General features: G+C 45.1%; 1 protein-coding gene across 1 annotated transcript; it reads right to left on the bottom strand.

Annotated features, from left to right (window-relative positions):
• Positions 1 to 22013: 22013 nt before the first annotated feature.
• LOC149286413 (nitric oxide synthase, inducible-like) lies at positions 22014 to 71123 on the bottom strand. Its single transcript, XM_089494198.1, has 27 exons — positions 71097 to 71123; positions 65610 to 65770; positions 60857 to 60938; positions 60244 to 60357; positions 58874 to 59022; positions 54798 to 54957; positions 52362 to 52453; positions 51905 to 52046; positions 51162 to 51301; positions 49243 to 49417; positions 43851 to 43952; positions 42790 to 42984; positions 41791 to 41873; positions 41268 to 41412; positions 38230 to 38334; positions 38091 to 38140; positions 35321 to 35495; positions 34032 to 34164; positions 33832 to 33910; positions 33248 to 33426; positions 30844 to 31007; positions 28191 to 28401; positions 26790 to 26877; positions 26363 to 26484; positions 24692 to 24840; positions 24242 to 24436; positions 22014 to 22884 (listed from the first exon to the last, which is right to left on the bottom strand). Exons 2-27 carry the CDS (start codon positions 65726 to 65728, stop codon positions 22756 to 22758), a joined length of 3477 nt encoding a protein of 1158 aa, XP_089350324.1. The 5' UTR covers positions 65729 to 65770; positions 71097 to 71123; the 3' UTR covers positions 22014 to 22755.
• Positions 71124 to 71890: the final 767 nt, after the last annotated feature.

Here is a 71890-nt window from a genome sequence, read left to right as displayed (position 1 = left end):
TTCCAACTTATGCCGGCCCTAAGGCAAACCTATCATGGGGTTTTCTTGGCAAGATTTGTTCAGAGGAGGGTTTGCCATGGCCTTCCCCTGAGGCTGAGAGAGTGTAACTTGTCAAAGGTCACCCAATGGGCTTCGTTCCTGACGTTTCGCCAGCATCTGTGGCTTTGGCATCTTCAGAGAATGCTGGCACGGAAGAGAGCTGGATATATATATGCTTATATACTATGTGACCCTGGGTAGGCAGGAATGATTTCCACGTTAATCTGTGTATTGTTCTGTTGTTGATGGAAGGAATGATGCATCAAATGCTTCCTCCAACTCTACCTCTCCGTCTCCAAATGCTAAATGCGGCACCACAGCTCTTTTCTGATGAAGAATTGGGTTTGAGGGGAAAAGAAAAGGCATTGTGTGTGTCTCTTGCAGACAGCAAATAGATGCCGTCCTTTGAAGTCAGCCATTGGGTTTGCTTAGGCTGATCCTTCACTTTTTCAGGTGGCATGCTGAGAGGGATTGAGAAGAACGCTTTTGGAGACCCGTCCTCTGTGTTTGTACACACTCTTAACCCCTTTTGTGTCTGAGCTAGGGATTGATATCTGTAGAGATCAGATTGCAAGAGAGCCTGGGAGGACCCACGGTTTATTTTGGCTTCGATGGGATTTGACGTTCTCTTGGCCAGTTGTGGGGCCTTCCAAGATTTGACCAGTGCAAACACTTGGGTCATAGAGAAGCCTTCCATTCCCTTCCAACGGCTCCATGATGATACTCCGTTGTTGCAAATGCTCTGCTGCCTTCTGGGTTTATCTCCAAGAAGAGCATTGAACAAGAATTCAAAGATATAGCTATGTTAGTCTATCAGTGCGTAGAGAGATCTTGTGGCACCTTTGAGACTCACTGAAAGAAAGAAGTTGGCAGCATGAGCTTTCCTAGACTTCAGTCTACTTCCTTGGATGCATATATAGGGTCAAGTATGTGGAGAGATCTTGTAGCACCTTTGAGACTCACTGAAAGAAAGAAGTTGGCAGCAGGAGCTTTCCTAGACTTCAGTCTACTTCCTTAGATGCATATATAGGGTCAAGTATGTGGAGAGATCTTGTAGCACCTTTGAGACTCACTGAAAGGAAGAAGTTGGCAGCAGGAGCTTCCCTAGACTTCAGTCTACTTCCTTAGATGCATATATAGGGTCAAGTATGTGGAGAGATCTTGGAGCACCTTTGAGACTCACTGAAAGAAAGAAGTTGGCAGCAGGAGCTTCCCTAGACTTCAGTCTACTTCCTTAGATGCATATATAGGGTCAAGTATGTGGAGAGATCTTGGAGCACCTTTGAGACTCACTGAAAGAAAGAAGTTGGCAGCAGGAGCTTTCCTAGACTTCAGTCTACTTCCTTGGATGCATATATAGGGTCAAGTATGTGGAGAGATCTTGTAGCACCTTTGAGACTCACTGAAAGAAAGAAGTTGGCAGCAGGAGCTTTCCTAGACTTCAGTCTACTTCCTTAGATGCATATATAGGGTCAAGTATGTGGAGAGATCTTGGAGCACCTTTGAGACTCACTGAAAGAAAGAAGTTGGCAGCAGGAGCTTTCCTAGACTTCAGTCTAAATGCATCTGAAGAAATAGACTTAAGTCTATGAAAAGAAATAGGCTTAAGTCTAGGAAAGCTCCTGCTGCCAACATCTTTCTTTCAGTGAGTCTCAAAGGTGTTATAAGTACTGAACAAGGCAATCGAAATATGGAGTGATCAGAACACTTTCCTTATAGGGTTAAAGGGTTTGGGACATTTCAATGTATAAAACAAGACAACTAAAGGGGGAAAATCAGGACATATAGGCCTTGCTCCAGTTTTTAGGAGCCCTGATCTGGTTGCTTTCTGCGTTTTCCATCCAGTGCCTCCTGCCATTTGTAACCAGTGCAAAAAAGAACCACAACTGACAGGGAATGCCCCAAATAGACTGGTTGTTGTTGTGGTTGTTGTGTGCCTTCAAGTCACTTCTGACTTATGGTGACCCTGTTGTTGTTTCAAGTCACCTCTGACTTATGATGACCCTGTTGTTGTTATGTGCCTTCAAGTCATAGAATCATAGAGTTGGAAGAGACCGCAAGGGCCATCCAGTCCAACCCCATTCTACCATGCGGGAAATCTAATGGTGACCCTGTTGTTGTTGTTGTGTACCTTTAAGTCATTTCCGACTTAAGGCAAAACCTATCCTGGGGTTTACTTGGCAAAACGTCTTCAGATCGGGTTTGCCATTGCCATCCTCTGAGGCTGAGAGAGTGTGACTTGCTCAATGCCACCCAATGGGTTTCCATAGCCAAGCCGGGATTCCAACCAGAGTTATAGTCCAACATTCAAACCACTACACCACGATAGTGAAAATAAAATTAGCCATAGGCATTCATTACTTAGACCTGTGTATAATAACATCGAAATATGAATGCGAAAACAATGTCTGGAATCCTGCATCGCGGTTACGGCTTCGTAATCCATATTCGCTACGTACCCATGAATCATTTCCATCTTCTTCCTTAAAAGCTTTTGTGTTATTCATATATTTTGTGTTATTGTTATATATTATACATATATACTATATATTAGTGTGTGTGTATTATAGTATATATAATATATACATTATATAGCCCATGACGATTGTGCCTTTCGGCACAAACCTTATAAACCTCTCCTCGTCTTTCTGTTTAATTGGGGGAGATAGATGCTGAGCTTCCTTTTTGTGTATCTGGGGTTTTTGTGTGTGTGTGTGTGTGTGTGTGTGTGTGTTCTGGTGTTTTCCTTGCATATCTTTCTGCTGACCAGTCCAGATTTCTACCATAGATTAGCTGAATGAGACTATTCTTCTTGTCTCTATGGGACAACTTTAAAAACAATGGCCACCATTGGAAAGAGTTTGTATGTGCTTCAATTGCTTGACAACTCAGTGCTAATGAACGTCGCAACTGGTTATCTCCCAGTGGAAACTGGGAAGTGGCTATTGGCTGGCATCTGTTGGCAGCTTCGACAGACACACAGGTCTGGATCCTATTGTTAGTCTCATTTAAGTAGATCCACTGGATCAATGGGATTTGCCTAAATCCTGAGTCAATATTCATCAGCCGAGGCCCATTCAGACTACAGAAGCTTAGTGCTTTGATTCCACTTCAACTGCCACGGATATAATAGCGCCGTACCGTCAGCCGTCTGTATCTGTGGATACTTTATCCACGGATCCAACCGACCATGGCTTGAAAATATTATAAAGATATACAAATCCCAAACGACGGATCTTGACTTTGGAGATTATCACATTATCAGTCATAGCAGAAACCGATCCGCATAGTTCTGATTTGGCAACAGTCCTGGATGCGTGGCGCAATGTGCAAACCGCTCTAATCCCGTGTTAAAACTGCCACTTTTCAATAAGATTTAATTACCAGTGCGATCACGGGATGCGCTGTTGTTGCATGACCTCGCAAGACTCCACCGCTCCCACCCTTCCAGTGATGTCCAAGTTGCGCAGTTACCCATGTGCAGCTCCTTAAACAAAATCACGATCTCAAAAATGCGATCCGTTTCTGCCGCTCTTATCACGGATACATCCCGGTTTTCAGAGAAAAGTGAGGTCTAATGTACAACTAAGACAGTGGTTCCATTTATTTTGGGTTGCCAATGGGTTAGTGTCATGGTGTGATAATGTTATATAAGGGACACCATTTTACTATGCTGTTGTATTGAATGGGACTTGAGCATCCATGGATTTTGCTGTCCACAGTGGTGCTACTTCTGGAACCAAACACCATTAGATACCAAGGGCCCACTATAATAGTACAGTGTTAATGGGTCCTTGGATCAATAGGTTTCCTGTTATTGGAACTAACAGTAAGAATCGGCCCATAGTCCGACGTGGCAGATGGCTCTTTACTCTTTTAAACCACTGAATTTTAGCACTATGGTTCCACTTTAACCGCCTTGGCAACAACTTGAAGCCTAGTTTGTAGTCTGTTGTGCCACCAGAGCTCTCCGACAGAGAAGGCTAAATATCTCACATAACTGCAGGTCCCATTATTGCATTGCATTTCAGCCATGACATTTAAAACTGCATTAATTCTGCAGTGTAGATGCAGCCCTAGAGGGATTGGGTGGCCAGGTTATCCCTTGCTGGAAGGTCTCCAAGTAAAGGCTGGGCTCTTGGAGATGCTGAGCTCTCGATTTCTAGCCACGAAGAGCGGTCTCTGTGTTATGTGTGTTGTGTGTTATGTGTGTGTGTCTGGATTGCATCTGATGGTTTCCAAGGTGCCCTCCAGTTGTCATGATGCTCGAATAGCCAACCTCATCAGGCCAATTGTGATCCCTTGCAATGTGGGGCCATTCTTAAATGCAGCGCGGGCATTTCAGATCTTTTCAAGAGGGGAAGGGGAACGGAGGGATAGTTTATCACCGCAATTGTTTCGTGTGGGGCTTTTTCTTTCCAGGGTAGGTTTCTATAACCGGGCACCACTGGAGACAGGATACAGGGGAAGAATGATGGTTTGGCCTTTCTTGTTTTCATTCACGCTTTCCATGAAAAGCCTGCTGGGTTTCCTTCCTGCGGCTGGGAGCAGCACTGGCTCAGCAGATTCCTTGCCAGTGTTCAGGGATGCTTTGCTGCATGCGCAGGACGCTCTCTTTTCCATGACTAAGCAATCCCATTATCCTTATGCCACTGCTCTCCGAACACCGAGTTTGCCCAATGACCGCCTTTTCGTTCACGTCACGCACCTCCATTTCAGTTTCCCTTATTCCCTTATCCACATGCAGCAATGCACTATGCTAGCATTACACAACCCTCACGCAGAATAGCAACATAGTGCAACACACGATGGGTTCCGCTGTGAAATGCAAAATGCGCAACGTACAATTGCAGTGCTCAATGCACAGCCACAATGCACAATCCACAACTGCAGTGTGCAACCCTGCTGTATGCAAACTCCAATTTAAATGCTGTCAACCAAATACCTCCATTGTGCTATGGCAAGTAATTCCACTGGTGTGCATAGCATGACCTACGCATGTGTATGTCATGAACAGGATGCCAGGTAATACAAATGATAAAATATGTATATTAAGCAAAGGAAAAAACATTGAAGAGAAAACACTATTAGGCATCTACAAAGGTATCAAGTGTCACAACACACCTTCCCCTCCAGCAAAGCTGCTCAGAGAACAAAAGTTGTGGACCTGTCTACCTGCAACATTGCTGTGTTGTTAACCTTCCAAGCCTTTGGAAAATGTCATGCCAAGTCAGTGTTGTTTTGTGCCACGAAAGTTGCATTTGAAGACGTGGGGAAATGAATGTTGCATTCAGTAGATGATTTTGTTTGGCCTTCCCCAGCATTTTCACACTGAACCCCAGGGGCTGGTTACATGTAAAGCATAATTGTTAGCATGAATCTTTGGCTCAGGTTGGAGATTTAAGGATTTTGTCTTAGCTACACATTGTGTTTCAAGAGACAGTTGCTGTGGCAGCATGCAATCTAGAAACCCAGGCCTGTTACAGACTGCCAAAATAAAGCTGCTTCGGGTCTCTTTGGAGGTATGCTATTTAAATGATGCATGGGTCCTAAGAGTCCAGAGGTTGCACCAAAGCCACACTCCATTCCTAAGCACTGGAGTGCAGCTTTGGTGCAGCTTCTGGATTCTTCGGATGCATGCATCATTTAAACAGCATACCTCCAAAGAGACCCCAAGCAGCTTTATTTTGGCAGTCTGTAACAGGCCCCAGATAGGGTCAAAATGATGTGGAATCAATGATGCCGGCACATCTGTCCACACCAAGGTTTAGTCTTAACTTGGAGCTATCCAAGGTGATGCATCCATTTTGGAGCTAGTCTCCAGCACTTTGGACAGAGTCACTAAAATCAGATCAAGGACTTTATCACACCAGACTTGTAAATCACCATAATCTTATTAGTCTAGCAGTAATGCAGACACACCAGACTGGGGACAGTCATTATTGCACAGTGTTTCCAAATTATCACAATGCCGCGTCTATCCCGACTTCTAATGCCTAAGATACTGACCTCCATAGCCCTGCTTCTCTTTGGATCTTAGAAAAGACCATTAGGATTGAAAATTCAGGCTGGTGTCCACCAAGCGGGAATAAGAACAGGGCCTGCATCCACACTGCAGAAACGATCCGGTTTGACACTGCTTTTAACTGCCACGGCTCCATGCTATGGGATTTGTAGTTTTGTGAGGCATTCAGCCTTCACTGTTAGAGAGCTCCTGTGCCACAACAAACAAAATAGCTGGCAAAACTACAGTTTCTAGGGTTCCATTGCATTGAGCTGTGGCGGATAAAGTGGTATGACATTGGAGTATCTCCACTATGTGGGTGCAGCCAGAGTTACCCTATGCATGTGTATCATAGAACCATAGAATTGGAAGAGACCCCAAGGGCCATCCAGTCCAACCCCATTTTGTCATGCAGGAACTCAAAGCACCCCTGACAGTAAAGGTGCTGCAAGATGTGTATGTGCGCACATTCCTCCAAGTTGCATGTTGGTTTATGGTGACCCCATGTATTTCATAGGGTTTCCTTAGGCTCCATTTCCCCAAAACCATGCAGTTGGAAGGTATTAGAAGGGCTATACACTCCAACCACCAGCCGATGCAGTAATTCACCGCTCTTTTAACCCTTCCTGCAAGACAGTTACCCAAAGATCTCCAAATAAGAGAGTGCATATAATCTCTTCTCTACCCTCTTTCTATTTTGCAAAGCAGGTGAGGCTTGGAGAGCCAAGGTGTGAGCAGCGAGCATCACAACAGAGTAGCAATCACAACCTACGTTTCTTACTCCCGATCTGATTCCTTCAATCGCTGCATCTCCTTGCCCTCACAGCTGTTTTAGCAACCGGGTCTTTGAGAAGTCGAAGGCTTTCACGGCCGGCATCCATCATTTTTCGTGGGTGTTTTGGGTTATGTGGCTGTGTTCTTGACGGGTTTATTTGTGACGTTTCGCCAGCATCTGTGGCTGGCATCTTCAGAGAATGCTGGCATGGAAGTCACACACACTCACTTCCATGCCAGTATTCGCTGAAGATGCTGGTGAAACATCAGGAATAAATTCTTCCAGAACACAGCCACATGGACCAAAACTGGGCCTTTATTTTCCTGTGCTAATAGTCATTTATGAACCTCTTCTCAAAGACTTGACCTGTTGGGTGTGTTTTAGGAGAACCCCTTTTGCTGCAAAAGGCTCCATTGACCTTTGCGAGAATCCAGCCCCGAATGGGTGCATCTCTCCTCCAGGAGAGCAATAACGCCAAGCCATTTGTCTTCTTCTTCTCCAGCTCCATCTTTCCGTCGGAGGAATGTGCATTTTTGCCTTCAAGCAAGACGGAGAGGGGCTTCAAGAGAGCAAAGATGGGGATAGTGATGCTTTGAAAAGCAGGAGTGATGGAGGAGGCAGGGCAGAATCAAAGCTTGGTTCGAGAGCCTAGCAAAAACTTCAGGGTGGGAAGACAAAGAATAGGAGTTTTTCTTATCCTCCTGGTGGACAGTAGGGATGGCTATGGACCCCGCAAGGAAAGGAGGGGAGCCAGAGGTCAAGATGTTGAGGCCGGGTTCAAAACACAGGAGAACAGCAGGGTGAGACAAAGGGACACCGAGTGGAAATGGGCCGATGAATGGAGGCACATGTTTCTTTGCCGAAAAGAGAATAGCGTGCCAAGGACCGGGGGCCTGTAAATAGATTGGGGGACACAGCGGGGATCAGAGGTTACAAGGGCAATGATGCAGATGAACTAACAGACCGGAAACAATGGAGTGGGAGAAAGGCCAGAGCTTGACCGATGCCTTCACAGAAGCCGCTCCGCATGGCACAGCCCTTGCAAGCTGATCCTAAATGCAATTGGGTTATTCATGGCACAGTCGAACCCAAGGGAAGCAATGCATCTTGCGGAAATAGACTACGAAAGCGCATGCTGCCAACTTCTTTCTTTCAATTAGTCTCAAAGGTGCAACAAGATCTCTCTACGTACTGATTCTACAAACTAACATGGCTATATCTTTGAATTGAAGCACTCTTTGTTGTTGTTCTGTGTCCTCAGGATCCTAAGATGAACCTATCATGGGGTTTTCCTGGCAGGTTGCTTCAGAGGGGCTTTGACATTGCCATCCTCTGAGGCTGAGAGAGTGTGACTTGCCCAAAGTCGCACTCTCTTAGTTTTCGAGGATTTACCTGATGAACCAGGATTACGTACATGATGTGGCATTTGTTCAGAGACAATAGGTGTCCAGAGCTTCTGTGGACTTCATTAAACTGGATCATTTTGAGTTTGTACATACCGATGAAGTGGACAAGCTTCTTGGAAGTGTTAGGAAGACGACATGCTCTCTCGCCCCCTGTCCTTCTTGGCTGACCGCTCAGGGTAGTGATGCGGTAACATCTTTATTGTATCGTATAATTAATGCATCATTCAGGGAGGGGAAATTTCCATCTAGTTTGAAATTAGCAACAGTCAGACCCTTGCTCAAAAAACCCTCCCTGGACCCCCTGTTAAGAAACAACTATAGGCCAGACTCACTATTGCCATTTTTAGGTAAGGTGATTGAGAGAGCAGTTGCCTTCCAACTCCAAGCTGTCTTGGATGAAACCGATTATCTGGACCCATTTCAAACCGGCTTCAGAGCAGGTTACGGAGTTAAGTCTGCCATGGTCGCCTTAGTCGATGATCTCCGTCTGGGCATCGACCTGGGAAGTGTGACCTTGTTGGTGCTCTTGGACATCTCAGCGGCTTTCGATACCATTGACCACGGTATCCTTCTGGAACGCCTGAGGGAGTTGGGCATCGGGGGCATTGCGCTCCAGTGGTTCCGATCCTATCCCTGGGGAAGATTCCAGATGGTGCAGTTGGGGGACATTTGCTCCTCTAAGAGGGAGCTGACATCTGGCGTCCCTCAGGGAGCTATTTTGTCCCCCTCTTTGTTTAACATTTACATGAAACCGCTGGGAGACATCATCCAGAGTCACGGGGCGCGGTGTTATCAGTACGCTGATGAAACCCAAATATGCTTCTCTGTGTCTCCGACTAAGGATGGCGTCTCTCCCCTGAATGCCTGTCTGGAGTCGGTAATGGGCTGGATGAGGGAAAACAAACTCAGTTTGAATCCAGAGAAAACGGAAGTACTGGTGATAGGTTCCCCAGGCCCAGGGAAGGAAATTTGTCCACCAGTCTTGAATGGGGTCACACTTACCCTGAAGGGCGAAGTTCACAGTTTAGGAGTACTTCTGGGCTCATCCTTGCAGTTGACATCTCAAGTAGATGCGACGGTCAGAAGTGCTTGCTATCAACTTCGGTTGATACGCCAACTGCGACCCTACCTGGGCCAAAGGGACCTTGAAACGGTGGTACATGCTCTGGTAACCTCTCGCTTGGATTTCTGTAATGCGCTCTACATGGGGCAACCCTTGTACCAAGACCAAAAGCTTCAGTTAATACACAATATGGCGGCCAGATTGGTCACCGGTGCATCCAGGTTTGACCATATAACATCTAAGCTGAAAGATCTGCACTGGCTGCCTATTCGCCTCTGAGCACAATACAAGGTGTTGGTTATCACCTATAAAGCCCTACATGGCTTGGGCCCGAGTTACTTGAGGGACCGCATCTCCCCATATAATCCGCCCCACACTCTCAGAACAACCGGGAAGAACTTGTTGGAAATTCCACCTTCTAAATATGTTATTACTTCCCAGATGGCCTTCTCAGTAGCGGCCCCACAAATCTGGAATAGTCTTCCCGACGAGCTCCGTCTTATCACCCCCCTGGAAACATTTAAAAAGAGGCTTAAAACCTTCCTCTTCTGTCAAGCCTTCTCCTCTGGAAAATGAAGTCGTGTACTCTGATCCCATTGACTCTCTACCTCACCCTATTGATTGATTGATTGATTGATTGATTGATTGATTGATTTTAGATTGTATATTGTATTTAGTGCTCTTGGTTTTATCTATTTTATGATGTGTTTTGTAATTGGTTTTAAACTCTTTGATCTTTTGGAAAAGCAGTATATAAATATATATATTTTTAATTTTACATATTGAGCCAGGATTCGAACCCTGGCCTCCAGAGTCATTGTCCAATGCTCAAAGCACTACAGCACCATCAATTCCAGGACGGAGAAAGGTACCAACCCTGGGCCTGTCTCCTCAGAAGTAAATACCAGCGAGTTCAATGTAAATTATTTACTACAGACGTAGGTGGGTTTCTATCACCGCCTGAACAGTCTGAGTAACTATCTGCATGCCACTCTGAGAGCCTTTAGGGCTGAAGAGCGGTCAGTACCATAAATAAGCAAACTGTGCGGGATGATAGGAGCTGCAGTCCAATGCCATGTGGAGGGCCGCGTGTCCATACAAACCTATAGCATTGCTATCTTTCTCCGCGTCTGTGAAAACTCTCCGGAAAGTTTACGGATCGACAGGGAGATGCAAAACATCATACAGTGCTACCTCGGGTTACGAAATTAATTCGTTCCGCGGCGCCGTTCGTAACCCGATACATTTCGCAACCCGAAAAGGCTTTCCGTTAGCGCTGGAAAGCCGCTAGCCGCGCTTCGGATTTGAATTTCGCGCCGAAACGCGCCGAAATGATTTTCGTAACCCGAAAAATCTTTCGTTACCCGGAACAGTTTTTTCCAATCTAACTTTTTCGTACCCCGGAAATTTCGTAACGCGATCAATTCGTATCCCGGGGTACCACTGTATATAAAAACACATTAAAACAATTATATTATGTTCCGAATTTAATCCAAACATTAGACCATTCGAATTAATTGCCCGAACCTAAACAACTCCAACAGTCATATATGTCTTCTTGGGACGCCTTCCGATTCCCTTTTTGAATTCCTATCCTCATTAATTGTGTCTAGATAATGTCATTCTCATCAGAGATTTCTATTTATGCCCCAATTTCTATTTATGCCCCAATTTTCTTCCAGGAAAACCATAATGTGTAAGTCTTTCTCTCCATTATTCATCGATTTGTTATCCGCCGCCATCGATGTTCATCTATCCATCTCTTTCATTTCCTAAACTTTTCTAGCTTGGTTTTTTTATTCATCACAAAAATATCTATTTCTCTTCTAGGTATTTGATTGGGGAAGACTAACAAAACTCCAAATTTCAGGGTTCCATAGCATTGCGCCGCGGCAGTTAAAGCTGCATTGTCCAATGCTCAAACCACTACAGCACCAAACTGCATTAATTCTGCATTGTAGATGCAGCATCAGATATGCTTGATGGTAAATACTTTGTCATGGGAAGCGTAGTCCAAAAATTTATCTGGATGAACTCAATTCCCTACTTCTGCATCAAATGCAGGAAGCCACAATTGTAAGGCCTGTTACAGACAGCCAAAATAAAGCTGCTTCGAGTCACAGTGGAGGTATGGTGTTTGAATGATACATGTGTCCTAAGAGTCCAGAAGGTGCACCAAAGCCACGCTCCAGCCCTAAGGACTGGAGCATGGCTTTGGTGTGGCTTCTGGACTCTTAGGACGCATGCATCATTGAAACACCATACTTCCGCTGTGACTTGAAGCAGCTTTATTTTGGCTGTCTGTAAGAGGCCTAATAGACCTTAACAGAACTTAATAGAACTCAATGGAACTTAAGTGCCAGTTGCGGAAATTGTGCGTCTCGGGCACGTGTGTCATCTTGCGTCTGCCGTATACAAAGAGTGTGTCGGCTCAAAAAAATCTAACCCAACAGGTTTAGCGGACAACAACAGTGTGTGTCTTGGGGGTCTCCTTTTTTATCCTCAGCCCCTTTTATGGGTGTAAGTGCTGTCCAAAACTGCTCAGCCGTTCCTAATGGGCCATAAAAGTGCTCAGACTCTTTATAGTCCCAAATCGGCCGTTGCGGCCTTTTGTATAGTCTTGTCTTGTGAGTTCATCCCTCCACTTGGGCTTTCCTCTTCTTTTATTTTTGGAGAGGAATGAAAGAGCCAGACAAGATTTATTCATCCACACCTCCCCACAACAGGTTTTTCTTGCGATATCATTGTGTGCTGTTAACATGACCTTACGCACCATTCTCATAGAGGAACCGTCCTCTTCCCTGACTGTCACATCTCCGCTTGCCAACTCTTTCACAAGCCTCTGTTTACCAACGTTGGGGTCCCAAATGAATAAGAGGGATGGAACAATTTAGATGGAGGGTGACCCAAATGGTGAAGGGTCTGGAAACCATGCCCCATGAGGAGCGACTTAGGGAGCTGGCGATGTTTAGCCTGGAAAAGGTTAAGCGGTGATATGATTGCCCTGTTTAAATACGTGAAGGGATGCCATATTGAGGAGGGAGCAATCTTGTTTTCTGCTGCTGCAGAGAACAGGACCTGGAGCAATGGGTGCAAGCTGCAGGAAAAGAGTATTTGAAAGGATGTCATACTGAGGAGGGAGCAAGCTTGTTTTCTGCTGCTCCAGAGAATAGGACCTGGAGCAATGGGTGCAAGCTGCAGGAAAAGAGTATTTGAAAGGATGCCATATTGAGGAGGGAGCAAGCTTGTTTTCTGATGCTCCAGAGAATAGGACCTGGAGCAATGGGTGCAAGCTGCAGGAAAAGAGTATTTGAAAGGATGTCATATTGAGGAGGGAGCAAGCTTGTTTTCTGCTGCTCCAGAGAATAGGACCTGGAGCAATGGGTGCAAGCTGCAGGAAAAGAGTATTTGAAAGGATGCCATATTGAGGAGGGAGCAAGCTTGTTTTCTGCTGCTCCAGAGAATAGGACCTGGAGCAGTGGGTGCAAGCTGCAGGAAAAGAGTATTTGAAAGGATGTCATATTGAGGAGGGAGCAAGCTTGTTTTCTGCTGCTCCAGAGAATAGGACCTGGAGCAGTGGGTGCAAGCTGCAGGAAAAGAGTATTTGAAAGGATGCCATATTGAGGAGGGAGCAAGCTTGTTTTCTGCTGCTCCAGAGAATAGGACCTGGAGCAGTGGGTGCAAGCTCCAGGAAAAGAGATTCCAGCTCAACATTAGGAGGAGCTTCCTGAGAGTAAGTGCTGTTTGACAGAGGAAGACACTCCCTGCAAGGGCTATGATAGCCCTGTTGAAGTATTTGAAGGGGTCTCATGTTGAAGATGGAGCAAGCTTGTTTTCTGCTGCTGCAGAGAACAGGACCTGGAGCAATGGATGCAAGCTCCAGGAAAAGAGATTCCAGCTCAACATTAGGAGGAGCTTCCTGAGAGTAAGCGCTGTTTGACAGAGGAAGACACTCCCTGCAAGGGCTATGATAGCCCTGTTGAAGTATTTGAAGGGGTCTCATGTTGAAGATGGAGCAAGCTTGTTTTCTGCTGCTGCAGAGAACAGGACCTGGAGCAATGGATGCAAGCTCCAGGAAAAGAGATTCCAGCTCAACATTAGGAGGAGCTTCCTGAGAGTAAGCGCTGTTTGACAGAGGAAGACACTCCCTGCAAGGGCTATGATAGCCCTGTTGAAGTATTTGAAGGGGTCTCATGTTGAAGATGGAGCAAGCTTGTTTTCTGCTGCTCCAGAGAATGCAAGCTCCAGGCAAAGAGATTCCACCTAAACATTGGAAAGAACTTCCTGATAGTAAGGCCTGTTTGACAATTGAAGATGCTCCCTTGGAAAATGATGATGATGATGATAATAATAATAATAATAATGTATTTATATACCACCATATGTTTTGCACAGCAATTTACAGAGATTATTATTAAAGGTTATTTATATTGCGCCATAAATTTCGGACAGCGCTTTACAGAAATTATTAGTAAAGGTTATTTATGTAGTGCCGTACATTTTGCACAACACTTTACAGATATTATTATTAAAGTTTAAAGAACGTATATCATTGTTAAAGTTTATTAAAGAATAGTTTTTTGTGGGTTTTTCGGGCTCTGTGGCCACGTTCCAGAAAAGTTTCTTCCGTTTCGCCAGCATCTGTGGCCGGCATCTTCGCCAGCATCTGTGGCCGGCATCTTCGCCAGCATCTGTGGCCGGCATCTTCGCCAGCATCTGTGGCCGGCATCTTCGCCAGCATCTGTGGCCGGCATCTTCGCCAGCATCTGTGGCCGGCATCTTCGCCAGCATCTGTGGCCGGCATCTTCAGAGAATGGTAGAGTCCCCTCTTTGGAGGGTCTTTAAACAGAGGTTGGATGTCCGTCTTTTGGGGTGCTTTGAGAGTTCCTGCATGGCAGAATGGGGTTGGACTGGATGGTCCTTGGGGTCTCTTCCAACTCTATGATTCTATGATTCAATGTACAAGTAAATGCAAAACACTCTTCCTGGCCATGGGCTTATTGTCTGAAAAGAGGCACTGCAAATGGATGAAGCGATGAGAGGAATTTAAACAGGTTTTTTAAAGAGAGGCAGGAGTGTAGACCTACCTTTAGGGGGTCTCTCATTTATAAGGTGGTCATAAATTGAAGTTACATAGGGCTCATACAGACAGGCCAAAATAAAGCTGCTTCGGGTCACTTTGGAGGTATGCTGTTTAACTGATGCATGCTTCCTAAGAGGCCAGAAGCTGCACCAATGGTGTGCTCCAGTACTTAGGACTGGTGCATGGCTTTAACATGGCTTCTGGCCTGTTAGGATGCACGCATCAGTTAAACAGCATACCTCCAAAGTGGCCTGAAGCAGCTTTATTTTGGCCTGTCTGTATGGACCCATAGAATGTTTAGGTTGAATCTCTTTTCCTGCGGCTTGTATCCATTGCTCCAGGCCCTATTCTCTGGAGCAGCAGAAAACAATCTTGCTCCCTCCTCAGTATGACACCCCTTCAAATACTTCATAGAATCATAAAATCCTAGAGTTGGAAGAGACCCCAAGGGCCATCCAGTCCAACCCCATTCTGCCATGTAGGAACTCTCAGTCAAAGCATCCCCTGAGACAGATGGCCATCTAGCCTCTGCTTAAAGACCTCTAAGGAAGGAGACTCCACTACAATCTCTGAAGAAGGAGTGGCCCCATACAGACTGCCAAAATAAAGCTGCTTCGGGTCACTTTGGAGGTATGCTGTTTAAATGATGCATGCATCCCAAGAGTCCGGAAGCTGTGCCAAAGCTGCTCTCCAGTCCTTAGGACTGGATCATGGCTTTGGCATGGCTTCCAAACTCTTTGTATGCATGCATCATTGAAGCAGCATGCCTCCAGAGTGACCCGAAGCAGCTTTATTTTGGCCTGTCTGTATGGGGCCAGTGTGTTCCACTGTGGAACAGCCATTACTGTCAGGAAGTTCCTCCTAATACTTAGGTAGAATCTCTTTTCCTGGAGCTTGCACCCATTGTTCGGGTCCTAGTCTCTGGAGCAGCAGGAAACAAGCTTGCTCCCTCCTCAATATGACATCCCTCCAAGTATTTAAATAGGGCTTTCATATCACCTCTTAACCTTCTCTTCTCCAGGCTGAACATCCCCAGCTCCCTAATTCATTCCTCATAGGGCTTTATGGTTTCCAGACCCTTCACCTCCTTTGGACACATGGCTCCAGTTTCTCAACATCCTTTTTAAATTGTGGTGCCCAGAACTGGACACAATATTCCAGGTGAGTTCTAACCAAAGCAGAATACAGTGGCACTATTACTTCCCTTGATCTAGACACTTTACTTCTATTATTATTATTATTATTATTATTATTATTATTATTATTATTATTATTATTATTATTATTATCCTTTATTTATATAGCGCTTTAAATTTACTTCTATTGATGTTTCACATCACAACTGCCACTGAAACTGGAGGTAATATATCACCATCACTGCCGCTGTGCTTTGACAACCTTATCCGCCACGCTGGTGTCCAAGTCGGTGGCCACCATTGTACCTTGCGGCAACCGATGCCACAGCTTGGCAACCTGCAGTGTGACGCCATCCTTCCTTTTGTGGGCCCTGAACCCACCACCGTCGCTCGGCTTGGTTTGGGTGTCCTCCGAGTCCTTGTACGGCCAGAGAGAAAGAAAAACCCTGCGTTGAAAGGGAAATTCACTTTCTGGGGGTTCGAGCCATACACAGGAACACGACTTGGAGGAGAGAAGAAAAAGATCATGGCAAGCGGAGACCCTTGGAGAAACATAATTAAAACAAGTGTCGATGGCTTTGATGGGTAGATTTAAGGATAGCATTAGACTGTTTTTAATAACCAGTGAAAAATTGTAGTCTCTTTCCTCCTTTCGCTGTCTGCTTTTTCCTCTGATTAATGGCCCGCTTTCGTTGCCAACCTTCTGACCTCTCCATGTATTAAAAAAGAGGGTTTTTGGTTGGGCACGACACCCCAAAAATAGCCTTATTCAGGAACCCTCTCTTCCATCGCAAGGAATCCCCAACCCTCCTTTATTTTTTTCCTCCCCTTAAAAACAATAATTCTTTAGATAGGAAACAAAGGGAAATCCCAATGAATTCGGCGAGGGTCATTAAGCCGGAGTTCACTCGCATGGTCTTCATTGAGAAGGCAATGACGAATGGCTGTTGGGAGGTCCGAGGAAGAATGTGCGGGGAGCATTTGTGTAACAAAGATCCATAAATCATCCCCGAAACCCAGTAAATCCATCACTCACTCAGCAAAACCCGAAAAACGCAAGGGGATCCCAGTGTATTCCTTCAGCGTCAGCTAGATCCTTCTTCCATGCCCCTATTGTTACATTTTACTGCATGTTTTAAGAGCATCCCTAATAAAGAGAAATTGGGCCTCAAAATAAATTTAGTAGTGGATCGAGAGCGATGTGGCATAATGCGATTTGCTTTCCTTTCTGTTTTTAGAAGCCAGACAAGTCATTGCCAGCAATAGGATGAACCCTATAGACCCAGCATAGACTTAGGTTTGGGATTTAGCACTAACCTGGCAAGTAAGACGAGCAAAAGAACAGAAAGATAACGGCCTGTTCCAGACTGCCAAAATAAAGCTGCTTGGGGTCTCTTTGGAGGCATGCTATTTAAATGATGCATGGGTCCTAAGAGTCCGGAGGTCGCGCCAAAGCCACACTCCATTCCTAAGCGCTGGAATGCAGCTTTGGTGCAGCTTCTGGATTCTTAGGATGCTCGCGCCAAAGCCACACTCCATTCCTAAGCGCTGGAATGCAGCTTTGGTGCAGCTTCTGGATTCTTAGGATGCTCGCGCCAAAGCCACACTCCATTCCTAAGCGCTGGAGGGCAGCTTTGGTGCAGCTTCTGGATTCTTAGGATGCATGTATCATTTAAACAGCATACCTCCAAAGAGACCCGAAGCAGCTTTATTTTGGCAGTCTGTAACAGGCCAACAATACCTTCAAGGCGACATGATTCCTGTTTTTTGCCCCCAACATAAATCAAATCGAGGAGGAAAGAAGTCATATTCTATTGACCTGTCATTCTGTTTGGAAAGGTTTGATCCGACAGAACAAATAATTCCAGGGAGATTACTTTGTGTATTTCAAGATCTGGATAACACAACTCATGTCCCTATGTTCTATGTAAGCGTTTGTCTATGGTTTTATATTGCTGCTGGTCTACCTTTCCCATGTTAATTTCTGTTTGTGAAGTCGAAGGCTTTCACGGCCGGCATCCGTCGTTTTTGGTGGGGTTTTGGGGGCTCTGTGGCCATGTTCTAGAAGAGTTTATTCCTGATGTTTCGCCAGCATCTGTGGCTTTGGCATTGTCAGAGAATGCTGGTATAGAAGAGAGCTGGATATATATATATTTACTATGGCGGGTTATAAACCGCCACTTTGCGGCGATCTGCCGCCGCCGCTGTTTGCTCCGTAAGGGAGCCGCTGCAGCCAAACCGCGCGGCTCTGTTAAGGAGCAAAAAAGAAGCTCCAAAATGGAGCTTCTTTAAGCGGCGCCTCTATGACGTCGCAAGGTGCCAGGGGTGGACTCACGACGTCATAGACGCCGCGACACGTGTGGACGCACAGCGTCCGATACGTAAATATGGCGGCGGCCGTGTGGAACGGCCGCCGCCATATTGTACGTACAGAATACGTACTAGGGTTAGGGGGGTGCGGAAGCACCGCCCCTTCCTAACCCTAGTACGTATTCATTACGTACTAAATGGCGGTCTGTAACCCGCCAATGTGACCCTGGGTAGGCAGGAATGATTTCCATCATTCCTTCCATCAACAACAGAACAATACACAGATTAATATGGAAATCAGTCCTGCCTACCCAGGATCACTATATATATATATATATATATATATCCATCCATCTCTCTTCCATGCCAACATTTTCCCAAGATGCCAAAGCCACAGAAGCCGGCGAAACGTCAGGAATAAACTCTTTCTAGGACATGGCCACATCGCCCGAAAAACCCACCCAAAACTATTAATTTCTATGTTTTTTTTAAATGAATAATAATTTTATTATAAAAGAAAGAAAGAAAGAAAGAAAGAGGCACCAACAGGGAAATTTGCAACCATTTCACTGTGTCCCTGGCCGCATCTGCACTGCAGAATGAATGCACTTTGGTGCCGCTTTAGCTGCCGCTTTAGTGCCATGGCTGAGATTTTGTAGTCTTCTAAGATATTTCGAGAGCATGGCACAGTGGTTTGAGCATTGGACTATCACTCTGAAGACCAGGGATGATGATGATGGTGGTGGTGGTGGTGATGGTGGTGATGATGATGATGATGATATTTGCATTTATAGGAGTGTCTTTAGTTTTTATTTGGTCATGCGTTACATTTCTCAAATCGGTCGATCGATCGACACGCCTTGCGTTTTTCCTGAATGTCCCTTTGCGCTTCTGATATCTGGTCGCTCGGATTTAGATATGTTACACTTTCTAAAACAGACGATTTGACTTCTCAAAGTTGTCAGATAATTCAGAAATTAAAAGGAATATTGTTAAACGATTAACAAAAGGCCCGAGGGATGCTTCCTAAGAAGACCTCTGGCTTAGCAAACCTTTTGCTTTTGCCGGAGAACCAAGTCTCATTGCATGCTTCGATTGCCCCAAAGTGGCGACAAAAGGAATAGCAGAGAGGAATTGCAGTTTCATCCCATTTTAAATGTCCCGGCTCTGTCTTTAAAAACCCAGGGATCTGTAGTTTGGTGAGGAGGGACCTCAGTTTTACTGAGCTATCATTCCTCAAAAATACCTTAGAAGAGATGCTTAGAAGAGGGTACCTTGAGAGTTGCAGTGCAAGAGAAATTAAGGACCGCATCCTACAAATCCCGGGTTGACATGAGACGGGGCCATGACAGCAAAAGTGGCATCAAACCGCTATACATGCACAGTGTAGGTACGCTCCGGTGCCAAAGAATCTAATGCAAATATTGTCTCTTTCAGATGACATTTAAAGCACTTCGATGCCGCTTTGAGTGCAATGGTGCTGTCCAACAAAACCCTGGGAGTTGTAGTTTCATAGGGAATTGAGAATGCACTGTCAGAGCACTCTAGTCCCTCATCAAACTATATATCCCAGGACTCTGTAGCATGATGCTATGGCAGTTGAAAATGCTGCCCTTGGCCTGTTCCAGACTGCCAAAATAAAGCTGCTTTGGGTCTCTTTGGAGGTATGTTGTTTAAATGATGCATGCATCCGAAGAATCCGGAAGCTGCACCAAAGCTGCACTCCAGTGCTTAGGAATGGAGTGTGGCTTTGGCGCGAGCATCCTAAGAATCCAGAAGCTGCACCAAAGCTGCACTCCAGTGCTTAGGAATGGAGTGTGGCTTTGGCGCGAGCATCCTAAGAATCCAGAAGCTGCACCAAAGCTGCACTCCAGTGCTTAGGAATGGAGTGTGGCTTTGGCGCGAGCGTCCTAAGAATCCAGAAGCTGCACCAAAGCTGCACTCCAGCGCTTAGGAACGGAGTGTGGCTTTGGTGCGACCTCCGGACTCTTAGGACCCATGCGCCATTTAAATAGCATACCTCCAAAGAGACCCCAAGCAGCTTGATTTTGGCAGTCTGTAACAGGCCCTTGTAGAGAGACATTGATGTGAATCAAACACATAAGATTTAATCAAAAGTTGGAAATGCATAAATAGTCTAGAAATCACGTAAGGCTATATAATCGTATACTATAACTAGATTACACATATAAATAGTAAAGGGCCAAATATATATACATATATTCTATCATAATTAATATAAAACATGAACACAGGGCCAGCTGAAATTTCTAAATGCTTCCCAAAGGCAGCCCCAATGAAGACTATAGTGCACTAATTCCACAGCTGCGTTTAGACTATAGAAATAATCCAGTCTGATACCCCTTTCGGTGTCGTCGCGCTGTCCTATGGAATAATGGGATGTGTAGTTTTGCAAGGTCTTTGCCTTTTCTTCCATATAGTGCCTCACTAAACTACAAATCCCAGGATTAAAGTGGCATTAAACTGCATTATTTCTTCAGTGTAGATGCAAACCTTGTCTTGTAGATGCACTAGAGAAGACAAATAATGGTCTTTGCTTCACTAAAGTTGACGGTTTCTTACGTTTTTATTCTTTCGTCTTCATAATCTGGCAGAAACCAAAGAGGTTCCTTACAGCTCAGGACTTCATTTATATTTGCGACAAAGTATTTTAACCGTTTATGAATTTATAAACGGTCAAAATATTTTAAACCATTTAGAAACGTCTCCATTTATAACTAATAATAATAATAATAATAATAATAATAATAATACAAAACCGTAAAAGTAGATTCAATTTGTAAGCATTGTCTGTGCTTCAAATATTCAAAACGCGAGGATTTCGTGCCAAGCCCAAAATTATACATCATGCGCTTTATATCCTCAAAGTAAGAACATGACTTTCATATCTATAAAAGATATACATATTGCATTTCTTCCCGGTTTCTCCGAAAAATCAGTTTCCCCCAAAAACAAGTCAGAAAAGCAATGTTTAGAAATGTTACGCCTCTGTAAATTTTACATCATGAAATTGTACATTTCGTGTTCTGCATCAGTTGTAGTATATTCAGATTGGCCTGTTACAGACTGCCAAAATAAAGCTGCTTGGGGTCTCCTTGGAGGTATGCTATTTAAATGATGCATGGGTGCAGAGGTTGCGCCAAAGCCACACTCCATTCCTAAGCACTGGAGTGCAGCTTTGGTGCAGCTTCTGGATTCTTAGGATGCTCGCGCCAAAGCCACACTCCATTCCTAAGCGCTGGAGTGCAGCTTTGGTGCAGCTTCTGGATTCTTAGGATGCTCGCGCCAAAGCCACACTCCATTCCTAAGCGCTGGAGTGCAGCTTTGGTGCAGCTTCTGGATTCTTAGGATGCTCACGCCAAAGCCACACTCCATTCCTAAGCGCTGGAGTGCAGCTTTGGTGCAGCTTCTGGATTCTTAGGACGCTCGCGCCAAAGCCACACTCCATTCCTAAGCGCTGGAGTGCAGCTTTGGTGCAGCTTCTGGATTCTTAGGATGCTCGCGCCAAAGCCACACTCCATTCCTAAGCGCTGGAGTGCAGCTTTGGTGCAGCTTCTGGATTCTTAGGATGCTCGTGCCAAAGCCACACTCCATTCCTAAGCGCTGGAGTGCAGCTTTGGTGCAGCTTCTGGATTCTTAGGATGCTCACGCCAAAGCCACACTCCATTCCTAAGCGCTGGAGTGCAGCTTTGGTGCAGCTTCTGGATTCTTAGGACGCTCGCGCCAAAGCCACACTCCATTCCTAAGCGCTGGAGTGCAGCTTTGGTGCAGCTTCTGGATTCTTAGGATGCTCGCGCCAAAGCCACACTCCATTCCTAAGCGCTGGAGTGCAGCTTTGGTGCAGCTTCTGGATTCTTAGGACGCTCGCGCCAAAGCCACACTCCATTCCTAAGCGCTGGAGTGCAGCTTTGGTGCACCTTCCAGAGTCTTAGGATGCACGCATCATTTAAACAGCATACCTCCAAAGAGACCCCAAGCAGCTTTATTTTGGCAGTCTGTAACAGGCCATTATAATTCTTGTTTAATTATTTCGCCGGTTGACTTTGGCGCATTTGAAAAAAAACGTAACGCATATTGTTTGCAGAACTCATTGACAAAATCGTGGTACGGCTTCGCAAAGAGGAATAATCATATTTCTTTATCTTACAGTTTCAAACACTTTATACAACAGGTTAGTGCAAAAGCATAAAGACGGATAACCAACAAGATAAATGATGCGGTTCCCAAACCAAAGAATCACTGTTAGTTCTATAGTGCGCCTCATGGTTTACAATGGTCCCTTGATATCCGCTGGGCTTTGGTCCCAGGACTCACTGTGTATATATGGTTATTATATCCAAGATTTCCAGCATATACCAAAATCTGTGGATGTTAAAGTCCCATTAAATACAACGGCCCTTGTATAAAAATGGCAAAATTGGAATTTAGGTAACATCATTTCAAACCGTGGATGGTTGAATCCATGGATGCAGAATCTGTCTCGCTTTCCTTGCACATTAGAGACAACAGCAGAAGAGGGGCAATTCCCTTCTATTATTATTATTATTATTATTATTATTATTATTATTATTATTGCTATTATTATTTACAGATCTGGAATCATTTCCGTTCCCTTTTCTAAAGCCGTAAATGCAGGGAGAAATCGGCTCATCGTATTAGGAGCCTTTGCCCAGCATTAGATCCTTTAAAACCAAACAAAAAACTGACCGCATCCCACAAAATATACACAAACAAACCGAATAAATAGAATTAAATAAAACAAAACGTAGTGTTGTCTTTAAAAAATAACTGGTAGTGTTTTTAAGGGGCTGGATTTTATGAACCGGATGCGACTTAGTCTCCTCCAAATTTTGGAGAGGAAGCACAATTTGGTCCCCGACGATGGTGGAAAAAGGCGAAAGCGTATAGTAAAACGCAGCTAAATTTTTAGCTGGGCTTGAGACGCCAAGTTTCCTGCGTCTTGTCTGGGACTTATTTCTTCGGAGACTCTTTGATTCTCATGTGGAAACACTGCCCCAAATATGTCTTCGTGGTATCGCTTCCGTCGCTGTGAAAGCAAAAACCCAGAGAGCGTTGACAACGATTATTATTCTTGTACCGATTATGAATAAACATCTTGATCAAATTGATCAATCGGAGCCCATTTTTAACCAGGTTAAAAGGTATTCGCTATTGATTTGTCGTGAGTTTTTAAAAGTTAACCTGATTTTTTAATATGAAGTGACTGAGTTGGAAGTAGGCTCTGTTTGAAAAGCAATATTCTCTATTCACTTTCTATTTCAACACTAGGCTGAGTGTGTCAAGAGTCACCCAAAACCGTCTCTAAAAAATAAATGCCAAAGGCTATGAGATGTGAGCCAAATGATGTAGGCAATGATTTAACCTCGATTTAGTCTAAACAAGGGATAGATAAGGTTTCCAGAGTGAAAACTGGAGAGGGCTCATATACCTTCAATGCTTGTGCTTTCAAGTTGCCTATTCATTTATGGAGACCCCATGAATTCCATAGGGTTTTCTTAGGCAAGGAAGCTTCAGAGGTGGTTTGGCCACTTCCTTCCTCTGAAATATAGGCCTGTTACAGACTGCCAAAATAAAGCTGCTTGGGGTCTCTTTGGAGGTATGCTGTTTAAATGAGGCATGCATCCTAAGAATCCAGAAGCTGCACCAAAGCTGCACTCCAGTGCTTAGGAATGGAGTGTGGCTTTGGTGCGACCTCCAGACTCTTAGGACCCATGCATCATTTAAATAGCATATCTCCAAAGAGACCCCAAGCAGCTTTATTTTGGCAGTCTGTAACAGGCCATAGCCTACGGCACGCGGTATTCATTGGCGATCTCCCATCTGAGTACCAACTAGGCCTGACCCTGTTCAACTTCCAAGATCAGATGAGATCTGATGACTTCAGGGTGTTTAGGCTGTTGTTGTGTCGAAGAGGGCATTTCAACAGGTGTTGCTTGTTATGTGAAAAGCAACACCTGCTGATAGTCCTTCTTCTACATAGCCATTCAAGGTATAGGAGCCCTCTCCATAGACTCATGGAGTTGGAAGAGACCCCAAGGGCCATCCAGTCCAACCCCATTCTGCCATGTAGGAACTCTCAATCAAAGCATCCCCGAGAGATGGCCATCCAGCCTCTGTTTAAAGACCTCCAAGGAAGGAGACTCCACTACACTCCGAGGGAGTAGATGTAGGTGTTCAGACAAAGTTGCCATGTATGCTAGTCTGCTACCTTCAGGTGAGATGGAGACTGCAATCCCATCATCAGTGTTGGTCAAAGACCCAACTTCTGGCCTAGTTGGCTTTGCTAGGTAGAATGAGGTTGGTGGGCACCATATTTTCATGGTCTGGCCTCCATGGTTTGCTTGGACAGAATTAGCAGTGAAACAAGCCAATTGTAAGCATACCTTAAGCTGGAAGCAGTAGTCTTCTGCTTGCTCTTCGCTCAAGTTGAGGTGCTTTGCGAACATCTCCTTCACAGTCTTGGCCACTGCCCTGGCCATGCGGACATCACCGCAGACATACAGGTGACCTCCTTCTTCGTGTAAGAGTCGGTACACTTTGGATCCTAGATCATTCTGAAGAAGATCTTGGACATAGACCTGTGGGGGAAACGAAAGAGCCGACTCAAAAAGTTATCCCTGTAGTACGTGTTTACGACGCAAATACAACGGCATAGTAAAATGGGGTCCCTTACATAAAATGGCCAAATCAAGGTTTGCTATTTGGAATGTATACATTCTTTGAATATTTTCAAGACATGGATAAAGGATCCTTGAATCCGTGGATAAAGAATCTGTGGATATGGAGGAGCGACTGCACTTTGCTTTCAAAGCAAAGATGAAACGGAGTCTTACTTTGGGACGGCCAGGCTCTCTAGAGTATGCTGTGTAGACGTCTTGGAAGATTCCTTTCTGAAGCATCTCTTCCATTTCTTCTTTGTAGAGGTGGTCCAGGCTGGCATGCCGGCAGCCGAACAAGAGTATCATTCCCCGCCCTTGGATTCCTAAAAAGCAGAGACTCCAAGTCAGTTGACTTTCCTAAGACAATTGAGGAAAGGGAATACAGTGGGGCAACCAGGGTAGGACTTTAGGGGGAAATATCCAGGGCCTGATACTTTGAAACTAGCCTGTTACACATACTTAAATCTTTGCTTTTCCAAGGACCTGTACCTATCTTCTATCTTCCCATCCCTCCATGAGTCTAGTGCCCCATTCAACTCATTTGACTGAACCATGATTCTGGTCTATGCCATCAAGCAGATAGGTTTTGGGATCCTTGTTGGCATCATGGCCAAACAGTAACAGCTGTGCAGTGGTTTGTTGTTGCTGTTATTGTGTGCCTTCAAGTTGTTTCCAACTTATGGTGACCTAAAGCGGGTTTTAGTGGTTTGTTGTTGTTATTGTGAGCCTTCAAGTCGTTTCCAATTTATGACGACCCTGAGGCTGAGAGAGTGTGACTTGCCCAAGTTCTACCAGTGGGTTCCACGGCTGAGTGGGAAATCAAATCCAGAATCATAGTCCAACTCTTCAACCTCTATCTCTGTCCAATGGTAGATAGATCTTGTAGCCCCTTTGAGACTCACGGAACGAAAGAAGCTGGTAGCATGAGCATTTGTAGGCTTTTGGCCTGTTACAGACTGCCAAAATAAAGCTGCTTGGGGTCTCTTTGGAGGCATGCTGTTGAAATGATGCATGGGTCCTAAGAATCTGGAAGCTGCACCAAAGCTGCACTCCAGTGCTTAGGAATGGAGTGTGGCTTTGGCACGACCTCCGGACTCTTCGGACCCATGCATCATTTAAAGAGCATACCTCCAAAGAGACCCCAAGCAGCTTTATTTGGGCGGTCTGTAACAGGCCTTTGTCTACTTCTTCAGATGCATTCCTCAGACCAAATGCATCTTAGCATAGATCTCATAGCTACTGGAAAGGGAGATGCATCAGTGCTTGGAACACTTTGGTTTTGTTGGTTTGCTGTAACTCTTGGGAATCCCTCTTCCATTGGTCTTGCTCTGGAGGACAGCTATAGGGAACTGAATTACCAGGTAGGTATATTTTGAGTAGAAGTAGTAGTTTAGGGACCCAGTTCCATCACTAAATGTGAAGGGATGCTCTACTCCATCAGGGAAAGGGTTGGGATGCTTCTCTGCTGTTTACCATCTGCTGCATCATTTGTCAGCATCATGGTTTGAGCATTGGACTATGAATCTGGAGACCAAGATTTGATTCCCATCTTGGACATGAAACCCATTGAGTGACCTTGGGCAAGAAGTCACACTCTCTCAGCCTCAGGGGAAGGCAATGGCAAACCCCCTCTGAACAAATCTTGCCAAAAAAACCCCCAGGATAAGCTCACTTTAATGGTCACCATAAATCAGAAGCAACTTCAAGGCACACAACAACGACGGCATCATTTGCCACCAGTAAAATGGATAAAACAGCAGTAGCACATGTCAGTGCATGTCATCAAATAAAGTCTTGGAGAAGCCTGAAACTGCACCCAGCGCCGGAACAAAACATGCGCTTTACCTTTTATTTCCAGGTCATAGAGACGTTGTTGCCAGAAGCTTCGAAACGGAGCGACTCCTGTACCCGGGCCGATCAAAACGCATGGCTTTTGGGGGTCTTTTGGAAGTCGAAACCCGTCCGCACTAAATGATGCCACCGAAAGGGCAGCAGGGGAGAGAAGGTTACATTACTCAAAGGAAGGTAAGTGAGCGTTGATCCTGGCAAGCCTAATACTAGTAAATACAGTAGTTTAAGCAATTTTTCATCTCCAAGAGGTGCAGATATTTTGTAAAGCTAAGCGATAGAAATTGCCATTTCAAGATACGCTGTATATACTTTTGGATCCATTTTCATTTCAAAGGATGTTTTTCTGGCTCTCCACATAACTCTTAAAGCTAAGAGTTCAACAGACCTTTTCTTACTGGATAGTTCTTGTCTATATTATTACCTGCAAACGAAACAAGGGATCATTTCTTTTAAGCCGACAGTGTTCAGCCATGTGCTGCATATGCCCTGGTGCACTGGACCTTTTCCATCTAAGAGGAAGAAGAAAGGAAAAAAGACAATATATATATTAAAATGTTTTTAGATACCCAGATTCAGCTGATATTGCCAATAAATGAATAAAGAAAATAAGGACTTGCAGTGGATAAGCCTTTACCCTAAAGCAAGCTTTTGGGATAGACTTTCTAAGGAAGTCCAAGGGCCTTCAGTCTTAAGTCCATGTCTTGGGCTTGTTACAGACAGCCAAAATAAAGCTGCTTTGAGTCACAGTGGAGATATGGTGTTTCAATGATGCATGCGTCCTAAGAGTCCAGAAGCTGCACCAAAGCCATGCTCCAGTCCTTAGGGCTGGAGTGTGGCTTTGGTGAGACCTCTGGACTCTTAGGACGCATGCATCATTGAAACACCATATCTCCACTGTGACTCGAAGCAGCTTTATTTTGGCTGTCTGTAACAGGCCTTGGTTTTCAATTTAGTTTAATGTGCATTTGAAAACGAATCAGCATCATTTGGAGCACGGATATGATAACCATTCCTCACTGATTTATAATTCCAGAGTGCTTTCTGCCTTTAAAATGTTCAAAATGCAGATGTTGTTGTCCTTGTTGTGTGCCTTCAAGTCATTTCCAGCTTATGGCAACCCTAAGGCCACTGGTCAGGCTTATCATGGGGTTTTCTTGGCAAGAGAAGGTTTGCCATGGCCTTCCCCTGAGGCTGAGAGAGTGTGACTTGTCCAAAGTCAACCAGTGAGTTTCCATGGCTGGGCTGGGATTCGAACCCTGGTCTCCAGAGTCATAGTCTAATGCTCAAACCACTACATTCCCACGCTGGCTCTTTCTTAGGACAGATATCGCTATCACATAAAATTCATGGAGAAATTAGTTGTTCCAAAAGAATTAGCTGTTCCAAATTAGTTGGAACTACTTTGGAATAAGGAACTATTCAGTTGGAACTAATTTGGAATTAGTTGTTCCAAAAGATCTGGGTCGACTAGAGAAAGCTTTATAGCAGGGGAAAATATCTACATAAGGATAGGAGGAGAGGCGGGAAAGAAATGATGATGATGATGATGATGATGATGATGATGATGATGATGATGATGATAGCATAATATGTATAAGCCCTTGGTATGCCTTGAGGTTTGGTTCCAGGAACCCCTGTAGATACCAAGCCCCATTGATGTAAACCACTTTGAGCACTGGAAAAGCGGTATACAAATAAAGCATTATTATTATTATTATTATTATTATTATTATTATTATTATTATTATATATTAAAATGCTGTCCCTTATATAAAATGGCAAAAGATAAATATGATCTCTTGCTGGAGATAGAACAAATTACCCCGAGTCTTGTAGGTGACCATTGCGACTGTTAGATGGATCTCTCTGGGCTCCCAATCCTGCGACGAACTGATGGAGTAATACCTGGGCTTTAGCAAAGGAAGCTGGGACAGCAAGAAAGATGTCGAGACCTCGATGGAGGGGAACTCCTCCAAGACCTCCAGGATGGTGGGGCTATTGTAAAACTTCCACTTGTTGTACTCCTCCAAGTCCTAGATGCAAAACAAAAACATCACTAGAGTTGGCGTTACCCACTGCGGTAACGCATGGTGTCGCATCCTCATTGACCTCCTCCCATACCACGCCATACAAAATCCTTAGTAATATTTTTGTACTAATGTTACTCATAAATCGTAATTTCCATATATAATAGTTATATTATAGTTATTATAGGGCACAGCTTCCAGCCTCTTAGGACACATGCATCACTTTAAACAGCATACCTCCCAAGTGACCCGAAGCAGCTTTATTTGGGTCTGTCTGTCTGGGGCCATAGTTATGGTTATATAGTTTTATAGGCAATAGATGTGACATAAACGACGAGCAAAATTAAGATTATACCTTTAAATTACAATATCATAAGCACAGTCTAAATGTACAGTGGGCCCTTGGTATCCGCTGGCTGGGGTTTGGTTCCAGGATCCCTGATGGATACCAAAATCTGTCAAAAAGCTTGAGTCCCATTTAGTACATATAAAATGGCAAAATCAAGATTTGCTTTGAAGGTCTTCAAACAGAGGCTGGATGGCCATCTGTTGGGGATGCTTTGATTGAGAGTTCCTGCATGGCAGAATGGGGCTGGACTGGATGGCCCTTGGGGTCTCTTCCAACTCTACGATTCTATGATTCTATCACTTTACCACCCATTGGGTCCCATCAGCCCTAAACTAGCTTTGGATATGCAGATGGAAGACTACACCACTGGAAAATGAATGGTTTGAGTTCTACAATCTGGTAGGCAATCATTTAGAACAAGAGTGGGAATCGCTCAGCCTGCCAGAAGATGTTGGACTGCAACTCCCAGCTTTCCTCACCATTGGCTATGAGGACCAGGGGCATCTGAGGAAGTAGATTTAAGTCTAGGAAAGCTCATGCTGCCAACTTCTTTATCTCAGTGAGTCTCAAAGGTGCTACAAGATCTCACAACATACTGATTCTACAGACTAACATGGCTATATCTTTGAATTCTGACCAGGGGTTGTTAGCAACAGCAATAACATTTACATTTCTATATCACTTATCAATGAGATAGCACTCCCTAAGCGGTTTACAATCTATAAGACAATTGCCCCCAAGAAGCTGGGTATTCATTTTACCGACCTACGAAAGGATGGAAGGCTGAGTCAACCTTGGAGCCCTCCTCTAGGATCAAACTCACAACGTTGTGGCTTCAGTATCGGCATTTAACCACTCATAGAATCATAGAATTGTAGAGTTGGAAGAGACCCCAAGGGCCATCCAGTCAAACCCCATTCTGCCATGCAGGAACTCTCAACCACCAGAGTCAACCTTGGAGCCCTCCTCTAGGATCAAACTCACAACGTTGTGGCTTCAGTATCGGCATTTAACCACTCATAGAATTGTAAAGTTGGAAGAGACCCCAAGGGTCATCCAGTCCAACCCCATTCTGCCATGCAGGAACTCTCAACCACCAGAGTCAACCTTGGAGCCCTCCTCTAGGATCAAACTCACAACGTTGTGGCTTCAGTATCGGCATTTAACCACTCATAGAGTCATAGAATTGTAGAGTTGGAAGAGACCCCAAGGGCCATCCAGTCCAACCCCATTCTGCCATGCAGGAACTCTCACCCACCAGAGTCAACCTTGGAGCCCTCCTCTAGGATCAAACTCACAACGTTGTGGCTTCAGTATCGGCATTTAACCACTCATAGAATTGTAGAGTTGGAAGAGACCCCAAGGGTCATCCAGTCCAACCCCATTCTGCCATGCAGGAACTCTCAACCACCAGAGTCAACCTTGGAGCCCTCCTCTAGGATCAAACTCACAACGTTGCGGCTTCAGTATCGGCATTTAACCACTCATAGAATTGTAGAGTTGGAAGAGACCCCAAGGGCCATCCAGTCCAACCCCATTCTGCCATGCAGGAACTCTCAACCACCAGAATCAACCTTGGAGCCCTCCTCTAGGATCAAACTCACAACGTTGTGGCTTCAGTATCGGCATTTAACCACTCATAGAATTGTAGAGTTGGAAGAGACCCCAAGGGCCATCCAGTCCAACCCCATTCTGCCATGCAGGAACTCTCAACCACCAGAGTCAACCTTGGAGCCCTCCTCTAGGATCAAACTCACAACGTTGTGGCTTCAGTATCGGCATTTAACCACTCATAGAATTGTAGAGTTGGAAGAGACCCCAAGGGTCATCCAGTCCAACCCCATTCTGCCATGCAGGAACTCTCAACCACCAGAGTCAACCTTGGAGCCCTCCTCTAGGATCAAACTCACAACGTTGTGGCTTCAGTATCGGCATTTAACCACTCATAGAATTGTAGAGTTGGAAGAGACCCCAAGGGTCATCCAGTCCAACCCCATTCTGCCATGCAGGAACTCTCAACCACCAGAGAATTGCTGTCCAACAACAACAACAACTGAAGAGCCACATGATCCCCACCCCTGGTTTGGAACACAACTCACGTGACACAAGAGGTCCAGCCTCTCTTTCTCTCGCTCGTCTTTGGCAAGCTGGGAAAGCGTCCGGAGAAAGCGTTGGGACGGAGGAGTGGTGACGTCCAGGAAATGCATCAAAGCTTGGGAGAGGGTACAGGCTGGAAACTTCTTGTCACCGGTCCAGTAGCCACCTGGAATGGGAGAGGAAACGGCAGGGGAAAAGAAATAATCATCAGCGTTCCAAAAGCGGACAGTATCTGGGGAGAAACGTTGCAAAGGTCAAAGGAGAGGAACGGATTGGATTGACCATTTCCCTGCCAAGCCAGTCATTTCCAGCCTCCTGTTGACCTCAGCTACTAATGCTGCCCTTTACATATATTTACAACCATTGTTTATACACTTGGCCCTCCACATTTGCAGCTTTGACTTTTGCGGATTTGATTATTTGCGGTTTGGATTATTATGTTTTCTCAAGGAATCTCTAAGGGCCCATACAGACAGGCCAAAATAAAGCTGCTTCGGGTCACAAACAGCATACCTCCAAATGACACTTGCATCTTAAGAAGCCAAAAGCTGCACCAAAGCTGCACTCCAGTCCTTAGGACTGGTGCATGGCTTTGACACGGCTTCCAGACTCCAATGATGCATGCATCATTTAAACAGCATACCTCCAAAGTGGCCCGAAGCAGCTTTATTTTGGCCTGTCTGTTCGGACCCTAAGTCTTCCAGCGCAATTCTGTTGGACCATAGAGTTGTACTGGAGAACATAGACATTTCTAGAGAAAACAGTTCTCTAAGCATTTGTAGATCCTCTAGTATACTTGGTCAACGTCTGGGACGTTGCATTGGGACCAGGATATTCCTAGATATGTGCTCTCTTAGGTAAAAACAATAGTGGGTCTGTACAGACAGGCCAAAATAAAGCTGCTTTGGGCCACTTTGGAGGTATGCTTTTTAAATGATGTATGCGTCCTAAGAGTCCAAAAGCCATGCCAAAGCCACACTCCAGTCCTAAGGACTGGAGTGCAGCTTTGGCACAGCTTCTGGCCTCTTAAGATGTGTGTATTGTTTAAACAGCATACCTCCAAAGTGACCCAAAGCAGCTTTATTTTGGCCTGTCTGTATGGGCCCAGTGTTTATTATTTGCAGTCCTTCCACATTCATGAGGGTCCTTCACCCCTAACCCCAGCGAATGTGGAGGGACAACTATATATTGTTCCCAAGCTGCTTCGGACATGAATGGCTGAAGGCTTGGCTTTCACTTGCAAAACCTCTAGTGTGCTTTCCACCCAAGTTCTAGCTTTGTTTTGGTGATGTTTTGGGGTGCCTCTTTGCACCGTAACCATTGTTCCTTTTTGGCGTGGCTGGTTTTGTTAGAGAGTCTTCTCTTTTTTTGGACTGATTCTAATTGCTTGCAGAACATGGAGTGAGCACCTTTGAGAAGAACTGAAAGAAAGAAAGTAGACTTCAGTCTACTTCCTCCAAGTGCATCTGAGGAAGTAGACTGAAGTCTAGGAAAGCTCATGCTGCCAACTTCTTTCTTTCAGTGAGTCTCCAAGGTGCTCCAAGATCTCTCCACATACTTGACCCTATATATGCATCTAAGGAAGTAGACTGAAGTCTAGGAAAGCTCATACTGCCAACTTCTTTCTTTCAGTGAGTCTCCAAGGTGCTCCAAGATCTCTCCACATACTTGACCCTATATATGCATCTAAGGAAGTAGACTGAAGTCTAGGAAAGCTCATACTGCCAACTTCTTTCTTTCAGTGAGTCTCCAAGGTGCTCCAAGATCTCTCCACATACTTGACCCTATATATGCATCTAAGGAAGTAGACTGAAGTCTAGGAAAGCTCCTGCTGCCCACTTCTTTCTTTCAGTGAGTCTCAAAGGTGCTCCAAGATCTCTCCACATACTTGACCCTATATATGCATCTAAGGAAGTAGACTGAAGTCTAGGAAAGCTCCTGCTGCCAACTTCTTTCTTTCAGTGAGTCTCAAAGGTGCTCCAAGATCTCTCCACATACTTGACCCTATATATGCATCTAAGGAAATAGACTGAAGTCTAGGAAAGCTCCTGCTGCCAACTTCTTTCTTTCAGTGAGTCTCAAAGGTGCTCCAAGATCTCTCCACATACTTGACCCTATATATGCATCTAAGGAAGTAGACTGAAGTCTAGGAAAGCTCCTGCTGCCAACTTCTTTCTTTCAGTGAGTCTCAAAGGTGCTCCAAGATCTCTCCACATACTTGACCCTATATATGCATCTAAGGAAGTAGACTGAAGTCTAGGAAAGCTCACACTGCCAACATCTTTCTTTCAGTGAGTCTCAAAGGTGCTACAAGGTCTTGCTATGTACTCAACATAAGCCGATAAACATGGATAAAATTAAGACGTTCCTTCAGTCCCATGCACCCTTCCAAAGCCCTTGACTTACAGTCACTACATGTCTCCAGCTTAATGATCTCATTGGTAGTAGGAGCATCTACAATCCGGGAGATGATGCCGTCAACAAGAGCTTTCGGGTTGGCCGGGAAGACCCCAATATGATCTCCGGGGAGATACTTGGCTTCCTGGCTGGCTTCGCAGGAAAGCTTGATGAGGATGGTAGCGCGGCTGGAACGGAAAGAAAAACACAGCCCTTTCTGAAGGCAACCGCCCAGGATTTCCTTGTTGAGACTGTGGGACAGGATATATTGGTGGGACAAACGATGGCCTATTTCGTAGCCTCTTTGAACGTTCCCATCCATTTATGGGAAAAGGCAACTAAAATAGACCCATTTCTTTTAGCTTGACTTAACCAACCGATCCTAATTTACACAGGATGTCCTTTATTTCAGACCCTCCGACTCTTAAATGTCTATGACTTCCCAGCCTGTGCGGCTTCAAATTCCATAGAGGAAAGGAAATCAACTGTATTTTAAAACACCCAAACCCTGAAGCTCAAGAAAGCTGATCCCAAAATTTTGTTTTGAGTATCCAAATCGATACTCAAACCTCTTCGACACATGAGGAAAATACCTAGACTTGGAGGTTTGCAGATTCTGCCGAGACGTGAGCTTCATCAGGACAACGTTTTTCCCATGGATGTCATGGAGTGCTATGAGAAAATAAATATATGTTGAAATATATCCATATATTATCATCACTTCTCAGAGTTCAGACCAATTGTTCTCCGACTGGTTTTTGTGGGTTGGGTTATGTGGCCATGTTATATATACCTTTGCCCAAATCCAGGGGCTGGGAGTCATAAACAATCCTCGAATCCTTTGGGTTCCAGGTTTCATTACAGGTATAAGCTTTTGGCAACAGGATCCCATGCTTTCCACGGATATCAAAACTTTCACAGGAAGCCTTTTAAAATAACCGAGAGAGAAAGAGAGATTGAGATTAAAGTTATCAGGGGGATATTGATCGGGAACCTTTGGGTTAGGAGGGAATATAGGTTAGTCTATGGAGCACCCTTTTGAGCAGCATTGATCAAGGCCACATCTGTATTGTCATTATCTGCAGCTTCATGACGGAGCTTGAAAAGCTTTGGATAACAATTCCTGGCATCCCTAAATGAATAGGCTGGATAGGGGATTCCTCTATGTGTGGTCTAGAAAAGTAACTTTTCCAAGCACTGGATCCAACAGTGGCAGAATGGGAGTCCTAAGTCCCAGATTTATTTGCTCGCCGGAATAGAAACATGGAATCTAGGAAACTAAGGCTTAAATATTACAAGAACTCAAGTGACCTCCAGGAAAGGTTGGGTCTCCTTTGTCCGAAATGCATAGGACCAGAAGTGTTTTGGATTTTGGATTTGCTTTGGATTTTGGAATACCTGTATTTGTGCATATATGTACATAATGAAATATCTTGGAGCTGGGACCCAGGTCTTAACACAAAAACCATATATGTTTCTGTGATGACTGAGTCCTCCAGTCATTTGGGAGTCTCCCTGAACCACAAAGGGTTAATCTGGGGGGAGTTACATGCTAATGAGAGCTGACCTCACATGCTAATGAGCCCTACGTCAGCTATGATGTAGCTGCTCATTAGCATGTGAGGTCATCACAGTTTCATATACATATTATATTATATTACAGTTGCCCCTCCAAGTCCGCGGACTTGAAATCTGCGGACTTGGAAATCCACGGAGGGGCGGCCGCCATTAACCTTAATGGGGCACGTGCCGCGCATGCATGCGCCCCATTCAAGCCTATGGGACTTGAATATGCACATGATTTGGAACTTGCGGGGGGTCCGGAATGGATCCCCGCGGGTTCCAAGGGGCGACTGTATATTATATTATATTATTTCATTTATACCCCTTCCCTTTCTTCCCTTCATTTTGTCCAACCCACAATCTGTTTATTCAAGATTGAGACTAGCTATGAACTGCACTCCATTTCTTCCCTGCTTTCTATCAGAAGATATAACGTCCTGTAGCTGCTTCACCCTACATGACTGTGCAAATGCAAAAACTGATGTGCATCATGGTTATTATTATTATTATTATTATTACCTTGAAGGTAGCCACTGCCCAGGCTTGAAATGCTTCCTCTTGTCCATTGAGTTCATCTCCTTGACCCATCGCGGTGACTGGCGATGCCCCAAGCTGCGTGAGCTTCTGGTAAATGGACCGAGCAAAGGCACAAAACTCAGGGTACATGCTTGAACCCAAGCCAAAGACGGCATATCTGTTCCAAGAGAAAAAGGTCTATTAATTATTCTGCTTTGGTCAGGCCCCACCTAGAATATTGTGTCCAGTTCTGGGCACCACAATTCAAAAAGGACATTGAGAAACTGGAGCGTGTCCAAAGGAGGGCGACAAAAATGGTGAAGGGTCTGGAGACCATGCCCTATGAGGAACGACTTAGGGAGCTGGGGATGTTTAGCCTGGAGAAAAGAAGGTTAAGAGGTGATATGATAGCCCTGTTTAAATATTTGAAAGGATGTCATATTGAGGAGGGAGCAAGCTTGTTTTCTGCTGCTCCAGAGAACAGGACCCGGAACAATGGATGCAAGCTACAGGAAAAGAGATTCCAGCTCAACATTAGGAGGCACTTCCTGACAGTAAGGGCTGTTCGACAGAGGAATGCACTCCTTCCTCGGAGGGTGATAGAGTCTCCTTCCTTGGAGGTCTTTAAACAGAGGCTGGATGGCCATCTGTCAGGGATGCTTTGAATTGGATTTCCTGCATGGCAGGGGGTTGGACTGGATGGCCCTAGTGGTCTCTTCCAACTCTACGATTCTATGATTCTATGATTCTATGATTCTATGAATTATCTCTCATTATACAATTATTTGGGCATCTTATCAGCTTCCTGGTGAGGGGACCAATGGACAACCCAAGTGTAGGATATGAGAATAAACTTACTGTAGATACTCAATTATAAGTCAACCTCATGTATGAGTCGAGGGCAGGTTTTGGAGCCAAAAGTAAAGATTTTTATATGACCCATTGATAGGTTGAGGGCATGCAACCAAGGATGAAGCAAAGGAAAAGGATTACAAAGAGCTTTAAAAATTCTGGAAGGCATAACTGTTTGGGTTCACCCTAAAAGCTGATGTATTTCCAAAATATATCAGTCACCCTACACTAATAATGCCTTGCGCATTATTAAATGCTCAATGCAATGTGCAGTTTAAAAAAAACTAAATCCCATACAAGGCAACTTTAAAGAATATTTAGAGCCCAAACAGGCAGGCCAAAATAAAGCTGCTTCGGGTCACTTTGGAGGTATGCTATTTAAATGACACACGCATCTTAAGAAGCTGGAAACTGTGCCAAAGCCACGTTTCAGTCCTAAGGACTGGAGCACAGATATGAAGCTGCTTCTGGCCTCTTAAGATGCATGTGTCATTTAAATAGCATACCTCCAAAGTGACCCGAAGCAGCTTTATTTTGGCCTGTCTGTTCAGGCCCTTAGTTAAAAGTGGATAGATTACAAAGAAAAGAAAACCTTTCAACCAATCACAGAAAACTCATCTGAGCCGTCTTGCAAGTTTTAAATCATTTGAAAAGATGTGATGTAGAACATGGAGCACGCTTGGTTTCTGATGCTCCAGAGAAGCATCAGAAACCAATGGATCCAGAGACACAATGGAGACAGAAACCAATGGAGTCAGACTGCAAGGAAAAAAATCCATTTAAATATCAGGGAGAGCTTCTGGGCATAGAAAGCTGTCCAACAGCAGAACAGACTGCCTTGGAGGGTGGTGGACTATCCGTCTTTGGATGACTTTAAGCAAGAGTTGGATGGCTATAACTCAGGAATGCTTGAATTCAAAGATATAGCCATGTTCGTCTGTGGGATCAGTATGTAGCGAGATCTTGTAGTACCTCTGAGACTCACTGAAAGAAAGAAGTTGGCAGCATGAGCTTTCCTAGACTAAAGTCTGCTTCCTCTGATGCACCAGGAATGCTTTAACTGTGTATTGTTGCATGGCAAGGGATTGGTCTAGAATATGAATTTTGTGACCCCTTCCAAGTCTGTGATTCTATGGCCTGTTACAGACTGCCAAAATAAAGCTGCTTGGGGTCTCTTTGGAGGTATGCTATTTAAATGATGCATGGGTCCTAAGAGTCCGGAGGTCGCGCCAAAGCCACACTCCATTCCTAAGCGCTGGAGTGCAGCTTTGGTGCAGCTTCTGGATTCTTAGGATGCTCACGCCAAAGCCACACTCCATTCCTAAGCGCTGGAGTGCAGCTTTGGTGCAGCTTCTGGATTCTTAGGATGCTCGCGCCAAAGCCACACTCCATTCCTAAGCGCTGGAGTGCAGCTTTGGTGCAGCTTCTGGATTCTTAGGATGCTCGCGCCAAAGCCACACTCCATTCCTAAGCGCTGGAGTGCAGCTTTGGTGCAGCTTCTGGATTCTTAGGATGCTTGCGCCAAAGCCACACTCCATTCCTAAGCACTGGAGTGCAGCTTTGGTGCAGCTTCTGGATTCTTGGGATGCTTGCGCCAAAGCCACACTCCATTCCTAAGCACCGAAGTGCAGCTTTTGGTGCGGCTTCCGGATTCTTAGGATGCATGCATCCTTTAAACAGCATACCTCCAAAGAGACCCCAAGCAGCTTTATTTTGGCAGTCTGTAACAGGCCTATGATTCCTCTCCCTGGAGAAGAGTTGTGTAGAGTACTACTGAGCTAGATATGATCTGTCTCAGTTTAAGACAAGTTTCAATGTATTCAACAAGATAGGGCCAAGTGGCAACGTAAGACCTCAGAGCAAGAAAGAAGATTGGAATCCCCATCCAATAAGGTCAACGCAAGACCTAGGAAACAGTCACCTGAATTTGTTGCGTAGCTGTTTTGTAGACAGGAGGGCGTTCTGAAATATCTGCAACACAAATGAGGAGTGGCGTTTAGAGAGCATTGACAATATTGTTTATAACAGAAAACCCCTCCCTCCTTTTTGTCAATTATTACTTTTCCGTTGCTTGGTGAATCCCCGTTTCCAAAAGTGCTAGTGACCACCAGCAGGAGACTTTCCTTCTCAAGGTCCGTCGGATTGTAATTGCCCATACAGATGACCTAGGGAAGGATATAGACTTTATGAGATGGAGGGGTAGCAACAAAGACGCATGGAGAAATGTTGGGCTCCCTCATTCATCTATCAGCCTTTCCAAGCTAGCATCATCCAGACTCGACTCAGGCTTGCATCCTTCCGAGGAGGGAGCTAAAATGAGTACCCAGACTGTTGGGGGCAAATTAGCTTACTTGCTATTAGCTTACTTGCTGTTCACCGCTGTGATCTTTGGAATAGCGGTATATAAATAAAACAAATTATTATTATTATTATTATTATTATTATTATTATTATTGGCCTGTTACAGACTGCCAAAATAAAGCTGCTTGGGGTCTCTTTGGGGGTATGCTGTTTAAATGATGCATGCACCCTAAGAATCCGGAAGCTGCACCAAAGCTGCACTCCAGCGCTTAGGAATGGAGTGTGACTTTGGCGCAACCTCCGGACTCTTAGGACCCATGCATCATTTAAATAGCATACCTCCAAAGAGACCCAAAGCAGCTTTATTTTGGCAGTCTGTAACAGGCCATTATTAGCCTTTCCAAGCTAGCATCATCCAGACATTTTGAACCACAGTTTCCATCATTCTTCACTGTTGGCCATGCTGGATGAGAAGGATGAAACATCTAGCGCAAAACATACAAAGAGCACCAGGTTATGGAAGACTCATCAATCTAGCAATAATAATAATAATAATAATAATAATAATAATAATAATGATTTATTTCTAGCCCGCCCAATCACGAAGAATCCGGGTGGGTTACAACAATAAAATACATCAAATTACACAGGTGGAGAAACATGGGGCCTTCAAGATGTTGTTGAGCTACTACAGGTCTGTGGAAAGTGTAGCCACATACATTCCCATGGATCTGAGGACCCCTCAGTGCCTTGCAATTTTTCCAAAAATGTATTTTAAAAAACATTGTTTGCTACATTTCAAGACTTTTTTGGAAGAGTAAGGCCTGTTACAGACTGCCAAAATAAAGCTGCTTTGGGTCTGTTTGGAGGTATGCTGTTTAAATGATGCATGCACCCTAAGAATCCAGAAGCTGCACCAAAGCTGCACTCCAGTGCTTAGGAATGGAGTGTGGCTTTGGCGCGAGCATCCTAAGAATCCAGAAGCTGCACCAAAGCTGCACTCCAGTGCTTAGGAATGGAGTGTGGCTTTGGAGCGAGCGTCCTAAGAATCCAGAAGCTGCACCAAAGCTGCACTCCAGTGCTTAGGAATGGAGTGTGGCTTTGGCGTGAGCGTCCTAAGAATCCAGAAGCTGCACCAAAGCTGCATTCCAGCGCTTAGGAATGGAGTGTGGCTTTGACGCGAGCGTCCTAAGAATCCAGAAGCTGCACCAAAGCTGCACTCCAGCGCTTAGGAATGGAGTGTGGCTTTGGCGCGAGCGTCCTAAGAATCCAGAAGCTGCACCAAAGCTGCACTCCAGCGCTTAGGAATGGAGTGTGGCTTTGGCGCGAGCGTCCTAAGAATCCAGAAGCTGCACCAAAGCTGCACTCCAGCGCTTAGGAATGGAGTGTGGCTTTGGCGCGAGCGTCCTAAGAATCCAGAAGCTGCACCAAAGCTGCACTCCAGCGCTTAGGAATGGAGTGTGGCTTTGGCGCGAGCGTCCTAAGAATCCAGAAGCTGCACCAAAGCTGCACTCCAGCGCTTAGGAATGGAGTGTGGCTTTGGCGCCAGCGTCCTAAGAATCCAGAAGCTGCACCAAAGCTGCACTCCAGCGCTTAGGAATGGAGTGTGGCTTTGGCGCCAGCGTCCTAAGAATCCAGAAGCTGCACCAAAGCTGCACTCCAGCGCTTAGGAATGGAGTGTGGCTTTGGCGCGAGCGTCCTAAGAATCCAGAAGCTGCACCAAAGCTGCACTCGAGTGCTTAGGAATGGAGTGTGGCTTTGGCGCGACCTCCGGACTCTTAGGACCCATGCATCATTTAAACAGCATACCTCCAAAGAGACCCCAAGCAGCTTTATTTTGGCAGTCTGTAACAGGCCTATGTCAAACAGAAATACGCCTGTTTAAAAAAAAAAGGTATCACTTGGATTTGAAACAGCCCTGGATGCAAAATTGTGGGGAAATCATGGCAAAAGTTTGACAAAGTTGTCCCCTAAAGACTCATAGTGAGTCTTTCTCATAGTTTCTTCTTGAGAAAGAAAAATTAACATTGGAGATGAGGGAGCAATGCAAGTTGCACAAAGGATCAGTATAATCCCCCAGCCCCTTCTAGGTTACAATGTGCACCATGTTTCACCCCTGTGTAAACTGGCTTGTGGTGATGGGAGATGTAGTCCAAAAATAGCACCTGCATGGCCTTAGTTTCCCCACTTCTAGTTTAAAATGGAAAGGCTATAGTGGTGCATGAAACATTTCTCAAACCGCCCTCCAGCAAATGATGAAGTTACCTGGAAGGGTTTCTGGGTTTCTCCAGTTACAAGATCCATAAAAGTAGACAATGGTCCCATAGAGACAGGCCAAAATCAAGCTGTTTCGGGTCACTTCGGAGGTATGCTACTTAAATGATGCATGTGTCCTAAGAGGCCAGAAGCCGTGCTAAAGCTACAATCCAGTCCTGACGTAGCTTCCGGACTCTTAGGACACATGCATCATTTAAACAGCATACCTCCAAAGTGACCCGAAGCAGCTTTATTTTGACCTGTCTGTATGGGGCCAATCTTTACAGAAAAGGTGCTTGACCAGGTCTTGGAAAAATCATTTGAGGCTATAGTCTCCATAATTCCTCACCCAAGGAATTGCTCAACCAGGAATTCTGGTTGAAACAAATAACCTCCTAGCTTCGATGTTTGCTCTCTGTTATCCTCCGGTCATGCAAGATGTAGAAGAATGACCTGACTTTGAGAAATCCGAGATTCCCTTCCTCTCGTATTAAGAAGAAATAAATAAAAACAGGGGCCAGCACATCCTGAGGCTTCATACCTTGGCACTGAAAGCGCAGTTGAACAGGTCACCCAGATTATGCGCCAGCGTTTCCGACTTCCCTGTTTCGGTGGCATAGAGGATGGTCGCTTGGATCCTGAGGGCCATGGCTTTGCGCATCAGTGACGAGGTAAACATCACAGCCCTGGCGAAGAGAAGGCATTTCCACATTTAATGTCACTTAATACTATTAATTTTTAATATAAAGTAGGTAGTAGTGAGACAGCCAACATCGCTGGTCTGAGCCTTGGATTATGACTCTGGAGACCAGGGTTTGAGTCCCGGCTCAGCCATGTAACTTTGGCCAAGTCATACACTCTCAGCCTCAGAGGATGGTAATGGAAGACTCTCTCTGAACAAAACATGCCAAGAAAGCCCCATGATAGGTTCGCCTTAGGGTTGCCATAAGTTGGAAATGACTTGAAGGCACATAACAACAACAACAACCACCACTTATGCAAGTTCTGTTGATTCAATGCGTCAGGTCTAGTTGGGGCCGACAGCCTTGGTCTTGGACACTTACTTGGCCCAAATGCAAAACTTGACCTCCCGTTTCCTGGGCTTGCGCCTCTCATCTTTCCAGACGTGTGTTTTCCATGCATCTACCTGGGAGGAAAAGGAGAGGACTGGTAGGGTTGCCATCCTGGAACTCATTTTTAATCAGCGTTAAGGCACAGTACATACATGAACCTGTGGATAAGCCGGCCCTGGTTTTTGGGGTTGATATTTTTGACTAAAATGTCTAGACTTGTACATGAGTGCATCCAGCAATTTAACTACAGCTGTAAAATCAAAAGGGGTCTACGCTTGATGCAGGAAAACCAGAGTTAGCACATCCTTGGAGATGGTTGAGGTCTTGAGGACAACCCTGCCATTTCTAGGCCATTAATTCTGTTTTTGAACTGTTCTCATCATCCAAACATTTCTACTAACTGTTTTGTGGGTTTTTCGGGCTATGTGACCATGTTCTAGAAGAGTTTACTCTTGATGTTCCTTCTCTGAAGATGCCAGCCACAGATGCTGGTGAAACATCAGGAATAACCTCTTCTCGAACATGGCCACATAGCCTGAAAACATGGCCACATAGTCCTTGTGAGTTTATAACTGGTCATAACATTCATTCCTGATCTTAGGAGTCTTCTCTTTCTTACAACTCTAGTAACAACTATCAAGTTTCTATGGCCTGTTACAGACAGGCCAAAATAAAGCTGCTTCGAGTAACTTTGGAGGTATGGTATTTCAATGATGCATGCATCCTAAGAGTCCAAATGCCGCACCAAAGCCACGCTCTGGTCCTAAGGATTGGAGTGCAGCTTTGGTGTGGCTTTTGGACTCTTAGGACTCATGCATCATTGAAATACCATACCTCCAAAGTGACTCGAAGCAGCTTTATTTTGGCCTGTCTGTAACAGGCCAATATATAACAACTAAAGTGAACCCAGTCTGCCACAGTTCGGGTGAGGACCCCCAAGTGGTCTCTCCTGAGAGAGAATATTAAGCCTTGAGCATGTGTTTAGCTCACCTGGTAGTAATAGAAAGGAGAGAGGATATAATTCAACATCTCTTGGTGGAAAACAGGAGTGATGCTGCCCGAAATGGGAGGCACCAGCCAAACCCAGTCGGCTGGACACCCCCCTCGAATCCGGTACTCGTTCTGCATGTACTTCATGAAGGATTCAGTGGCAGAATGGTGGTCCATGATGGTGACGTTTTGTTTCTGCAAGAGTCACAGAGGGTTTGGGTCAGAGCTCGGATCAAGGACTACAGATCCAATCCCCTCGCCTCCCTGCCAACGTGAGCAACGTTTCCTGTCTTTCCGAGGTCTGTTTTGTATGTGAGCAAAATTAATGTGGCTCCTGGGATGTGGATTCTGTTATGGACTTCAGGATGGAGAGCACTGCTCAGTGTTTTGAGCAGAAGGATCCCCCAAACACAGCAGTGCTGGGTTTCCACACTATGAAGCAGCCACAGTAACCCACTCCTACGTAGGATTGGTGAGTCTTGAGTCCAGAATTTCTGCCCAACGAGATGGATTTACTCAAAGCAAACTTGGACTCAGCCAAAGCAAATGCATTAAGAGCCTGCTGAGTGAGACTGTGTCTGGTTCTAACTCAGGCACAAGGTATCCATACCCTTCAGCATTTCACAGATGAATATAGGGACATGTATAGCTAAGCAACATCAGTGTACAGTCAAGATGTCAAAAGTTATTAACAAGAAAGGACACGCGAGCTAGGAAAAGCTGCAGAGGTTTGCTTTTTCCTGAGCCTACTGGGAAGGGCGAGATTCTGCCCCCTCTTTTCCTCCACTTCTGAGTTAAGACACTGCAAACTGCTTTTGCACTTTGGACTCGGTTTGTAGCAGATGAAGAAAGTGGAGGACCGAGTGGGAAAGTGGGAGGACATTTTAAAAGCAGTTGAAAAAGCGGGTTGGCAAAGGATCAATCTGGACACTTTCCAAATGGTCCCATTTGGTCTCCCAAACCAAACCAACCTGGAGATTGAACTTGGGAATTCTGCATGCGCAGGGATACTCTGCCATTGAATTCTGGCTCTCTCCTTCTATTTTCCCCCTTTTACTCACCTGAAAGCTATGCAGCACAGCAACATTCACTTCGATTACAGCTTTGTCTTTCCACAGCGAGGAGAGTTTGTTTGTTTCCAGGCCCATCCTTCTCCCCACATCCTACAGAGAAAGGAGAGGCAAAGACTTTTCATCAGGTCCTGGATTTAAAATCCTAGCTTCAACCTAACCAAGCAGAGGACTGAAAGAATAATAGACCCCAAAGGACCACAAAGACCATCTTGTGTAACCCCCTGCCATGCAGGAATACACGCCTAAAACATTCCTGCAAGATGCCTGTCCAACTTCTATTTCAAGACCTCCAAGAATGGAAAGTCCATGAATTTCAAAGGTTATCTATTTCAATGTCAAACAGCTCTTGTAGTAAAGAAGTACTTCCCAATGTTTAGGTAGAGTTTTCTTTCTTGTGCAGTGCGATTTTGTTATCCACTGGGGCTTGGTTCCAGGATGCTCAATCCATAGATGCTCAAGTTCCACTAAATACAATGGCAGAGCAAAATGGTGTCCTTTATATAAAATGGAAAATCAAGGTTTGCTGTTTGGTATTTATACTTTTTTGGAATATTCTCAAGCCGTGGATGCTTGAATCCATGGATAAAACATCCATAGAATCATAGAATCATAGAATCGTAGAGTTGGAAGAGACCACTAGGGCCATCCAGTCCAACCCCATTCTGCCATGCAGGAAATCCAAATCAAAGCATCCCTGACAGATGGCCATCCAGCCTCTGTTTAAAGACCTCCAAGGAAGGAGACTCCATCACCCTCCGAGGAAGGAGTGCATTCCTCTGTCGAACAGCCCTTACTGTCAGGAAGTTCCTCCTAATGTTCAGGTGGAATCTCTTTTCCTGTAGCTTGCAACCATTGTTCCGGGTCCTGTTCTCTGGAGCAGCAGAAAACAAGCTTGCTCCCTCCCATGTTATTCATGGATAACAGGGTCCGACTGGACTTTGAATTCATGTTCTGATCTCTGGAACAGCAGAAGGAAAGCTTGCTCTACCTTCAGCATGACATTCTTTCATATGTCACCTCTCATGCTTCTCTTCTCCAAGCTAAACATGTCACCCAATTGGGAAGATGTGCGATAATGGCTGCTCTGAAATCGGTATGTTTCCATTTCTTTTTAAGCTGGTGCAATTGCTGGGAGAACAGGGCTCATTAATTAAGACATTAATAATATGTAAAACAAAAATAATATCATTGGTTTTAGTCATGAGATCAAGAACAGCCTTTTGTTGTTGTTGTTGTTGTGTACCGTCACATCATTTCTGACTTATGGCAACCCTAAGGCGACCCTTATCATGGGGTTTTCTTGGCAAGAGTTGTTCAGAGGGGGTTTATCACACAAAAGAGATTGGGATAAATATCCCAGAAAATTACGTGTAACGATTTCACACGACATCGCACAAAACCTGTCATTAAAGTGGTCACAAAGAAGCATTAACACACATCTTTTTACTTTCAGGATTTCAGCGACAATGCATTTCCAACATCGCTTTATTTGCGCAATTGCGTGTGATAATCATTCGCACAATGACTTGCCATTTCCACTTCATTTGCAAGATGTCAAATCAGCCCCAGTGTGATAAACTCCAACGTTTTCCATGGCCTTCCCCTGAGGCTGAGAGCGTGTGACTTGCCCAAGACAGTGGGTTTCATGGATGGACAGGGAATCAAACCCTGGTCTTCAGAATCACAATCCAACACAGCCTTTAATGTTGGGCTATACAATGAATACTGGAATTTTCTGAGTAACATTTCAAACAGTAGAAAAGTCAAAGGCGGAGCAGGAATGACGAATTTGAGCGGAGCGGAATCAGAATTTGAGCGGAGCGGAAGCAGAATTTGAGCGGAGCGGAAGTAGAATTTGAGCGGAGCGGAAGCAGAATTTGAGCGGAGCGGAATCAGAATTTGAGCGGAGCGGAAGCAGAATTTGAGCAGAGCGGAAGCAGAATTTAAGCGGAGCGGAAGCAGAATTTGAGCGGAGCGGAATCAGAATTTGAGCGGAGCGGAATCAGAATTTGAGCGGAACGGAAGCAGAATTTAAGCGGAGCGGAATCAGAATTTGAGCGGAGCGGAAGCAGAATTTGAGCGGAGCGGAAGCAGAATTTGAGCAGAGCGGAAGCAGAATTTAAGCGGAGCGGAAGCAGAATTTGAGCGGAGCGGAAGCAGAATTTGAGCGGAGCGGAAGCAGAATTTGAGCGGAACAGAAGCAGAATTTGAGCAGAGCGGAAGCAGAATTTGAGCGGAGCGGAAGCAGAATTTGAGCGGAGCGGAAGCAGAATTTGAGTGGAACGGAAGCAGAATTTGAGCGGAGCGGAAGCAGAATTTGAGCGGAGCGGAAGCAGAATTTGAGCGGAACGGAAGCAGAATTTGAGCGGAACGGAAACAGAGCTTGAGCGGAACGGAAGCAGAATTTAAGCGGAGCGGAAGCAGAATTTGAGCGGAGCGGAAGCAGAATTTGAGCGGAGCGGAAGCAGAATTTGAGCGGAGCGGAATCAGAATTTGAGCGGAACGGAAGCAGAATTTAAGCGGAGCGGAATCAGAATTTGAGCGGAGCGGAAGCAGAATTTGAGCGGAGCGGAAGCAGAATTTGAGCAGAGCGGAAGCAGAATTTAAGCGGAGCGGAAGCAGAATTTGAGCGGAGCGGAAGCAGAATTTGAGCGGAGCGGAAGCAGAATTTGAGCGGAACGGAAGCAGAATTTGAGCAGAGCGGAAGCAGAATTTGAGCGGAGCGGAAGCAGAATTTGAGCGGAGCGGAAGCAGAATTTGAGTGGAACGGAAGCAGAATTTGAGCAGAGCGGAAGCAGAATTTGAGCGGAGCGGAAGCAGAATTTGAGCGGAACGGAAGCAGAATTTGAGCGGAACGGAAACAGAGCTTGAGCGGAACGGAAGCAGAATTTAAGCGGAGCGGAAGCAGAATTTGAGCGGAGCGGAAGCAGAATTTGAGCGGAGCGGAAGCAGAATTTGAGCGGAGCGGAAGCAGAATTTGAGCGGAGCGGAAGCAGAATTTGAGTGGAACGGAAGCAGAATTTGAGCGGAACGGAAACAGAGCTTGAGCGGAACGGAAGCAGAATTTAAGCGGAGCGGAAGCAGAATTTGAGCGGAACGGAAGCAGAATTTAAGCGGAGCGGAATCAGAATTTGAGCGGAACGGAAGCAGAATTTAAGCGGAGCGGAATCAGAATTTGAGCGGAACGGAAGCAGAATTTGAGCGGAGCGGAAGCAGAATTTGAGCGGAGCGGAAGCAGAATTTGAGCGGAACGGAAGCAGAATTTGAGCGGAACGGAAACAGAGCTTGAGCGGAACGGAAGCAGAATTTAAGCGGAGCGGAAGCAGAATTTGAGCGGAGCGGAATCAGAATTTGAGCGAAGTGGAATCAGAATTTGAGCGGAACGGAAGCAGAATTTGAGCAGAACGGAAACAGAGCTTGAGCGGAACGGAAGCAGAATTTGAGCGGAGCGGAAGCAGAATTTGAGCGGAGCGGAAGCAGAATTTGAGCGGAACGGAAGTAGAATTTGAGCGGAATGGAAGCAGAATTTGAGCGGAGCGGAAGCAGAATTTGAGCGGAGCGGAAGCAGAATTTGAGCGAAGTGGAATCAGAATTTGAGCGGAACGGAAGCAGAATTTGAGCAGAACGGAAACAGAGCTTGAGCGGAACGGAAGCAGAATTTGAGCGGAGCGGAAGCAGAATTTGAGCGGAGCGGAAGCAGAATTTGAGCGGAACGGAAGTAGAATTTGAGCGGAGCGGAAGCAGAATTTGAGCGGAGCGGAAGCAGAATTTGAGCGGAGCGGAAGCAGAATTTGAGCGGAGCGGAAGCAGAATTTGAGCGGAGCGGAAGCAGAATTTGAGCGGAACGGAAACAGAGCTTGAGCGGAACGGAAGCAGAATTTGAGCGGAGCGGAAGCAGAATTTGAGCGGAACGGAAGCAGAATTTGAGCGGAACGGAAGTAGAATTTGAGCGGAGAGGAAGCAGAATTTGAGCAGAGCGGAAGCAGAATTTGAGCAGAGCGGAATCAGAATTTGAGCGGAACGGAAGCAGAATTTGAGCGGAGCGGAAGCAGAATTTGAGCGGAGTGGAATCAGAATTTGAGCGGAGCGGAATCAGAATTTGAGCGGAGCGGAAGCAGAATTTGAGTGGAACGGAAGCAGAATTTGAGCGGAACGGAAACAGAGCTTGAGCGGAACGGAAGCAGAATTTAAGTGGAGCGGAAGCAGAATTTAAGCGGAGCGGAAGCAGAATTTGAGCGGAGCAGAAGCAGAATTTGAGCGGAGCGGAAGCAGAATTTGAGCGGAGCGGAATCAGAATTTGAGCGGAACGGAAGCAGAATTTGAGCAGAACGGAAACAGAGCTTGAGCGGAACGGAAGCATAATTTGAGCGGAGCGGAAGCAGAATTTGAGCAGAACGGAAGCAGAACTTGAGCGGAATGGAAGCAGAATTTGAGCGGAACGGAAGTAGAACTTGAGCGGAATGGAAGTAGAATTTGAGCAGAACGGAAGCAGAACTTGAGCAGAACGGAAACAGAGCTTGAGCGGAATGGAAGCAGAATTTGAGCGGAACTGAAGCAGAATTTGAGCAGAACGGAAGCAGAACTTGAGCGGAACGGAAGCAGAACTTGAGCGGAACGGAAGTAGAACTTGAGCGGAATGGAAGCAGAATTTGAGCGGAACGGAAGCAGAACTTGAGCAGAACGGAAGTAGAATTTGAGTGGAGAGGAAGCAGAATTTGAGCGGAACTGAAGCAGAATTTGAGTGGAATGGAAGCAGAACTTGAGCGGAACGGAAGCAGAACTTGAGCGGAACGGAAGTAGAACTTGAGCGGAATGGAAGCAGAATTTGAGCGGAACGGAAGCAGAACTTGAGCGGAACGGAAGTAGAATTTGAGCGGAGAGGAAGCAGAATTTGAGCGGAACTGAAGCAGAATTTGAGCGGAACGGAAGCAGAACTTGAGCGGAACTGAAGCAGAATTTGAGCGGAACGGAAGTAGAACTTGAGCGGAATGGAAGCAGAATTTGAGCGGAACGGAAGCAGAACTTGAGTGGAACGGAAGTAGAATTTGAGTGGAGAGGAAGCAGAATTTGAGCGGAACTGAAGCAGAATTTGAGTGGAATGGAAGCAGAACTTGAGCGGAACGGAAGTAGAATTTGAGCGGAGCAGAAGCAGAATTTGAGCGGAACGGAAGCAGCATTTGAGCGGAACGGAAGCAGCATTTGAGCGGAACGGAAGCAGAGCTTGAGCGGAACGGAAGCGGAAGATGCCAGCCACAGATGCTCGTGAAACATCAGGAATAAACTCTTCTAGAACATGGCCACATTGCCCGAAAAACCCACAAAAACTATGGAAGCAGAACTCTTTCTCTGCTGACACCCAAATGCCTTTCGAGAAGATTACCTGGAGGATATTGTAGCGCTGTGCATCGCAGAAGTCTCGTACCCCTATTTCGGTCCCCATGTACCAGCCGTTGAAAGGGCAAGCTGTAAACTCCAACCCTCCAGCCTCAAGAAGCATGTTAGAGACAGCCGGAACGGCATACCACTTCAGGTCCAATTCTTTAAACCATTCATACCTGTCAGAAAATACACGGAGACATTTGTTAAAGCCTTTATACCCTGGAGAACACATCAGGATTGATTTCCACTACAGAAGCCTCCTCTCCTAAGGCTATTCAGCATACAACTCTCCTTACACAGAATAGTTATTTCATGCAAAAAAAGGATCATTGGAATTTTGGAGGGGCTTTGGAGAATGCAAGTATTCCTAGAAAATTGGCCAGACATAGTAAATTATAATAGTAATGTGACTCTTTTGTGGGGTTTTCGTGGCGGGAGTTGTTCAGAGGTTTGCCATGGCCTTCCCCTTGGGGTTGAGAGCGTGTGACTTCCCAAATTGCCCAATGGGTTGGCCTTAGGGTTGCCATAAGTCGGAAATGACTTGAAGGCACACAACAACAATAACAACAACAAATGCAAAATGGCAAAGAAACCTTATTGCACCTTTGAGACTAACTGAAATAAAGAAGTTGGTAGCATGAGCTTTTGTAGACTTCACTCTACTTCCTCAGATGCATTTAGTGCATATAGATAATAATAATTATAATAATAATATTTATTTTTAGCCCATCTCTCCCATTCGGATCGAAATGTATAGATCCACTATATGCATGAGGAAGTAGACTGAAATCTAGGAAAGCTCCGGCTACCAATTTCTTTCTTTCAGCGAGTCCCAAAGGTGCTACAAGAGCTCTCCATACTTGACCCTATATATGCATCTAAGAAAGTAGACTGAAGTCTAGGAAAGCTCCTGCTGCCAACTTCTTTCGTTCAGTGAGTCTCAAAGGTGCTCCAAGATCTCTCCATATACTTGACCCTATATATGCATCTAAGGAAGTAGACTGAAGTCTAGGAAAGCTCCTGCTGCCAACTTCTTCCTTTCAGTGAGTCTCAAAGGTGCTCCAAGATCTCTCCACATACTTGACCCTATATATGCATCTAAGGAAGTAGACTGAAGTCTAGGAAAGCTCCTGCTGCCAACTTCTTTCTTTCAGTGAGTCTCAAAGGTGCTCCAAGATCTCTCCACATACTTGACCCTATATATGCATCTAAGGAAATAGACTGAAGTCTAGGAAAGCTCCTGCTGCCAACTTCTTTCTTTCAGTGAGTCTCAAAGGTGCTCCAAGATCTCTCCACATACTTGACCCTATATATGCATCTAAGGAAGTAGACTGAAGTCTAGGAAAGCTCCTGCTGCCAACTTCTTTCTTTCAGTGAGTCTCAAAGGTGCGACAAGATCTCTCCACATACTTGACCCTATATATGCATCTAAGGAAGTAGACTGAAGTCCCAAAGGTGCAACAAGATCTCTCTATATACTGATGCAACAGACTAACACTGCTGTATATTGGAATAAAATGGCAAAATCATGTTTGCTTTTTGGAATTTATATATTTTTAAAAAATGTTTTCAATGCATGGGTGGTTAAATCTATGGATAAGGAATCCGTGGATACGGGGGACTGACTGTATGTTTGTACGTTTGAATTTATAGAGAGGAGAGGGAGTGCTCCAATAGCTTCAGTTGAAACTCCAGATGGGATTAGACAGGAATATTTCATACATTCCTGCCCTTTTCAGCAATTTTTCCCTACCTGCTCCTACCTCTCCAAGAGGTTAATTCAAGACAGTTTCATCCCAACAAAAGCCAACTGAGCGAACCTGCTCCCAAGGCACCGGCTCGCACAATCTCCCTTTGACAACAGCTGGACAACCTGCCGGCCAAGAGAGGCAGTTTATCATCTGAAGCCAAGGTGCTTACGTGGGATGCTCCATCGACACTTCGAGAATGAGCTCCGGCGGCAGTTCAAATAATTCCGGGTCTTGGCCGTTGGCCTGGAGGATGAGTGGAAGGACATCAAAGCGGCCACATTTGGGCTTCCAACCAAGCTGGATGCAGAGCTGGGAGAAGGGGAAGAGACGATGGGACTGTGTGCACTGTGTCACGGCAACTAACAACAACAATAATGCAGTAAGTGCTTCTTAACAGGTGCCCCCTGTGGCCACGATCTGTTCCTCTGGGGACTTTGAAAAGTTTAACATGCAAGCTGCCCAACTTTGCCAATGATAAATATTTGAAGGGATGTCATATTGAGGAGGGAGCAAGCTTGTTTTCTGCTGCTCCAGAGACTAGAACCAGGAGCAATGGATGCAAGCTATAGGAAAAGAGATTCCAGCTCAACATTAGGAAGAACTTCCTGACAGTAAGGGCTGTTCAACAGTGGAACAGCTGGGACCCTAGAAAGATGCCTGGCTGTGTTCCTTCTCCTTCAGAGAATGGCATCGCTAGGATTGGCATCACCTGGTGTGGTAACTCATGGTGCCACCCCACCATTGACCTCTTTGGAGGTTTTTAAACAGAGGCTGGATGGCCATCTGTTGGGGATACTTTGACTGAGAGTTCCTGCATGGCAGAATGGGGTTGGACTGGATGGCCCTTGGAGCCTCTTCCAACTATATGATTCTATGATGGCTTTGGTTTTCATCCCTGGCTTTTGTGCCTACCTGGGTGAGCTCCACGTTGGCTGGATCTCCCACAATGGAACCGTCTGGCATTTGGTAGCCAGCATAACGAATGAGTTGGCTATTCCAGATTCGGAAGTCGTGTTTCCCGTCAGTCCTCTGCGGAAAGACAGTGATGGCTGACCTGTGTGACGAGGAAAAGTCAAGGAAGAGTCAAGGAAGGAGCCCTGGTGGCACAGTGGTACTACAGCCACAAGGTTGTGAGTTCAAACCCAGGGCACCAAAGTTGGCTCAGCCTTCCATCCTTTCGTAGATCAGTAAAATGAGTACCCAGCTTGTTGGGGGCCATTGGCCAACACAATGTAAACCACTTAGGGAGTGCTTAGCACTATAAAGCAGTATAGAAATGTATGTAAGTGCTATTGCTATCAGAGTGAGTGACAACCTGTCTGGCAATCCGTGGGATGCAAACAAAATGAAAGAAGACGGAGAAAAATACCTTATGTTTCCTCCATTGGAAGAGTACTCCAAATGACGGCAGAGGTGCTCAAACATTTCCTTGGCAGTGGCACAGCTACGAGCATCAAACACCTAAAATGTTTATTTTAAGAACAACAAGAAGGTCACTTTTCCAGCACAATCCAAACGGCACAATCCAAAACCACCCTGAGATCTACCATGAGATACAGATCTACAATTAGCACATCCTTTCTTTTGGCAACCCACTATCACATTATGCACCTTGCGCACCTTTTGCTCTGAAACTGTATGTGAGGAAGACATGTTCTCCCTCATCCTGCCCTGTGAGTTGAGGCAATCCTAATTTTCCTAATTACGTTGCACAGGAAGGAGAAGGGAGTGGACGATAGGATGTGCAATGGAATACATGGGAGAAGCTGGGGTTTAAACACTATGGATCACTAAGGAAATGTCTTGAAGCAAAACAGCCATGAATAATGGAGACCTAGGGCAGGCTTAGCGCCAGTCAGTGTGTCCCTGTTGAAATTCGTTTTTTGAGATTAACTGAAATAAAGAAGTTGGCAGCATGAGCTTTCATAGACATCCATCTACTTCCTCAGATGCATATAGTGAAGTCTACGAAAGCTCATGCTGCCAACTTCTTTATTTCAGTGAGTCTCAAAGGCCTGTTACAGACAGCCAAAATAAAGCTGCTTCGAGTCACAGTAGAGGTATGGCGTTTCAATGATGCATGCGTCCTAAGAGTCCAGAAGTCGCACCAAAGCCACGCTCAAGACTGGATCATGGCTTTGGTGTGGCTTCTGGACTCTTAGGATGGTGCATCATTGAAACACCATACCTCCACTGTGACTCGAAGCAGCTTTATTTTGGCTGTCTGTAACAGGCCAAAGATGCTACAAGGTCTCTCTACATACTGATGTTAGAGAGTGACATGGCTATATCTTCGAATTCTGTCCAAGTGTAGTATCCTACATTTCTCCCTGTTGAAATTCATTTTGTTAGTTAGTTGTGGCCCAGTTTTCTAATCCGTTAGGTGTCACCTGGTGTGGTACCTGCCTTAAGCAAATTCACCTGGTATTTGAATGAGTCAGGAATTAGGGAATGTGCTTTGCAGGCAGACTTAAGTGGCAAAGGTAGGTTGGACTATGACTCTGGAGACCAGGGTTCGAATCCCAGCTCAACCATGGCAATCCACTGGGGGATCTTGGGCAAGTGACATGCCCTCAGCCTCAGGGGAAGGCAGTGGCAAATCTGCGCTGAACAAATCTTGCCAAGTGGTGTAGTGGTTAAATGCCAGTCCTGCAACCACAAGGTTGTGGGTTTGATCCCAGGGCTCCAAGGTTGACTCAGCCTTCCATCCTTTCATAAATGAGTACTCAGCTTGTTGGGGGCAGTTGCCTTACAGATTGTAAATTGCTTAGAGAATGCTGAGCGCACTGATAAGCAGTATAGAAATGTGCATGCTATTGCTATGCTAAGAAAACCCACCTTAGGGTAGCCATAAGCTGGAAATGACTCGAAGGCACACGACAACAACAGCAACAACAATAGGTCAGTTCTACCCTGGTCAGTATACTCTGGGCCACTCCAAATTCTCCCTATTACCTTCACATTCCAGAGTGATGCCAGGCTGTCTACATATGTGTCCCACTGTGCCATCCAGCACCAGTGCCACTGGTGCAAATCACTCCCTCTGAGATTGGAAACAAGTTGCCCAGCATCAATCACATGGCTAGGTGCCTTGTTGTGGCCTCAGAGGGAATGAATTGCGCCAGCGGCTGCAGCATTGGGTGGTACAGTGATACGCATGTATACGTTGCTCTGGAATGCTCTGAAAGTCATGTGTTTTAAATCAGGTTTAAGGGAGGGATGGTCCTGGTGTTGAATTGGCCTCACACCATGAAGACAGTCCCCACTTTGGTCCTGCATCATATGAACAAGATGCCACAAGGATGGAGCAAACAGGTTCATTTGGTCCATGTCGACACGCCCCTAGCTGAAGCTCTAGCTGGCACATACCCTAGTTCTAGGTTTCGCCTTCACACTAAAGTTTTCCAGGTAAGTTATTTTGGGAGATATAGGGCCCAAACAGACAGACCAAAATAAAGCTGCTTTGGGTCACTTTGGAGGAATGCTGTTTAAATGACACACACATCTTAAGAGGCCAGAAGCAGCGTCACATGTGCACTCCAGTCTTTAGGACTGGAGTGTGGGGCTTTGGCGCAGCTTCCAGCCTCTTAGGACGCATGCATCATTTAAACAGCATACCTCCAAAGTGACCCGAAGCAGCTTTATTTTGGCCTGTCTGTTTGGGCCCATAGTCTTTGTGGGGTGCGGTTCTTTGGGGCGTGCACCCCAATGAATGCCTGTGCTTTGGCATTTACCATAACACTATCAATGCCTGAGTACAATTTAGTGGGAAAGCCATACATAGAGCAAACGAATGAAGAACCACCTGTAAATTGGACCACTGGATCCTCCCAATGCACCTTGGAGCATTTCTCCAGGCCTGCTTCGCAGCAAAGATGAGTTCCTCCCCTGTCAGCTGGTAGGTTCCTGTTGTTTCTATTTCTTTGGCCACAGCTTCCAGACGTGCAAAATGGTCTATTTCTAGCCTGTGGGAAAAGGAAACAGACGCCATAGTCAATGATGAGTAACATCTGGATCTAGCGGGATTTGGAAGCAATTTACAAAAATATCGCTCAAACTGTATTTCGGGCACCGCACAGATGCGACTTTGTGTATCAGAAGATTATTCTGCATTGAAATGAATCAAGGTCTGCAATTGTAGAAAGGGCGACAAAACCAGCTGTTCAGGCAAGTTCAATTCTCTCTCTTTTTTATGACTAAAATACACATACAAAGAAATAAAGTGGCCATCTCTGAACAAGTAACTGCGTAGAAGGATTTGTAGCATCAACTTTTGTAGACTTGGTCTTCAGTTGCATCTGCAGGAATAGACTCAAACTTACAAAAGCTAATGCTTTAACTTCTTTTGCACATATAGGCCTGTTACAGACTGCCAAAATAAAGCTGCTTCGGGTCTCTTTGGAGGTATGCTGTTTAAATGATGCATGGGTCCTAAGAATCCGGAAGCTGCACCAAAGCTGCACTCCAGCGCTTAGGAATGGAGTGTGGCTTTGGCGCGAGCGTCCTAAGAATCCAGAAGCTGCACCAAAGCTGCACTCCAGCGCTTAGGAATGGAGTGTGGCTTTGGCGCGAGCGTCCTAAGAATCCGGAAGCTGCACCAAAGCTGCACTCCAGCGCTTAGGAATGGAGTGTGGCTTTGGCGCGAGCGTCCTAAGAATCCGGAAGCTGCACCAAAGCTGCACTCCAGCGCTTAGGAATGGAGTGTGGCTTTGGCGCGAGCGTCCTAAGAATCCGGAAGCTGCACCAAAGCTGCACTCCAGCGCTTAGGAATGGAGTGTGGCTTTGGCGCGAGCATCCTAAGAATCCGGAAGCTGCACCAAAGCTGCACTCCAGCGCTTAGGAATGGAGTGTGGCTTTGGCGCGAGCATCCTAAGAATCCGGAAGCTGCACCAAAGCTGCACTCCAGCGCTTAGGAATAGAGTGTGGCTTTGGCGCGAGCATCCTAAGAATCCAGAAGCTGCACCAAAGCTGCACTCCAGCGCTTAGGAATAGAGTGTGGCTTTGGCGCGAGCATCCTAAGAATCCAGAAGCTGCACCAAAGCTGCACTCCAGCGCTTTGGAATGGAGTGTGGCTTTGGCGCGAGCATCCTAAGAATCCGGAAGCTGCACCAAAGCTGCACTCCAGCGCTTAGGAATGGAGTGTGGCTTTGGCGCGAGCATCCTAAGAATCCGGAAGCTGCACCAAAGCTGCACTCCAGCGCTTAGGAATGGAGTGTGGCTTTGGCGCGAGCATCCTAAGAATCCAGAAGCTGCACCAAAGCTGCACTCCAGCGCTTAGGAATGGAGTGTGGCTTTGGCGCGAGCATCCTAAGAATCCGGAAGCTGCACCAAAGCTGCACTCCAGCGCTTAGGAATGGAGTGTGGCTTTGGCGCGAGCATCCTAAGAATCCGGAAGCTGCACCAAAGCTGCACTCCAGCGCTTAGGAATGGAGTGAGGCTTTGGCGCGACCTCCGGACTCTTAGGACCCATGCATCATTTAAATAGCATACCTCCTAAGAGACCCCAAGCAGCTTTGGCGCGACCTCCGGACTCTTAGGACCCATGCGTCATTTAAAAAGCATACCTCCAAAGAGACCCCAAGCAGCTTTATTTTGGCAGTCTGTAACAGGCCTTAGTCTGAAAGGTGTTGCAAGATCCCTTTGCAGACAGTTATTCCAGACTCGTAATGCTTTAAAAGTCCCTTAAAGACAGATTCCAATGCAAAATGGCTGAATCAGAATTAATCAAGAGGCTCAACACTAAGGATGGAAAGAACATTCAAACATATTCAAAAAATGAATGGAAAAAATGTTTCTTGAGAGTTGAGAAATCCTAACCCAAAAGAATCCTTAAATGATAGGAATCTTTGCAGTTCAGGATTTATTCTGTGCAAAATTCACACCAGGCTATTTTTGCCCAGGAATGAGAATTTTCAGCACAGAAAACAATACTTCTGAAAAAAAAATGCCGTTCCCCATGAAGAAAATACTACTCTCTGTGCCAATTTTCCATGCCAATTTTCAACAGAAGAAGTCCTGAATTGGAGATCGGCTTTGAAAACTGCATGGTGGTTGCAAAGACTTTCTCACAATGGGAAGGAAATGGCTCAAATGACACATAGTGAAAAATAACACACCTCTTCAATATTAACTCCCTGCCGACAGAGGCAAAAAAGCTTATTATATCACTATAAATCTTAATCAGATCACTTATATACACAGTATTATGACCCATCTACCACTTGTTAATGGCCACCGTTTGGGCACTTGTCACTAACTCTACTATTTCCATTTCGAGTCTCACATCGATCGCAGTTTTCCACCCAAAGTCAATCTTTCAGAGGTTAAATTTTGCCTCTTGCAATATGGAGAAGACAAAATAATCCATATATCCATGCTTGGACATCCATATTACCACCCAAAATCCCTATTAAATAATGGTTATTCAATAATGTACCTTTCACGCTTCAGTTCCCCTGCATCCCTTTTGCTAGTTGAACCAAGACTTCATGCCTCTGGTGGATTGAAATCCATGAAGGTTTACGCTAAATCAGTGGTTCCCAAACTTTGGCCCTCCAGATGTTTTTGACTTCAACACCCAGAAGCTCCAACCAGCTTGGCCAACAGTCAGGAATTCTGGGAGCTGAAGTCCCAAACATCTGGAGGACCAAAGGGCATGAACAGACAGGCCAAAATAAAGCTGCTTCGGGTCACTTTGGAGGTATGCTGTTTAAATGACACATGCATCTTAAGAGGCCAGAAGCTGCGCCAAAGCTGTGCTGCAGTCCTTAGGACCGGAGCATGGCTTTGGTGCGGCTTCTGGCCTCTTAGGACGCATGCGTCATTTAAATAGCATACCTCCAAAGTGATCCGAAGCAGCTTTATTTTGGCCTGTCCGTTCAGTCCCAAAGTTTGGGAACCACTGCGCTAAATAAACCTGTTGGTCTTTAAGGGGCATTAGGCTCATTGCTTTCTTGGTTGTGAAATCATGGCTACTGCCTTGGAAATCTTTCAAGGTAAAAAGGATGTCTTCCAAATAATGAAAACAAAAGAAGGGTCTGGGCATTAATATCTGGAATAATGGCGCTCTTGGTGAGACTGTAAGATGCCATGTTACCTTGGTAAGATGCCACCAAAGACAAAATAATGAGATGGCTTTCTTGTGACGGAGATAACAGGAAGTATTTGATTCCAAATAACTAGATTAGAAATAGCCAGCCAGGGACTGCAAAATCAAGTTGCTAAGTGTGAAATCTAGGGTCATGATCCTTCTGAACCTTGTGACAAGAGCCAAAGTCTCTGAATAACTAATGGCTGGGGATTCTAGCCCCAAAAAGCATCTCTTCCAGGCTTTGAAATTCACAAATCATGGTTTTCAACCACTTGGAAATGCAGAAACAGAAAGTTACATACTTTATATATTCTCATGTATAAGTCTATGAATTTTCTAATGTTCCTTGAATGCAAAATAGGCCCAACTCAGCAAAGATTGAAAGTCAGTCTTGCAAATGTCAAGCTGTCTAGCTTTTGCCAGACTGTACCTTCATGGGAGGCAACATGGCATAGTGGTTTGAGCGCTGGACTATGGCTCTGGAGACCAGGGTTCAATTCCCAGTTTGCCCATGAACCCACTGGGAGACCTGGGGCAAGCTCTCAGCCTCAGGAAAAGGCAATGGCAAACCTCCTCTAAACAACCCTTGCCGAGAAAACCATTCGGGTTGCCATTGGTCAGAAACGATTTGAAGGCACACCACAATAACAACATCAACCTTCATGTGAGAGCCAGGTTGGTGCAATGGTTTGTGGACTGCAACACTGGAGATCAGGGTTCAAATCCCTGCTCAAACATGAAAACCCATTGGGTGACATCCCGGCATTATAGTAAGCACAAAATTGGCTCACCCTTTAGATGAACTGTAGAACAGATTGATAAACTCTGTCGCTTGGAGCAATAATTCATCTCCGGGGGCCGGTTTGTTTCGGGGACCCCTGACCAAAGCCGAGGTGTTCATGAGAGACCCTTGACAAACTCTGGACCTGCAGCTAAGAACCTGGAAACGAACAATATAATTGAGACAGGTCAGTAAACATCCCCAAATCCACAGTGCACCAATTCAGCATGAAGACAGTGGTGAGAGCATCACCTCTGCAAGCAGTGCTTGGAAACATTCATTTTTTGGACTACAGGTTCAGGTTGCATCTGAGGAAATGGATGGCCCTTGTGGTCTCTTGCAACTCTATGGCCTGTTACAGACTGCCAAAATAAAGCTGCATCGGGTCTCTTTGGAGATATGCTATTTAAATGCTGCATGCATCCTAAGAATCCGGAAGCTGCACCAAAGCTGCGCTCCAGTGCTTAGGAATGGAGTGTGGCTTTGGCGCGAGCATCCTAAGAATCCAGAAGCTGCACCAAAAGCTGCCCTCCAGTGCTTAGGAATGGAGTGTGGCTTTGGCGCGACCTCTGGACTCTTAGGACCCATGCATCATTTAAATAGCATACCTCCAAGGGGACCCCAAGCAGCTTTATTTTGGCAGTCTGTAACAGGCCTATGATTCTATGAAATAATCTGCTTTGATACCACTGTAACTGCCATGGTTAAACGCTATGGAATCCTGGGAATTGTAGTTTGTCGTGGTGCCAGGGCTCTCTGACAGAGAAGGCTAAATGTCGCACAAAACTACAGTTCTCAGAATTCCACAGCACTGAGCCGTGGCAGTTAAAGTGGTGTCAAACCGGATTATTATATTATATTATATTATATTATATTATATTATATTATATATTATACAGTGCTATATAAATAAAGCATTATTATTATTGTTATTATTATTATTATTATTATTATTATTATTATTATTATTACTATTTCTGCAGCATGAATGCAGCCTCAGAATATATCAAGGCTTGAATATATGGGACTCGCAGTCCAAAAATGTAATTCTTCCAAGCTGTTTTGCCCCATGGAAGAATAACCCGATATCACACTTTTGCATTTGCTGAAGTAAATTTACATTAAGAACAAGTAAGAAATGCAATAACGTTTTGCACCATAATGCAGGGAAATATGCCTCGTCTGGGACCCTCTATTGCATTTGCATTCCCTACCTCCTAACTCCGGTTTTACTCACACCTCAATAGCGAGTAGGGTCCTGTTTTTCACAGCCATGGATCTGATAAAGTTGATAGAGAAGGACCTGATGCGCTAACCCCAAATGGACCGGGCTGATGTAGAGAAGCACACTAAAAACCATGCACTCCTTCATCCTCTTACCTCTTTCGCCTGATGGTGCAATGCATCCTGAAGCGCCGTTCCATTTTCCCAGTTTTTAATTTTTAAATGCCGTGGGCAGCCAGAGATTTGCTTGTTTCTATTCGGGAGAAGGTTCTGGGCAGACAAGAAAAATTAACGTGGTGGTTAAGAAATTAAGAAGAAGAAAAATTAACTTGGCGATTCATTTGCCATAGGATTCTTGGCCTTCCTCCGCCTAAGACACACGGGAGCAATGACTAGCATTCACCATTCATAAGTGACACGTGCCTAATAGTATTGTTGCCTTGTGTATGTTGCAAAATAAGTAACTAACTATGGGATTCAATAAAATGTTCATATGCTCATCCCATGTTCATACTTAGAAATAATTGCTGCATTGTGGTGGGTAGCGTGTTGCATGCCTGCAAGTCGTTTTTGGTGAGCCTAAGGCAACCCTATCATAGGGTTTTCTTGGCCAGTTTCAGAGTGGGTTTGCCATCGCCATCCTCTGTGACTTGACCATCCACTGAGTTGTTACGCTTGAACATAGATTCAAACCAGACTCATAGCCCAACGCTCAAACCATCACCCCATGAGACTTATTCAATTTATGATACCCCAAATTCAGACTCACGTCTCTTGCCGTCGCGGTGTGTATGATCACATCCGGTTTCTGGCTTAGACCATTTAGTAGGGTTCCATCCGGTTTGGCCAAACTGGAAGAAAAAGGAGAGAATAAGTGACGCCAACCAAAAATATGCTCTATGCAATAGGTTTTGTACAACTGTTAAAACAAAGCCAAGGTTGTAGTATCTTTGAGACTGCCAAATGTATATGGGCAAAGTTTTGCAGACTGGAGTCCAATCAATGGATGACGTGTGATCTCCAGTTACTAAGTGTTTGTATGTATGTATGTATGTATGTATATGTGCACAGACAGAGGTGGAAAAATGTGAATCACAAGGAAAAGAAAACCCCCGTTATCTGGAAACTGGATGCAATAACGTGATTATAATTTGTATGGATTAGTTTAAGGATGGGGGGAATAATGGGATTTATTATATTGCATTGTATGTTTTATTGCTGTAAGCCGCCTCAATCTTTTTGAAGAGGTGGGGTAAAAATAAAATGTATTATTATTATTATTATTTGTTGTTGTTGTCAGAACATCAGGCGAAAAAAATCATGGTGGGTTTCTACTGCTCAGAAAACAGGTTTTCCTGCACAGGCAACTTTTTCTGTGTCAAGTAAACTCTTGTAAATGTTGCGTGTGTTGTGTGCCTTCAAGTTATTTCCGACTTTCAGCAACCCTAAAGCAAACCTATCATGGACTTTTCTTGCAAGCTTTGTTCAGAGGAGGTTTGCCATTGTCTTGCTCTGAGGCTGAGAGAGTGTGACTTGCCCTAAGTCCCTCAATAGGTTTCACGGCCGAGCAGGAATTGAACCCTGATCTCCAGAGTCGTCGTCCAACGCTCAAATTGCTGCACCGCTTGTAAATTGTGCAACGGGGTGAACATTGGGGTGACCTTTTAATTCAGAGGTGAGAAAGACAAATGATGAAGATTGATATCCCTACCCAAAAAGTGTAAAGGGAATGGTAAACAATGGAGTCAGAAGGCAATAGGTTGCAATAAAAGGATAGTCTGTGAATATTCAACTAAGGCACAAATGCATGCAGAATAGGTATACAAATGAAGTAAATACAAATAAAATAAATAATAATAAATAGGTATGGTGTCCATTCGCAACAGCATTAATTTGCGATAGAACAATTATTGCCAAATTGGTTAACCCCTATTGGAAATTCCTATCGCCATCTGTGCCCAAACAGATAGACTCAAATGTCTTCATGAGCATCATTGGAAGTCTTTAAGCAGAGGCTGGATGGTCATCTGTCAGGGATGCTATGATTGAGAGTTCCTGCATGGCAGAATGGGGTTGGACTGGATGGCCCTTGGGGTCTCTACCAACTCTAGGATTCTAGGGCCTGTTACAGACTGCCCAAATAAAGCTGCTTCGGGTCTCTTTGGAGGTATGCTCTTTAAATGATGCATGGGTCCTAAGAGTCCGGAGGTCGCGCCAAAGCCACACTCCATTCCTAAGCGCTGGAGTGCAGCTTTGGTGCAGCTTCTGGATTCTTAGGACGCTCGCGCCGAAGCCACACTCCATTCCTAAGCACTGGAGTGCAGCTTTGGTGCAGCTTCTGGATTCTTAGGATGCTCGCGCCAAAGCCACACTCCATTCCTAAGCACCGGAGTGCAGCTTTGGTGCAGCTTCTGGATTCTTAGGATGCTCACGCCAAAGCCACACTCCATTCCTAAGCACTGGAGTGCAGCTTTGGTGCAGCTTCTGGATTCTTAGGATGCTCGCGCCAAAGCCACACTCCATTCCTAAGCACCGGAGTGCAGCTTTGGTGCAGCTTCTGGATTCTTAGGATGCTCGCGCCAAAGCCACACTCCATTCCTAAGCACCGGAGTGCAGCTTTGGTGCAGCTTCTGGATTCTTAGGATGCTCGCGCCAAAGCCACACTCCATTCCTAAGCACCGGAGTGCAGCTTTGGTGCAGCTTCTGGATTCTTAGGATGCTCGCGCCAAAGCCACACTTCATTCCTAAGCACCGGAGTGCAGCTTTGGTGCAGCTTCTGGATTCTTAGGATGCTCACGCCAAAGCCACACTCCATTCCTAAGCACTGGAGTGCAGCTTTGGTGCAGCTTCTGGATTCTTAGGATGCTCGCGCCAAAGCCACACTCCATTCCTAAGCACCGGAGTGCAGCTTTGGTGCAGCTTCTGGATTCTTAGGATGCTCACGCCAAAGCCACACTCCATTCCTAAGCACTGGAGTGCAGCTTTGGTGCAGCTTCTGGATTCTTAGGATGCTCGCGCCAAAGCCACACTCCATTCCTAAGCACCGGAGTGCAGCTTTGGTGCAGCTTCTGGATTCTTAGGACGCTCGCGCCAAAGCCACACTCCATTCCTAAGCGCTGGAGTGCAGCTTTGGTGCAGCTTCTGGATTCTTAGGGTGCATGCATCATTTAAACAGCATACCTCCAAAGAGACCTGAAGCAGCTTTATTTTGGCAGTCTGTAACAGGCCCTATGCTTAAAGATGGAGATACCCTGCACATCTTTTGGATGGTTAGCAATGTGTCCCACCTTAAATTGGATGAACATAACTTATTTGCAAGTCCTGCTCAGTCGCTAGTTGAAGAGTGTTCCCCCGTTTTAGGCAGATTTGCTGGTTGAGAGCCCAGATTAGCTATCGGATGGAAGCTCACGGGTAAGATAAAGTTGAGAAACATATTTTGGAACAAGATATTCATCAGCGCATGGATTACAGGTCATCCAGATGCACAAACTTCAGCCAAGGAGAAAAACAAAGATATCGAGAACGGAAGGCACAAGGGTATATGATGCGGGGGAGCAAATTCTCTAGCAAACTAGCAGATTTTATAGATTATAGCAAAGCCTTTGTCTGCATAGATCATGGAAGGCTATGGAACGTCCTTAAAGACATGGAAGTGCCAACACATCTGATAGTCCTGATGAGGAATCTGCACTCAGGACAAGAGGCTTCTGTCGGAGCAGAATCCGGAGGAACAGAATGGTTCCCGGTTGGCAAAGGAGTCAGGCAAGGCTGCATCTTATCACCATACTTGTTCTACTTATATGCAGAACATATTATACGAAAAGTGGGTTTGGGCATAGAAGAAGGAGGAGGGAAAATAGGAGGAAGGAACATCAACAATCTGAGATACGCAAATGACACCATAGTACTAGCGGAGAACCGCACAGACCTGGAACAACTAGTAAGGAAGATCAAGGAAGAACGCGCAAAGGCAGGCTTACTGCTGAACACAAAGGAAGCAAAAATAATGACCACGGATAATCTACATAAATTCAGTGAAGAAACAGAAATAGAAACATAGGCCTGTTACAGACTGCCAAAATAAAGCTGCTTGGGGTCTCTTTGGAGGTATGCTGTTTAAATGATGCATGCATCCTAAGAATCCGGAAGCTGCTCCAAAGCTGCACTCCGGTGCTTAGGAATGGAGTGTGGCTTTGGCACAACCTCCGGACTCTTAGGACCCATGCGTCATTTAAATAGCATATCTCCAAAGAGACCCCAAGCAGCTTTATTTTGGCAGTCTATAACAGGCCATAGAATCGTAGAGTTGGAATAGACCCCAAGGGCCATCCAGTCCAACCCCATTCTGCCATGCAGGAACTCTCAGTCTGAGCATCCCTGACAGATGGCCATCCAGCCTCTGTTTAAAGACTTCCAAAGAGGGAGATTCCACCTGAAGGTGATGCAGAAACTGGAAAACCACCCGGCTATCCGAACAAAGGGCCCACGTCAAGTGCTGCAAAGCTCACACGGTTGCAAGCCGGTTATAGTAACAAAACAAAGGCGGAGGATGTGATGGACAAAACGGGTCGCCGCAGGGAATTTGCCAGGTGGATATGTATTTCCAAAGCATCCCAGACTGAGGGCTTGTTAAGAAAACAGCGGTGAATTTCCTCCGCTTCCGGTACAATCATCATGTCTGAACTGTCCTCTCATCCGTTCCCCTTTTGACAGCCGGGAACAGGAAGGCTTTGATTCTTTGATTGCTATTGCAATGTCAGCATGGCATAGTGATTTGAATGTTAGCCTATGACTCTTTATTACAGCTGTAAAAGAAGGTAAAAACACAGGTTAAAAGCAGTATTTCATAGAATCATAGAGTTGGAAGAGACCCCAAAGGCCATCCAGTCCAACCCCATTCTGCCATGCAGGAATTCACAGTCAAAGCGTCCCCGACAGATGGTCATACGGGCCTGTTACAGACTGCCATAATAAAGCTGCTTCGGGTCTCTTTGGAGGTCTGCTATTTAAATGACGCATGGGTCCTAAGAGTCCGGAGGTCGCACCAAAGCCACACTCCATTCCTAAGCACTGGAGTGCAGCTTTGGTGCAGCTTCCGGATCCTTAGGGTGCATGCATCATTTAAACAACATACCTCCAAAGAGACCCGAAGCAGCTTTATTTTGGCAGTCTGTAACAGGCCATAGTCACTATTTAAAGACCAGAGACCAGAGTTCAATTCCCTGCTTGGACATGAGTGACATCGGACAAGTCACACTCTCTCAGCCTCAGGGGAAAGCAATGGCAAACCTCCTCGGAACAAATCACGCCAAGAATACTCTTGGATAGGTTCGCCTTAGGAAGCCAGACGCAACGTGAAGCCACACAACCACAATAACTGCAAGATTGTATGGGATTGCAACCTCATAGGACCAAGTTTTATGTTTGAGCGGAGGAGCTGTCTGCCTTGAATTTATTGCAAATCCTTTTCAGTCCCCCCCAAGTTCTGAGAGAAGGAGACAAAAAGCAAAAAGGCATCTCACCTGCAGCCATGCTTGGCTGCTTTTTCCATGTTGTTGTTAATATCTTTCTCTTCTCGGGACTTGTCCTTACTGGTTTGAGGCTTAAAAAACAGCGGCCAAGGGCACATCATTTTCTGCATGTTCTGGAAGCTCTCAGATCCTGCGCCAAGAAAGGTGGACACCTTAACGGTGAGTAGGGGAAGAGAGATAAAAATGACATTAGCAGAATGAAGGAGACCATTATTTTAAGACCGAAAGAGAGAGAGAGATGCTTCAGTTTGTCACATGGATCGGTTCAAATACGGCTCTCTGATATCTGCCATTGCTCCACAAGGCTACAGTCAGGTCACTTTAGATTCTGGGCTTAAAGGCAAAATGCCTTGCAGCTCTCTAGATTGGGCTGTTAAGAGTTTCCAGATCTTGAGGAGGAATCTTAGGGTGAAAGTACTGTCTTGAAAGTACCTGCATGAATGCATGCGGATTTAGCATCGCAGAGAGATCTTGCAGCACCTTTGAGATTCACTGAAAGAAAGACGTTGGCAGCATGAGCTTTCCTAGACTTAAGTCTATTTCCACAGATGCATTTGATCTGAGGAATGCATCTGAGGAAGGAGACTGAAGTCTAGGAAAGCTGATGCTGCCAACTTCTTTCTTTCAGTGCTACAAGAGCTCTCTACATACCGATTTTACAGACTAACGTGGCTATGTCTTTGAATAATAATATTAATAATAATAATAATAATAATAATAATAAGCAACTGAGGAAGTAGACTTTAGTCTATGAAAGCTCATGCTGCCAACTTCTTTCTTTCAGTCAGTCTCAAAGGTGCTACAAACCTCCCTACATACTGATGCTACAGACTAACACGGCTATGTCTTTGAATATGCTTCATTGGTTAGATTTGGTTTTATTATTGTTCTCGTTGTTGTTGTTACAAATCTCAGGATCCCATGGCATGGAGCTGCAGCACTTAAAATGATGTCAGATTGCATTATTTCTACAGTGTAGATGCATCGTTGGAGACCCCATTGAATCCCCACCATTGAAAGTCCTTGGGCAAGTCACACTCTCTCAGCCTCAGAGGAAAGCATTGGCAAATCTCCTTTGAATGCGTATGTAGAGAGATCTTGTTGCGCCTTTGAGACTCACTGAAAGAAAGACGTTGGCAGCATGAGCTTTCCTAGACTTCAGTCTACTTCCTTAGATGCATATATAGGGTCAAGTATGTGGAGAGATCTTGTTGCGCCTTTGAGACTCACTGAAAGAAAGACGTTGGCAGCATGAGCTTTCCTAGACTTAAGTCTACTTCCTTAGATGCATATATAGGGTCAAGTATGTGGAGAGATCTTGTTGCGCCTTTGAGACTCACTGAAAGAAAGACGTTGGCAGCATGAGCTTTCCTAGACTTAAGTCTACTTCCTCAGATGCATTTGGTGGAGTGGAAAGCCAGGGACAGACCTATATATTAGTATATCATGCCAAGAAAACTCTAGAAGAGTCACCATAAATTGGAGTTCCACTTAAAGAGCATAAAATGTGTGCATACGATGGCAGTATTCATAAACCAGTATAGAGCAATATTTGACAGCCACCAATATGCCTTCCTTTCTTCCGTTCTTATATTCTCATCTCCTTGCCTTTTTGTCCTTCTGCATCCGCATTGCAGAATTAATTCAGTTTGGTACAGCTTTAACTGCTGTGGCTCAATGCTATAGAATCCTAGGATCTGTCCTTTTGTGAAACGGTTAGCCTTCTCTGTTGGAGAGCTCTGGTGCCGCAACAAACTACACATCCCAGGATTCCATAGGACAGAGCCACGGCAGTAAAAGCGGCATCAAACTGCATTAATTCTGCAGAGCAGATCTAGCCTATATGTTACTGACTGAGCCCAAGAATCTTCCCAGGATTATGAGCTCCAAAATTCAGTTTCTTGGGACAGATGCGGAGTTTGGTATAGAACTTGGGAAGGCTATTTGGATGTAAAGAAGAAACTCTTCCAAGCTCCTTTTTCTACTTATTGGTTTCAAATTTTGGAATTAATGAAATGATCATCCTCTGTTCATGAAATGAAATGAGTGGTTTGGATCTTATGACCCAAATGCTGAAATTCTCTCGCCTCGAGGGACTAACAAACCGCAAGAAGGGAGTTTTGCAAAAGTCCAAGAGAAGTAGGCTTTGGGTAAATGCGCACTTGGGAACATGGCTCTTTAGTGTTATTTCTCATAGAATTAATTAATAACTTGGCACTGGGACTATGAGGATCCTGAAATTCCAGTTTAAATCAATCAAGAAATGAAAGCAATTAAGCTGCCCTAGAACATTTCCAATTTAAGATGAGATTCGGATGCATATGATGAAGTTCTGCGCAGGTGGAGCAATGGCACATGCCCTGCTCATCCCTCCTAGCAGGTTGCTGCAATCCCATCCCAATACAGTCAATTATTATTATTATTATTATTATTATTATTATTAATTGACTATAGATTACCCTCCAACATTTAACAAATCAAAGCCAAAACACATGTGGCCAAGCATCATCAGAGCCATAAGTTATTGATGAGGAAGAATGCACAAGCTATGAAACGCTGCAGCAGTTTGCTTTTGCCGGAGCCTCCAGGGAAGGGCAAGACTTTGGCCTGTTACAGACAGCCAAAATAAAGCTGCTTCGAGTCACAGTGGAGGTATGGTGTTTCAATGATGCATGTGTCTTAAGAGTCCAGAAGCCACACCAAAACCACGCTCTAGTCCTTAGGGCTGGAGCATGGCTTTGGCGCGACTTCTGGACTCTTAGGACACGTGCATCATTGAAACACCATACCTCCACTGTGACTCGAAGCAGCTTTATTTTGGCTGTCTGTAACAGGCCTTTGCTCCCTTTTCTTCTCTCCCTCCGCAGTTATTTGAGTCTCTGGTTGAACTCAGTTTGCAGAAAGTATGCTTGGGATGAAAGGGAGCAGAAAGCCCCAGATTTGGTTCCATGTCTTTTCCCGTTTTAATCGGGAGATCCATATGCTTTGGTTTATCCAAAGAGAGATTTCTTTCACCTTCTGGTCATTCCGCAGATGAACGTCCTCAGCACCAGAACAAAAAGAGATCACTTTATTTTCAGATCCTGGTGCAACCAGAGACTTTTTATACCAACTCCCCAGGTCAGTTTATTTTAACTGATTATACAATTGTACAATTATACAACAAGATCCAGGACTTTTGCAGTCTGGATCATCCCTTAGCCTCCATCAAATACACCTGACGCTTCATCTTGCACCAAACGCTATCAGACACTTCCTCTGGCATCTGATGGAGTAGACATTATTCTATGAAAGCTTATGCCACAAATGTCTTTAGTCTCAAAGGTGTGACAAGATCTTTTTGTGTATCCTGTCCTGTTACAGACTGCCAAAATAAAGCTGCTTCGGGTCTCTTTGGAGGTATGCTATTTAAATGATGCATGGGTCCTAAGAGTCCGGAGGTCGCGCCAAAGCCACACTCCATTCCTAAGCGCTGGAGTGCAGCTTTGGTGCAGCTTCTGGATTCTTAGGACGCTCGCGCCAAAGCCACACTCCATTCCTAAGCACTGGAGTGCAGCTTTGGTGCAGCTTCTGGATTCTTAGGATGCTTGCGCCAAAGCCACACTCCATTCCTAAGCACTGGAGTGCAGCTTTTGGTGCAGCTTCTGGATTCTTAGGATGCATGCATCATTTAAGCAGCATACCTCCAAAGAGACCCAAAATAGCTTTATTTTGGCAGTCTGTAACAGGCCCCTGATACACAGCTATGGACCTTAACACACAGGGCAAAACTGGGGGTTTAAACAGCGATTATCCCATGCAAAACGCAATGTCGCAATTAAGGTTTTCACAAATGGCCAAACAGAAATAAATTGGGTTTCAGTGGGAGAAGTTTAGATTGCAATCCTAAATTTCAAGTCCCATTGAAAAAAGAAGGACCTGCATCCAAGTCAAGAGATGTAGGGTTACATCCCCAAGCATTCTTAAAACATTCTTTACATGTTTTCACCACATCAAAAAGAGAGAGATTTCTTTCATCTTCCAATCATTCTGCAAATGAACATCCTAAATACCGGAACGAAAAGAGATCGCTTCTGACAATGCTGCGATTGTGACTGTGCCAAATGCTTGGATCCTTACAGGATAAACAGCGGGACTTTCAAACTCTTACGGCATAAGTCTCTATACGCCTCCGACAAAGCAAATCCCAGTTTAGGGGAATGCATTTAGGATCGCAGGCTTCATTTGGGCAATAGTAAACCCACTGTTTTCTGTTTTAAAAAAGCAAACCCAAAGCAAAACTCAAGCTATGCAATTATTCTCTACTACACTCTCATTGGAGTTTATCACACTGGGGCTCATTTTGACATTAAAGAGAGATTAAAGCGCATTTAAAGCATCCCGCAAATGAAGCGGAAATGGCGAGTAATCGCACAATGATTATCACACGCAGTTGTGCAAAGAAAGAGATATTGGAAATGCACTGTCACTAAAATCCCCAAAGTAAAAAGATGTGCATCAATGCTTCTTTGTGACCCATTAATGGCGGGATTTTGCACAACGTCGTGTTAAATCATTTTGCATAATTACTCAGTTTTTCTAAGATATTCACAGGATAAACTTCTATTACAACAAGATGTTATATGACATTTTAATACACTGTATACACTCATGTATAAATCTAGAAATTATGGTCAATCAAATGGACCCCAAAAACCTGAGTCGACTTATCCATCAGTCCATGTAAGTAGTGTATCTTAACTCTTATTTAAAAGAAGGAATCACCTCCTTGTGAAAAAGCAAGAGTAGAACCTGTCTGGAAGCACTGATCCCATCTATTCTCTCATCTATCCAGCCTTAAAAGTGAACACAAAGAGTTATGTCTGCTGGAATTTCATACGTTCTTTGACATTGTTTTGCTTTGCTTCATCCGTCAGGTCCTTTGCTATGCGCCTCTAAATTTTACCCTCAACTTATCCATACATAATTTTGGCCCCAAAACTTGCTCTCGACTTATACATGAGTTCAACTTATAGTCGAGTATATACACTACTTTTAAATATCCTGTCCCCAGTTCCAGCTGCTATAGGATTCCCAATAACCATGGGATCAAATGCTATAGGATTCTAGCTTCGTGATCCATACAGTTTGGATACGATCCAGTCGGACGAAAGGGTCCGCAACCCTCGGCACACTTACCTGGGAGTCAGTCCCATTGAGCTGAGTTGCACTTACTTCTGCATAGACCCCTTGCTCTCGACTTATACATGAGCTCAACTTATAGTCGAGTATATACACTACTTTTAAATATCCTGTCCCCAGTTCCAGCTGCTATAGGATTCCCAATAACCATGGGATCAAATGCTATAGGATTCTAGCTTCGTGATCCATACGGTTTGGATACGATCCAGTCGGACGAAAGGGTCCGCAACCCTCGGCACACTTACCTGGGAGTCAGTCCCATTGAGCTGAGTTGCACTTACTTCTGCATAGACATACCTCGGGTTTCTTGACGGTCTGCTCTTTTCGGTGTAAAGGTTTTCGGATCAGATCCTCCTACTGAAGGAAAAAGAAGTTTAAATGTGCTTGGATGGCGGCCTTTGGTTTGAAAGCTCCATAGGATTGCATCCAGTGATGGAGCTCCGTATTGAGCTAGACAGAGTTGCAAGATCTTTTTTGCAATCCTCTGTCCCACCCATTCAGCAATCCAACGTATTTCACATGCTGCCTACCCACGTTGATGATACGCCTTATTCTCCCTCGCCAGATAAGAAATCCTTTGCTCTCTTAAATCTGAGACAAAAGCCAAATCTTCACAGAGAACAGACTGAGGAGGCTCAGCCTCTCAATGCTGCCAAACTGGGCTGCAAGGACGATCCATGTGCCCCAACTGGCAACAAGAACCAACCCTCTTACCTTGAGGTTTTTAAACTCAGGTCTTTGCAAGGAAAGGGATTGCTTCTCTCTTTCCCTTCAAGCTTTCTGAAAATCTGGAGAGTTTAGAAAGCTGAAGCATTTTGTACCATTTTCCATTATGCAAATTCAGGGAGGGGAGGAGGAGAGATGACTGTGGCCCCCCAAAATGAAAGGATGAAGAAAGAATGGGAAATCCCGTCTTTGAAAAATGCAGACGGAAAGTGCACAATTGTCTAATGGGGTGTGCAAGTGCACCCACCCAATGCGCATCACAGCCTGGCCGCCTTTTCCTCCTCCTCCTCCTCCTCACATTTTCCTCTGTGCATCCTCCGAAACATAAATAAACTAGGAAATACATTACTCGGTGCTGCTATTTT

The sequence above is a fragment of the Sceloporus occidentalis genome, unplaced genomic scaffold, assembly GCF_023333645.1.
Source record: "Sceloporus occidentalis isolate IW3139 unplaced genomic scaffold, rSceOcc1.0.p SCAF_69, whole genome shotgun sequence".
Classification (NCBI taxonomy): domain Eukaryota; kingdom Metazoa; phylum Chordata; class Lepidosauria; order Squamata; family Phrynosomatidae; genus Sceloporus; species Sceloporus occidentalis.
This window is presented reverse-complemented; position numbering and strand designations above follow the sequence as displayed.

Excerpts from the sequence above, each read along its gene's own strand:
- LOC149286413 (XM_089494198.1), bottom strand. The coding sequence starts at position 65,728 with ATGCAGAAAATGATGTGCCCTTGGCCGCTGTTTTTTAAGCCTCAAACC. Across the intron at positions 41,874-42,789 it reads CTCCTTTCTATTACTACCAG|GTAGATGCATGGAAAACACA; the intron begins GTGAGCTAAACA and ends TTTTCCTCCCAG. Across the intron at positions 26,485-26,789 it reads ATCCCTTGTTTCGTTTGCAG|TGCGGACGGGTTTCGACTTC; the intron begins GTAATAATATAG and ends GGCATCATTTAG.